This window comes from Glycine soja, chromosome 5, assembly GCF_004193775.1.
Source record: "Glycine soja cultivar W05 chromosome 5, ASM419377v2, whole genome shotgun sequence".
NCBI lineage: Eukaryota > Viridiplantae > Streptophyta > Magnoliopsida > Fabales > Fabaceae > Glycine > Glycine soja.
The window spans coordinates 6615839-6680170 of NC_041006.1; the positions used below are offsets into that span (position 1 = coordinate 6615839).

At 29.0% G+C, this 64332-nt stretch overlaps 3 protein-coding genes, 1 long non-coding RNA gene and 1 other non-coding gene across 7 annotated transcripts; 3 read left to right on the plus strand and 2 right to left on the minus strand.

Annotated features, from left to right (window-relative positions):
• The first annotated feature begins 6219 nt into the window (after nucleotides 1–6219).
• LOC114411072 lies at nucleotides 6220–15056 on the plus strand. Its single transcript, XM_028374838.1, has 3 exons — nucleotides 6220–6241; nucleotides 14277–14616; nucleotides 15008–15056. Exons 1-3 carry the CDS (start codon nucleotides 6220–6222, stop codon nucleotides 15054–15056), a joined length of 411 nt encoding a protein of 136 aa, XP_028230639.1.
• A 61-nt stretch (nucleotides 15057–15117) lies between these two features.
• On the plus strand, nucleotides 15118–16730 carry LOC114411456. Its single transcript, XR_003666447.1, has 4 exons — nucleotides 15118–15408; nucleotides 15564–15613; nucleotides 16487–16524; nucleotides 16609–16730. It is a non-coding gene; the product is annotated as an uncharacterized LOC114411456 (long non-coding RNA).
• Nucleotides 16731–33828: 17098 nt separating this feature from the next.
• On the plus strand, nucleotides 33829–33900 carry TRNAW-CCA. The gene has a single exon. It is a non-coding gene; the product is annotated as a tRNA-Trp (tRNA).
• Nucleotides 33901–35363: 1463 nt separating this feature from the next.
• On the minus strand, nucleotides 35364–39444 carry LOC114412228 (serine/threonine-protein kinase SAPK3-like). Of its 3 annotated transcripts, none has more exons than XM_028376043.1 (10): nucleotides 39236–39444; nucleotides 38766–38905; nucleotides 37845–37919; nucleotides 37071–37172; nucleotides 36903–36956; nucleotides 36737–36829; nucleotides 36518–36610; nucleotides 36242–36346; nucleotides 36053–36151; nucleotides 35364–35835 (listed from the first exon to the last, which is right to left on the minus strand). In XM_028376043.1, the coding sequence occupies exons 2-10, from the start codon at nucleotides 38886–38888 to the stop codon at nucleotides 35569–35571; spliced, it is 1011 nt and encodes a 336-aa protein (XP_028231844.1). In that variant the 5' UTR covers nucleotides 38889–38905; nucleotides 39236–39444; the 3' UTR covers nucleotides 35364–35568. The 3 variants fall into 3 exon arrangements, with proteins under 3 accessions (XP_028231844.1, XP_028231846.1, XP_028231843.1); XM_028376045.1 differs by having other exon boundaries at nucleotides 38766–38908; nucleotides 39236–39443; XM_028376042.1 differs by lacking the exon at nucleotides 39236–39444 and having other exon boundaries at nucleotides 38766–38967.
• A 20946-nt stretch (nucleotides 39445–60390) lies between these two features.
• Nucleotides 60391–61235, minus strand: LOC114411073. The gene is made up of 3 exons (XM_028374839.1): nucleotides 60965–61235; nucleotides 60681–60870; nucleotides 60391–60445 (listed from the first exon to the last, which is right to left on the minus strand). Exons 1-3 carry the CDS (start codon nucleotides 61233–61235, stop codon nucleotides 60391–60393), a joined length of 516 nt encoding a protein of 171 aa, XP_028230640.1.
• Between the last annotated feature and the right edge of the window lie 3097 nt (nucleotides 61236–64332).

Below are 64332 nucleotides of genomic sequence, written 5' to 3' on the forward strand. Positions count from 1 at the left end.
TGGTATTAATTGGAAAGAACATGTAGGATGATTAAGTGATGTTATTGGCCTTTACAACGTAGGATTAGGTGAATTTTTCGTGCACATATACCATAGATGTAGGTCATGCATGCGGACTGGACCAGGACATTGTCTATATGGCATTGGGTGACGCTTGTTGTGCTTAATTTCAAAAACCTGAATCTATTATCAATGAATTTTCTGAGCTTATCCAAAAAAAATTCGGAAAGAGCATAAATTTTAATAATTTTACCACTTATAAGTTTTTTTCAATTTGGAACACACAGGTGGCATGTCATTTGGTGCGCACCACACACAAAGTTAGGTATATGAACATTTGAGGCTGCCAGAATCTTAATTGTACGAAGACAAACTTGTCTTCAAATGGAAATTGCTACGAATAAGTGAAATTTCCGAATGCTTGGCGCTTTTCATTCTTATAACATCAACTATACATTTTAGGAAAATGTTAAACTGGAGGAAGAAAGACATAAGAAAAAAAAAAGAGAAAATGATAGCTGTGGCAAATTAATGCAATTTATATCCTCTCTATCTCCATCCTCTTATGTCATCATGCAACCAACATTTAAACTCTTATATTATGCAGTAATTGGAGGGGAAAGAGAAACAGTTGAGATTTTGGATGAAGAGAAGTTTTGATGGAGACTTTTTTTAATCCGTATTAGGAAATTTGTAATACCTTAAACGTATATTGTTCAATTAATTAAGTTAAATTAATTTTCGTACGGTTTTGATGGAGGCTTGAGAGCATTTAGAATATTAGTGACAAATAATGTGTTGAAAAATAAAGAGAAGGGAAAATGAGATGGAACAAAGTTAGACAATGGATTCTACTCCGAATAACCAGGGTCCTTGTTCTGCCGGTGGAGATGCCAAAATAGTAATAGTAATAGTAAAATAGATAGCATAGTTGACTTGATGTTGTTTCACTGATTTGTTTGTAATGTGTTTTGCTGAGTTGCCGTTAGAATGGGAAGCGTAATTCTGTGAACTACCTCTGAGAAATGTCCGGAACTATAACAAAAGAAGATTTTGAAGGATGAAACCTACATAATACAGAAAAAAAAAAAAGAAAAAAAAAACTTACATACATAGAATTTTTTTATATTTAAGTTTGTTGCTATTTTTCAAGTAAAAAAAAAGTTTGTGCTATTTCTAAATCTTTTTTACGAGGCTATATCTTAGCCTGATAAATGGGTTTAGGACTTAGAAGACATATATAGGTTTATAAATAATTTATATAATAACATTTTTGTATATATTCGTTTCATCTCATCTTTTATTATATTTCAGATTTCTTTCTCTTTTTTGGTTGTAAAATTTACTATATGAGTTGTTGTACAAATAATATTTTTCAATAAAAAAATAAAAATAATTGTAAATAGTATAACAATTGTCAATTATTTTCCACAAGTCCAAGGCTCACATACCTTGTAATCTCAAAAAGAGTGAAATAGTCCTCTAATTGTGTTCTACTAAAGTCTATATCAATGACATCCAGAAATGAGAGATATAGAGAGATGGCATTCCTTGTAGCAGCTCAGTATAGGTTTTCTTTTACATTATTCTTAATTGATGTTGATCACCCATTAGACTCCTGTTGGGGCAAACCCTAACCCAGAAGAATAATAAAAGCCATTTATTTATTGTTAGTACTTTTAGTGACTAAACTGGATTAACTTTCCCACAAATTCTCTTTTCCAACTTTAAATAGAAAAATACTCTAAAATGATTGTCGGTTTTTTCTTAATAACTTTTCCTTTTTGGTCCTTTGAATTATTATTTCATGTACTTTTCTTCTTTTGCATTTGTTTGCTTCCTCCATTTTGTCTTATTCACATTCACCAGTTATCATTCTCCCAATTCAAGCTGCACTTGCTGCGTTCACTGCACCACTCTAAGTACACCACTTCAACATAGTCGTTCCGGGAGACAAGCTTTTTTGCTTCCCACTACAATTGATGTACTGCATGCCTCTGCAGTGGACACATTTTGATTTTTTAGTAGACACTCGGGTCCTTCAAAATAATAATTATTCAATGTAATATTTTGGTTTTTGAAAATTTAAAATTACTAAATAATCTTTTAAGTTTATATACGTGTGAAATACTTAAATTTGTTTTTAAAAAAATTCAATGCATAATTAGACATCAAATTTTTTTTTAGAATTTAATTAACTACATATTTAGTTAAAGTTAATTTACAGAAATGATTATCTGTTTTTGTAAATTTGTTGAGAATTTAAAAAAAATAATCAATTCATTTTTTCTACAATTCAAGTGTGACAAATGTGTTTCAGTGGACACTTTTCTGGATGAAATTATTTACTGTTTCACACATATATGGAACATGGAACACTTTCAGGAACGCACCACCGCATATATATACAAAGAGGGTGGACTTTGATTGTATGAAGTGTAGTGTGAAAGAAACAAACAAACATTAGTAGCACTAGTGTCAGAAATCCATCTTATGGAAGAGAAAATTTTACCATTTGTGTAGGATATTCAGCAATTCTGCTGTACGAAAGAATTTATTGGGGCTGGGGTAGGTTGACCACCTTGCTGATCTTTGAATGAGTTTGGAAGCAAAAAACAGCAAAATGTATATTGTTCTGCAGTGAAGATAATAACCTAAGTGCTTGATGCTCATTGTTTGGTAATTCAACAAGTGAATCATATCGACTGTCATCAGAGACTAATATATTTGCATTTCTCTTAAATATTTGGGATATTCTTGAATTTTATGTTGGAATTTTTTATTTCAATAATTAATGTGGACTAATATTATAAGACAATTATAATAGTTATTTATTATTAATGAATTTATTTTATGTGATCAAATTAAGTGAGCATGTTAAACAACTAAACTAGAGGATATGAATTTAAATGAGCAGATGTGAGTGTTGATCCATTAAGAGATCATGGAAACCCTATTAGGTTAATACGCTATAAGAAGACTATGGTCCCCAATATACTGAGTTGTCACATATAGTTTCTCTTCTCTCCGCATCTAAAGAGTTACAAAGGTCCTATTAAGGAATAAAGAGGTTCCAGTTGAGGAAGAACCATGAAGTCACGGATCACGCTGTTAGCCAGTTATTCATTTCGTAACAGATCCTAATTAAGAAATAGATCATAAATCACCTACGAATTCATATTCTGCTATGTTTGTTTGATCAATCATTATGAATTCAGGTATATATTCCTAAAACTCTTCTTGATAATCTAACGTAATGTGTTTCTGGTGATTATATTAGTATTTTATAAGGATCCTCTAAAATTTCAACAAGTGGTATCAGAGCCACCATTACTGTTAGATTATTGGGAATTAAATTTATTTTTTTTGCATGGTTTGTAGGAATTGGGTTATTTTTGCTGTTTCGTCTAAAAAAATGTTGCTTTGTTGTTTTCCTAATCATGGTTTCTGACAATTGGCTTTTAACATCATCTAATCGTGTATTGGTTTATTTTACTTCCTTTTGGATAAAATTTGTATTTCACTTGCAATCCTAATAAATTAAAAGAGAAACATTATTATATATTTTATTTATATAACTTTGGTTTTCTAAGGTGGGAGCAAATTATAGTTGAAGGTGAAGTGGAGTTTCTTCGGTTACTAAGGTGCATTGCACAAACATCACAAACATAAATCAGTACTGAGAAAATATTTTTTATGAATAATTTTATTATTTTTTATTCATATAAAATCGTTTAAATATTTCTTTTAGGAATTTATACATGATTTTTTTAATTACTTTCAAAATTTTGTGATAACGTTGTTTACAGATTCAATGGTAGCATTAAATATAATTTAAGAATATGATATTTACTTGCCATAATTAATGTTTTATATTTTTTGCTATCATGATTGAGTGTAAATTTAACAAACAAATCCTTCACATTTATTTGTATGTCTAGTATTTTTTTAATTAAATTGATTGACATGATATATTGCAAAAGTAATTCTTATTGTGAAAATTGATTTAATTAAAATTGCATAGATTTTGTATGAAATTATTTATGCGAATTGTGTTCGACCCAAAGGAAGACACAATTTGGCAAAATAATATTTTGTACCTGTGATGATAAATGTGTGACAATTATAAAGGTATTTTCATGTGAATAATAGTCAGTCCAAAGAAAAGTTATTATTTGACAGAATTTATTGTCAATATTTGATCATTGCATTGAGAGTACCAATTACAAATTAATTTTTCTATGAATTAATGTTGTGTTGGTATCTTGTGATGGGTTTGTTCTGCAAAATATTTACATGTTCTGTCATATATATTTTTATATAACTAAATTATATGTAAAAGTTGTGTAATTTTAAGACCTCTCATTCATTATATTAAATTGTCTTGTATTTTTTGTTTAAATTGATTTAAACAACATGTTGCCAAAGTAACGTTTGTTGCGTCAATTGATTTGATTGAATTTACATGGATGTTGCATAGAATTATTCATGTGAATTGTGCTCGACCTAAAGGAATACACAATTTGGCAAAATAATTACATGCTTGCAATGGTAAACATGTGGCGATTATAAAGTGTAATTTTTTATGTGAATAATGAAATATTCAAAGACAATCATTATTTGACCAGAATAATATCATATAAGTTTTTCATGTGAGCAATGGAGTGTCCAAAGACAACCTTTGTTTTACAAGACTTATCACCAATGTTTGATTAATGCGTTGAGAGTATCACTTGAAGTTACTCTTTTTTAATCCAAAGATTGAGGATTAATGGTGCACTATGTATCTTGTTTGGGTCTTAAAATTTACCATAAAGATTATTTGTGCATTGTATGTTTATTTTTCTCTTCTTTAATTGTTGTTGTTGTTACTATTATGGTTTAAATTACTCATATTATTTAAATCCCAAAGTTGCATGTATAAAATTTAGAGTTTGAGGGGAGTCAGTTGAGAGTTGAAGATATTGCATAATTTATTTTTTTTTCTAGAGAAAAAACAAGAGAACACAATAAGGAATTCTCTTTTTGCTTTTATAGGATGAGGCATATAAAAAAAAGTCTCATTTTCACTATTTAGTGTGTGAAAATGGTAAACTTCTCAATTTTATTTGTTTTAAAGTTAATTTAGTTTTGCACCGAAGGATGTTAGTGGGTATATTTTGATTCTACTACTCACAAAAGCATGTCTATACGATGCTACCTATGAAATCATCCACCAAGTGATAATAAAATATCCTTCTATGTGGACGATGATATAAAGTTATAGTTGAAGCTATGAGAACTTTTATGCTACTTTAAAAGACTCAATTTCATTTGAATTTGATTGAGACAGATATTGAGCTATTTATTAAACCAAATTTTATTTCTAATTTGGACAAATTCAGTTTTTTTGTTTAAATAGAAATAATAAAGTTAGTCTCTCGTGTGATTCAAATGTTGCAAGTTATGAGTTCTTTTATGGTTATTTGAGTGTTCTTATTACAAATATTTTTTGGGTGGTACAAAACTTAAAATTAAATGAGAATTTTGTTATTTTATAACATAAGCGCTTAAGTCATAACTCTTAATAGAGAATTTGGATGCTTGTGTTATAGGAAATTCTGGATCCTTCATATTGGTTGGACCTTATAGTCTATATTGAGTATATAAATGGAAAATAAACAAACAAAATGGAATTCAGGTGCGGAAAGAAATAAAGGCGTCTTAGAACTAATACATGCATATATTTGTGTTTTATTCCTTACGGATTCATGGAATGAACAAACGTATTTTATTATGTTCATAGATGATTCCTCTTTATTTAAATTATGAGAAGTTTTGGCCTCTAGACATTAGTCTTTCAAAGATGAAGTTGAACTTCAACTAAGAAAATTAAGGTTATCAAATGTGATCGTGGGGAATACTATGGTATATATGACATAAGGTACAACGTTTGGAGTCCCCCGTGTGTTTTTCTTCAATAATTGTGAAATTGTTTTACAACATGTAATGCTAGGCAAACCTAGCATGAACAAAGTTGCAGAATGATGAAACTAGACTTGAACATATATAGTAAGAAGTTTAATTATTTTATGCCAAAGTCGCTTCGGGGAAAGACATTAAAGAATTCAATTTATATCCTTTTAGGGTATCAATTAAAGTAGTCACTACCCTATAGGTATGAGTCGGGGAAATTCCAATATTAGACATATACACATTTAGGGATGTTCAGTCAAAGCAATGTCTTATAGGTTGTATGAAGGTAAGTTGAACTTAAAGATAGTTAGTTGTAATTTTTTGTTACATTTAAAGCTCTCGCATGTATAAGTATTACAATCCCGCTTTAAGATCATGTTTGAGACACGCAAGACTCCTTGAGGAAATTGAGTTTAGAGGGGAAGGAAACATACGAAGTGTTGTCTTTAAAAAATAATTTGTTATTGACAATAGATAAGCCTTTGTACTTACCATTGTTCAAGAAACGGATATGATAATTAAATAATGATGTTACTCCTAACATTATTAAAAGGCAAGACAACACTAAGATTTTCTCTCAAGCACCACCTAAAGTTCAAACTCAATAACCTCAAGAACTGTCATTAAGAAGATCCGCTAGAGAAAACAAAAATGTAATTTGATATGATTTTATCATATTTTTTAAGAACATGAATATGACATTAAGTTGACTGAGAAGGTCTAATTGACCTTAGTCAAGTCATGTTGTGCTCTAACTCTCAAGTGGATTGATATCATAAATGATGTAATAAAACTGATTGTTGAACATAACATTTGGGATATCGTCAAATTGCTTGAAAGTGTGAAACCCATAAGTTGTAGATAAATATATATAGTTGAAAGGGATTCAATGGGTAATTTTGAGATATATAAAGATTGTCTTGTCACCAAAAGTTTTACAAGAAAGAAGGCATTGATCACAAAGAGACTTTCTCTCTGATTTCTTAGAAAGACTTTCTTAGGACTATAATGATACTGTAGATATTATTTTGATAATTATTTTGTATAGATAGATGTAAAGATTACGTTTCTAAATGGAAATATTAATGAAACAATTTATACGGTACAACCAAAAAACCTTGTTTAAGATGATCTAAAATCTATTGTATGCAAACTAAAGAAATCCATTTATTCTTTTAAACAAGTCTCTCGTCTATGGTATTACAAATTCATCAAGATTATCTCTTATGGTGTTGAGGTAAATTTGGTTGATGACTGTATGCTAAAAGTTCAATGGGAGTAAATTTATTATTTTGGTATTATATGTTGATGACATCCTACTATCATCATACGGCTTATTGTTGCAAAACAGTTATATTACAGTTTATCATGTATGCTTAAGTTTATTTTTTTATTGTCCTGAAATAATTTTTTGTGGGAGTCCTAAGGTGTTATATGAGTAATCTTGGTATACAATACTAAAAAGTAGTAAAGCACATTATGCGTTAATTCAAGAGAACAAGAAACTACATGTTTTCATATCGAAAGTCTAGAAGTTTAGAGATCATTGGATATTCTGACTTTGATTTTTCTTAAATTCCTTAATATCAATCACTCCACATAAGGATCCACATTTAACCGTGTTAGTGGAGTTAATATTTTGTTATGACACATCATACTAGAATTTATGATTGCTAAATTATCGTAATTGGCTTGCCTGTTGTCGCCAACATTAAGTAGCCATCAAGTGTTTATTGGGACAATATCTTAACGGTATTATTAAGGATTCGACCAAGTAAACGTTTGTTGACATAAAGTATTTGGTTATTAAATAAAGAATTCAAAAAATACATAATATAACATATAGAAACTCATTCCATGCTAGCTGATCCACTTACTAAAGGTATAACACTTAAAGTTTTTCATGAGCACATTGCTCATATGGGTGTAATTCCTAATAGTACCTTAGTTTAGTGGGAGTCTTATTTATGTTCTATATCTTACGGTTTACAAACATTTTGTTGTTTAGATTTTCTGTAGAAATAAAATTGAAGTTTATCATTTCATTATAAGCTTATTTTGTTTGCAATATTTATGTTGTGTTTGGATTGATCTCTCTAAAGAATAAAGTTTGGACCAATTGGAAATAGGCATGATTGAGATCACATTGCATGTAATTTTCATGTTGTTTATCCATATTGACCTATGGCATTGAGTGTATTGATGTGATAGTCATTGGGTCTAGTTACATTTGTTGTAGTGACGAAAGATGCAGTGATTCCATTATTGGTACATGATATGGACCAAGTTGTTAAGGTGAAAGTCTAAAGGTAAATAGCATACAGATGCGTGCTTAAAGATTTTGTATATAATTGTTACAATATGTAGCCCAAGTGGGAAATTGTTGGAATTTTCTATTTCAATAATTAATGTGGACTAATATCATAAGATAATTATATTACCTATTTATCATTAGTAAGTTTTATTTTATGTGATCAAATTAAGTGAGTCTGTTAGATAACTAAATCAAATGATATGAACTTAAATGAGCAAATGTCAGTGTTGACCTATTAGGAGATAATGGAACCCTATTAGGTTGATACGCTATAAGAAGGTTATAGTCTTCAATACATTGAGTCGTCACGTATAGTTTCTCTTCTCCCCATCTAAACAGTTACAAAGGTCCTATTAAGAAATAAAGAAGTTCTGGTTGAGGAAGAATCACAAAGTCACCGATTACGTTGTTAGTCGGTTATCCATTCCGTAACAGATCCTAAAAAGAGTACATAGATCAGATATTTGTTTGATCAATTATTATAGATTCAGATATTCCTAAAACTCTTCTTGATAATCTAACATAATATATTCTTAATGATTATATTGATATTTTATAAGGATCCTCTAAAATTCGAACACTTTAATCGAGTGGAATTATGTGTCTGCATCAAATATATCCAATATAATAAACTTAGACGATCTTACATCCAGATATTTTTTATGGCATGTTTGGATGTGTGACCATATATATATATATGATACAAAATACTTAAATACAATAAGATATTGGTGTACAACTAATGAAGAGAAGATGATAAAAAGTTTGTTAATTTGACTTGAGTACGTACAAAACAATGTCATTGAAGGTATCAATGAGGATAATAGATTGTATATTTTGTACTAGTAGTAGTATAAAAAGGAAAAAAATATTAAATAGTTTTAAATCACCATTTATTTATGGTCCTAACTCATATTTATGTGATGTGTATTTAAGTTTTTAATTTAATAAAAAAATAATAACACTTAATCATATATATATATATATATATATATATATATATATATATATATATATATATATATGTATGTATGGAAATTGATCGAGATCATGAATTAAGTGATGGTTCAAGTTCACTTAATAATTTTTCATAAAAGAAAAAGAAAAAAATCAAAAGAAATTTTAGACAAAATTATTAAGATAATGTGTGATTCTAGGGATTGTATATATAATTGTTTTTTCCTTGTATTTAGAGATGTATTTTCTTTTCCTCAAATAAAAAAAAACATCATTATCCGTAGTTTTTCCTTATTTTTTTAGGGTTTTCACTATTAAATATTATGTGTTAATCCTCATTTCTTTCAACTCGATCTATTCGTTTGTTGTGTGAGAACATTCTATAACTGATCTGGTTCACAATAGTGTATTAGAGCCATTAATTGGTGTTGGCCATTATTCCCACTCATTGTGCACAATTGCTATTCGAGTGTGGTTCAATACTTTTGTAGTGATTATATATTAACGTATATCGAATCCATTCTAGTATGTGGTAATCCATGACTTCTACGATCCAAGAAGTGTTGATGTCACACTTTCACTATTCAAAAAAAAATATTCATTTTTTTTTCATATGTGATTTGTTCATGAATTTATTTGCTGGACTCTTCTATTGAGATATCCAAATTTTGCTTCAAGAGTTTTTTGAACCAAAATTATATTACTTATTGAAGTTCTTTTAAGAAATTGAAGTTGCTATATTTATTATTTGATTATTGTACATACAATATCCATCAATTTTGGTGTAAGATATAGCTCATAATTAAGGTTGTTACATTGACTTTTTTATGTTATTAGTGTTAATTTAATGCAATTTCAATTATAAGGATATGATGATATTCATTCATAAGAAACGTATGAGACATTTATATTGAATATGTTGATCTTTAACTTTTTTTGGAAATTAATAAACATGCTATTGCAAATAGAAATATCCTTTGCATGTATCATTATACTTTATTTTGTTAATTATTCGTATTAATTTAATGTCATCTTAATTATTAATGTATTTTGTTATTCATTTGAAAAGTGGATGTTATATAAAATAATATATAAGGTTAATTTGCTTGCATTAAGTAAAAACAATATAAGTTAACTATGAATATTATAAGTGTCTTAAACTTTTTCTACATAAAATACATATGAGATTGAGATTGTGCATTGGGATAATAATAAATTGGGCAGGTCCAAGGATTAGTTACCTTTTACTCGTTAAATAAATACTCGTCATGTGCTCGCTTGTTACTGGCTAAGCAGAGACCATTAAACTTTTTCAATGTTTGAGGATATCCATGGGTACTCATGAATATTTTTATAAAAATAAAAAAATAGTTTAACAAACATTTTATTGTAATTTTTATTAATTTTAATATTTTCTTGAAAAATAATTTTCATTGTTACAACTAAACTTATTCAAATATTCTGCAATCTATACAATTAAAAATGTATATGAATAATTCTAAATAAATAAATTTTATGAACTCAAAACAAAATTATTTAAAAATTACTCTCTTAAATATAAACTCAAAGAAAATTATAGTAAAATTAAAGTCTCAATAAAATTATACTCCAAAACATAAATATAAATAAAAAAAATATTTTAAAAAATATTTATGTATTTAAGTTTTTAAAAAATAAAGAATACTTAACAATTCTTCTATATATATTTTTCATATAACTCACGTATAAAATTTTGATACGTAGTGTATATTTTTCACATATATCAATTTGTAAAATAAAAATTGATCAAATTGATTTATGCATTAATATCTTGATGACAATTAACTTATTAGTAATTAATTTATTATATTATTTATTAAAATGAATATATTATATTAATGTTAATTGATTGCATTTAATTCTTAAATATATTTGTTTGAATTAAAAATAAAATAATTTAATTTATTTTTTTTTTGAAGAATATAAATATGGGATTATCACATGCCATCATCCCATAGAACAAAACCTTCTTTTGAGTTTATAATTTATGATTTTCTTATATCATTATATTTTCTATAATATATTTATCAACTATTTTGAAAATTTTATATATGTATATATGTAAAAATAAGTATATAAGTAATTATGAATATTATAAGTGTCTTACTAAAATTTTTGTCTACAAAAAATAAAACATGAGATTTTACATAAGGATGATATGGGTGGGGCGGACGGCACAGGGCACTCCTTATCCTTTACCGTCTTACCATATACTTGTTTGTTACCCACATGGTACCCATTAAGTGGATACCTTTGAATTTTTTTAATATCCGGTTATATCCGCATGTATCCATGCATATTTTTGTAAAAAAATAGTTTAAAAGTATTTCAATAAACATTTTTTTAATTATTTATTTTAATATTTTCTTGAAAAAATAATTTTTATTGTTACAACTAAAGTTATTCAAATATTCTACCATCTACACAAATAAAAATGTCCAAGAATAATTCTAAATAAATAAATTTTGTGAACTCCAAACAAAATTATCCTAAAATTACTCTCTAAAATATAAACTCATATAAAAATACATTAAATATAATTTCAAATAAAATTATACTCCAAAACATAAGTACAAATAAAAAATATTTAAAAAGAATATTTACTTATTTAAGCTTGGTATAAAAAATAAAAAATACTTAACAATTCTTCTATTGTTATGAATAATTTATTTATAATTGTCCATATCTTTCATCATCTTTAATATTTTTTCTTATTTATATTTATCGTTTGTAAATTCCTCCATTATCGTTTGTACCTATAAATATACTACTTCTATTGGAAACAATATACATAATTTTCCTTCTCTCTAAGCTCTTGTATTATCTTCTTTACTTTTATCTCTACTTTTTCGTTTCAAGTTATATTTTATTTAACGCATTATCAGCACGATTGTCTTTCTTCCATAGGTCATTGACAATTAATATTGCAACTTGCAAGGAAAAGTCATGTAAAGAAATTGATTTGAGAAAATTATTCTTTTAAATTCACATTTCAAGGTCAGATTTTCCTCCTCTCTAATTTTGTTGTTCATATTATGAGTTTGGTAAAATATTTGTGTTCTATTTAGGTAATTATAAATTTGATCATTTGAGAATCGTAAAAACTCTATGATAGAAGAAAATTTTTCTCACTCGAAGTGAGAAAATATTTCAAAAGTGAAAATAAAAGAATAATTTTTTTCAACCAAAGTGAGAAAATAATATCATAATGGTTGAAGCTTATAAATTTTATTATAGTTTGAATAGTTATGTTGTCCACATAAATATGAAATTTATTTATTAGAAGTAATGTGTCTTGAAGACACTATCAAATAAAGAAATTTTTAAAAAAAAATTGTGAAAGGTCCTAAAGACCTTATCAAAGAAATAAATTTGAAGATTTTTTTTTTCTCACAAGAAGTGGAAAAACGATACAAAAGGTGAAAAGAAAATATTATTTATTTCTCACCATAAGTTAAAAAAAAAAAGAGTACAAAAGGTAAAAAATAGAAAACTTTCAATCTTAAATAAAGTGAATAAAAAAGATTAGTTTTTCTTTTTCCTCTCACTAGAAGTGAGAAAATAGTGCAGAAAAGAGAAAAAGAAATAATTTTTCATTCTTGAAGAAAGAGTAGAAAAGATTGATTCTTTCTCACCAAAAGAAAAAAAAAATAGTACAAAAAAAAAGAATTTTTCATTCATAAAGAATGTGAAATTCTATTGTTTATTAAAACCATAATTTTTATAAATTAATTTTTTCATTTATTGAAGAATATGACAGCTTATATGTGATATTTTAATATGATTAGACTTGCATATAATATTTTTATATGTGCATTTGAATCATGTAAGTAATATGTTATCTTAATATTTTATTTGATAGTATATGTTTTGATTTTAGTGATTATAGTTGATAAATATTATTAGAATATCATGTATGATCCATGGGTAAATATATTCACATGTTATATATTATGTGTTTATTATATTATGAGTATAAATATGTAATATTCATAATGACTAGTAATAACAACTTAAGAAATATGTTAAAAGGAAAAAAAATTATCGATTTTCATACATTTAATGTGTTCCTGTAATAGCAATATTAAGGAATAACAACTTGAGAAATATTTGAAGTTTTTTCTTGTATAGTAATTGAAAAAACAATGTATGAAAAATGAAAAATCATATGACTCATTTGATTGACATTGCTCCATTCTCTAAAGTGAATGTTACACATGTATTTTTTATCAAATAATTGTTTGAAAAGTTTATTTCTATTATATAACTTTTATTCATTATTGTTATAGATGTAATTAACATTGAGTACATATGATTTAAATGTTTTATATGATTACTTTTGGATTATTTTGTCATCAAACTTATTCCTACATTATGATTTTACTAATTTTTTTGTTTGAAGACATATTATTTGACTTAAAAGATTTATAGGCTTAGGGAACCAATAACGTGTGTATATATATATGTGGATTTCATATACATATTTTTAAAAGGTTTTATTAAATCATTCTATAGACCAATATATGAAATGTGGTATTTTTTATAGTGATCAAGATTCAAATTACTTTAGTTACACACACACACACACACATGTGTGTGTGTGTGTTGTCATCTTTATATTTATAAGTCCATTTAGTGGGTTATCTTTGTTCATTTGTTTATCATGGACATAATTAATTATATATTAAAAGAAATATAGAATTTCTTAAAAGTTGTGTATTACCACTACTAGAAAAAGTTGCTTTTACGACGTTGATTTTAAATTGGTTAATAAAAAACCGTCTTAGAAAGAAATGCGGTGACATTTTTGTAAATAAATACAATTATTCTAAGACGGTTTTGCAAAAACCGCCTTAGAAACGACCATTCTAAAACGGTTTTGAAAAAACTATCTTAAAATAAGTGTCTTTTTCTTTTATAAATAAATAAATAGAATTAGGGTTTGAAAGTGTTGGAGCGAGAAGAGAGCATCGTGCAGCTTCAAGTCACTAGCCATGGGTCATATGCGCAGTTGCAAGTGATTCAAAACCAGCACGCTCCATCAGAACCCTCCACTGCTCCTTGTCCTTCATACTCTCCCTCACCGGCCCCGGCCCAATAACTGCGGCAATTCCAGAGGCACGAGTGGCGAATGCTTGCAAGAGCGCGCCCATTGGATCCCCTGGACAATGCCAAAGTCGCGGCAACGAGGACCACGTCGCCATCATCCATGACTGCTGCTCCAAGATCGAGGCTGAGCTCTCCAACATCTGCAATGGAATCCTCAAGCTCCTCGACACCCGCCTCGTCCCCTTCGCTGCCTCCAGCGACTCCAAGGTCTTCTACCTCAAGATGAAGGGAGACTACCACAGGTACCTCGCCAAGTTCATATATTGTGATACATTGTTGGCACGCGCGATAGGGAATCTCATGCGATTTGGTGGATTTTGGGTTAGAATGATGGAATCTTTTACGGTGACATTGATTTTTTTTTAAGCGATGGATGTTGAAAATTGAAAATATTACTTGTTTGAAAGTAAAAATATTAGTAAATTGTTGAATTGATTTTGTTTGTGTGTTTGATCTATGGTTCAAAACTTGTGTTTCCATGCAATTTGCAAATTATAGGTTAGAAATAGTGGAATCTTTAAAGTGACGGTGATTTTTTTTAAAGCGAAGGAAGTTGAAATTTTGAAATTGCTTGTTTAAAATTGAAAATATTAAATTGTTGAATCTGTTTTTGCTTGCTTGTTTGATCTGCAGTTCTAAAAATGTGGTTCTGCGTTGCGATTTCTTTATGTCAGAACAATGATTTTGAAAGAAAAAAAAGGAAGTTGAAATCCGGAAATTACTTGTTTAAAATTGAGAATCTTGAATAATTGAGTAGCTTTTGGGTGTGCATTACTTTAATTTTGTGTAGTGAAATTGATCTGTAGCTTTCTAAACTGGAGATTTTATTCGAATGATTTGCTTTGATTTTGAAGCGTGGATTCCATGTTTTGTTTGTTATGATGTTTTTTATTTGACTGTGTTGTGTGCAGGACATTGCTAACACCGAGCTGCCTCCAACTCACCCTATCAGGCTAGGTCTTGCTCTGAGTTTCTCTGTGTTTTACTATGAGATTCTTAACTCTCCTGATCGTGCATGAAGCCTTGCAAAACAGGTTGGTGTTAGAAAATCTATTTTTTTTTCAATAAATGCCTATTCGATCAAATTACAGTGTTTTTTGCTATAAATAAAAGTACGAGTATGACTGTATGTAGTAAAATATTCGAAGCTTGTAGTTTTCACATTCATGATATTTTTGTTTATGAACAGGGTGACAGTCTAAAGAGGATGCTGCATGTGGCTGCATTTGCAGTTTCGGGGTATGCTAGTACCACTTCTAAGAGTCATTTTCGTTTTAAAAAGTATAAATAAATAACATGGAGTACTTATGGTCGAAGTGCATTATTTGTTTAGGATGAGAAGTAGCCTTGAAGGTGTAGGCCATTATTGAACTTGGGAGATATTCACTTAGGAAAATGTTAAAAGTTACCAAATGGTTTTCGTGAAAAGAACACGAATGTTGTATTAATTGCATCAACTTCCATTTTTCTTTTTTTTTTATTTTCCGATAAATGTTTGTCTTTCAAAGTAAATCAGTCATTCATTGTGAGATTCTTCATGTTATTCGTGAGAAGCTTTTCCTCATTTTCTTACTAGATAGCAACGCCCATTTACTTATGCGGCTTGTGCTTACTTGTCTAGCTTCCTCTTTGTCGTGACCTTTATTTCGTCAAAATTAAGCAGGGTGTCGTGTAACAATATTGTGCATTATACAAATTTCCTTTTAACTTCCATAGCGTTTTGAACACTACTAGAAAAAGTTGTTTTTACTTTATATGCTAGTATATAGTCAAGCCACCACATATGTTCACTTATTTAGTTTATATACATTGTTTTTACAACAAGATTTGACTATTCTACTATATAATCCTATTCATCTAACACATCTAACTCCTGCTCATGGCTCAGGCCTTTAAGATTTGGAATAACCGGATCAGACAGGATATCATGTTATCCTTATTAATCTTCGATGTCTTCTTATGTTAGTTATGTGGTCTATGTTGTTCCTATTCATATTGTGATATTCATTTAATTGAATCATATATGCAATAATTGCTTAATTTCTTGCTTAGTTCCATTTGTTATTTTTCTTCTGGACTCATTTAAATGTGTCAATTTTTCCTTTTGTTTAGGAGCTGGAGAGTCAGGGAAGTCCACAATATTTAAGCAGGTAAGAAAATGCATTGTTGTCCATGTTTTAGCTTTGTATATACTTGCTAGATTGTTGATGTTTATTTATTTCTGTAATATGCAGATAAAACTTTTGTTTCAAATCGGCTTTGACAAGGCAGAACTAAAAAGCTACTTACCAGTCATTCATGCAAACAATGGCGGATCCAAGACCCTAAGTCAGTGGGTGTAAATTATAAAAAAAAATAAAATCAATGGGTTCAATTATATAAATATAAATAAAATAAAATATAAAAATATAGAATTTTATTTACAAATTTAGTGAATTTTAAAAAATAAGGGGGTGCAAGTGCACACCCTCAGACCAATGTAGGTCTGCCACTGCATGCAAATGTGTATCAAACAATAAAAGTACGCAATATTTGAAAGGGTGTGTTAATTATTTTTCTCTTTAAAATACAAAGTTTGCAGTGTTCACTGCTTATAGTTTGAAAAAGGTTTTGGTGAATTGTCCTGATTGGCCATTATTGATCTCAAGTAATTAGTGGTATGTAGGTATGTATTGATTGGCCTTATTTTGCTTTCTTTTTGTGCTTAAATCAACTTATGTTCTATTTTGTCTCTTGTTGGTATATTATTGGTGTGATACTAATCATACTATATTTTGCTCTTTACACTTGTAAGGTCCACATCAAGTTTTTATTTGAGTGGGTATATGGTTTAGTTACTAATAAAAAACATTTTTTTTATAAAATGAGTGGGCTTGGGCTTCTTCATCCAAAGAGAGAGGATTTTTTTGGAGTCGTGAAAACATTTTTTTATATAACTTTTTTATAATGTTGCTCCTACTGAGCTAGATTTGTTCTTGTAAATTGTAATTGTCTAGCACTCTATTCATCTCACTTAACTGGAAGATTATTTTTACTGGTTCAAGTTTTAGAATTTAAACCAGGTATAATTTCATGGTATTAGATTTTAGATCATCCTAACATGATCCGATATTTTATATTATTCTAGAATTTTTTAAATGTGCATTAATAATATATTTTTCTAATTTTTCTAACGTGTGAGTAATTAATTACTCAATTTTACCTAATTTAAATAAATACTTTTCTAATGATTCTTTTAAATTATTTATTATCTTTTTCTTATTTAGATTAATAGATTGACTTTTAATAAAAAAAAATATCTCTCATTTATTAAATAGATTTCCTTTCTATAATATTTTTCTCTAAAAAAATTAATCTCTTTTTTCTATAAAAATATATTTAAATAACATAATTATATTCATGGACTTTTTATTTCCTATAATATTCGACCTCCAAAAAAGAATGAAAAAAATTAAAGAAAAGTGGTGCCTATTAAGGCAAAAATTATAGTAGCACCTATTAAAGAAAAAATTATAATAGCACCAATTAAGGCATACAGTGTAGAACTGCTTGTCAACATATATTGTTATGTCTTTGCTATTTTGCAGTCCTGTTGGAGAAAATAAGAAAAGTGGTGAAGTCCATAGACTTTTTGATGTTGGCGGCCAGAGAAATGAGAGGAGAAAGTGGATCCATTTGTTTGAAGGAGTTTCAGCTGTAATATTTTGTGTTGCAATTAGCGAGTATGGTCACCATTTAACTCTTTATTTTAATAGGACATTTTCTAATCTCAAACGCATATAAGGTTTTTGCATATACATATGCTCTTTACCCTTGTAAGGTCCACATGAAGTTTTTATTTGAGCGGGTACATATGGTTTAGTTACTAATAAAAAAAAACAATATGCATAAAATAGTTTGTGCTAGTACAGGGAGTAGACAAATAAATTCTTGCGTTCTTTCAATATTGTTGGCAAGAGTGCATCACAATTATTAAATGTACAAAGCTAAAAGGTGACTTGATCTTTTAGAAATTCCTAAGTCATTATTCATTAATGTTGAAAAATGACATTTAATTATCTTTGGAACAAGATACCACAATGTTTTATAATATATATATATATATATATATATATATATATATATATATATATATATATATATATATACACACACTTTTTTTCCAAATAAATGAAATCCTACTAATGCTATACATTTTTTTTATGCAAATTAGTACTCTGGCTAGCAATTTAACCCCAGCAATTTTGTAGTTTGATACAATATATGTGTATTCAAAATTTAAATCAAATTACTTAGTCCTAGTGATATTAGACTTGTATTTTTGTTCTTCTGAAAACAAAATATCTTCTTAACCAAAAATTATGAGAACCCTTGAGGCATAGAAACTCTTTATTATTTTAACTTTAAGTTCTTTAATTAACCAATACAAAAATATAGAAAAAGAATTCTCATAAAAGCATAAATAAATCAATATAAGTGATATGTATTATGCAACTAATTAATATACATACATATACGTACCTTACTGCGTATAATTTTATTTTAATGATTATAATGTGTTTATTATTGCTACTAGCTTAACAAAATCACCTCGGTTCAATTTTTTAATTATTTTAAAAAACACATTCTAAGACGGTTCTTTATTAAGACTGTTCTTTACTAAAAACTGTCTTAGAAAATATATCCTTCTAAGTCAGTTTCTCAAAGAACCGTCTTAAAAGGTTATCATTTTCTAAGACGTTTTTTGTGGGACTGTCATAGAAAGTGAAGACTTTCTACGATACTACTTACGACGATGGTTAATAACCGTTGTTGAATGTATCTTTTAACTGATGTAAAAAACATTTTTTCTAGTAATGTACGCATGATTGATTTCATATAGACTAATTATAATAAATTTTACATATATTAAGGTCACAATGTGTTTTCCTTAAATGGTTTTATTGGTTTATAAACATGTATACATTGCATGTTGTGTTTCTTTTATGGTGAGCAATATCAAGAAAAATAATCTAAGAAATGGTTCGAGATATATTTTGTATCTCTCGATAATAGTATAATGACTCACAGAAGTCAATATTAAATTTGTACTACACGTTTATTAGTATAATTGAAAAGCATACGGTTGCAAATCAAAAGTTTGTGAGAAAAAAATTGAATTTGTTGTTTGGCATGACCAATTGAATCATCTTGTGTCTGTTATGATGTGAAAAATATTTAAAATTTCATGTGGACACCTAGTGAAGAGTCAAAAGATTCTTCACTTCAATGATTTATCATGTACTGTGTTCCCAAAGGAAGTCAATAATTAAATCAGTGCCAAGAACAAATAGGGATGAATTCATTTTAATTTTAGAATGAATATAGGGTGATATTTGTGGACCAATACACTCACCATGTGAATTAGTTAGATATTTCATGATTTTAATTGATGCATCAACTAAATGGTCACATGTTTCCTTGTTACCTACTCGTAATCAAACATTTATGATATTGTTGGCTCAATTAATCTGAGTTAGATCTCATTTTCAAGTTATCAAATTAAGAGAATTTGTCTTTATAATGGTAATGAGGTTACATCTCACGTTTTTAATGGGAATTGTATGACTATTGGAATTTATGTTGAACATCATGTTCATATACTCGTGAGATCAAAGCTTTTAACTTTTTCTTTCGAACATGCAATCTTGTATGCTGCAATATTGATTCTCATCATGCCAACAAGTTGTAGTTAGCTCTTCCGTCTTGAAATTGATTTTTGGTTAACAATCTTATATTTTCAATTTAATATTTTGTTTGTATGTGTTGTATATGTTATAAATGAGTTCAATTGTTTGATCACAACTCACTAAGATGTGCCCCCAAAAGAGGTTGGAAATATATGTTGGGTGTGAATCTTAATATGTTGAATCATCAACAAAAGATTTATTTATGACTCAATTTGTTAATTATTATTTTGAATTATTTTTTCCAATATGAGGGGGAGATAGTAAGCAGTTTAAAAAAGGAGATTAGTTGAAATAAATTATCATTATCTTGATCCCCGAACAAAATAATTTGAATTGGAAGTTCAAAAGATAATTCATTTAGAAAGTCTAGTCAAAAGAAGTGGCTAAATCATATGTATCAACGGTTAATGTTTCAATAAAATTTGATGTCCTTGTTGGACAATATTGCAAAATGGGTATCAGACACACATAAAGTGTGTTAGACACGTTAGTTCCAAAGATGAAAATTATCAATTAAGAAAATGAGCTAAAAAGTAAGATGGTCAAATTGAGGTTATGAGAATGCTAAATGAATTTTCTGATATAATTAGATATTTTAGTTTCAAAATAACTCAGGTATATGAAATTAGTAAAAATACAAAGATATCATATTATGACATGAATAAAATATGATGGAACCGAAATAAAGTCAATGTTATCAATGTATTTGCATATAATGTAGCGCTAAATGCAATAAATGATAATGAGAATGAGAATCAAGAGTAAGTCTATAAAGGATTATTGACAAAGAAATGATTGGCCAAAATAGAAAGACATAATTGAGGCAAAATTAGACCCGTTTTCCAAAGTGAATGATTTTTGGACTTTAGTCTATACACCTAAAGATGTAAAACATAATTATGTTTTTGGACATGTAGTCCATTCACTTGAAAATGAAAAACTAGTTAAATTTTTGGACATGTAGTCAATATACTTGAAGATGTAAAACTAGTTAGGTTTTTGGACTTGTACTCCATATACTTGATGATATAAAATCTATTACACTTTTTGAACTCGTTCTTTATATACTTGAAGATGCAAAACCAGTTGGATGCAAATAGACTTTTGTGCAAAAAAAAAAATGAGAACGGTGAAATTAAGAGAGAAAATATGACTTGACAATAATTTTGAAAAAACATATTCAGTTATAGTGGAAGTGAGTACTTTTGATACTTAATCACTCTAGTAGCACATGAAGGACACAGGACATCTTATAGATGTTGTTACAGGTTACTTATATGACTCTTGATAATAACATTTACATGAAACTCCTGAAGGATATAATTTTCCCAATAATGTATATTCTTGGGAAGAATGCCCTCGTTGGATTAAAACAATCAAGTCAGATGTGGTATAATCGACTTAGTGAGTACTCGATAAAGGAAGAATATAGAAATGATTTTGTTTGTTCATGTATTTTCCATGAAAAATTGAAAATAGATTTTCTGTAATTGTTGTTTATGTAGATGGGGTAAGTATTATTAGAACTCTTGAAGAGTTTCCAAAAGTTATAGATTGATTAAAGAAATAATTTGATATGAAAGGCCTAGGAAGCACAAATTTTTGTTTTAGAAATTGATATTTAAATAATAGAATTTTCATGCACCAAGAAGCTTATATAGCAAAGGTGCTTAAAGGTTTTATATGAGAAATCACATTCATTATAGATTACAATGATTGAAGATCTCTAAATGTGAACTAAGATCCTTCTAGATCTTGAGAAAATGATGAAGAAGTTCTTGGTCTTGAACTACCATTTCATAGTGTTATTGAGACACTAATGTATCCTACTATGCATACACGACCTGATATATCATTTCCCACCAATTCACTAGCAAAATATAAGTCTTCACCAATACGAAGGCATTTAAGCATGTACTTTGTCTTTTTAAAGGTTATTTGTTAGATCCTCATAATAATATATCATAAGTTTACATGAGTTGATACAATAATTCCATGACAATATATGAAATAAGCTGAAATAGATACATCAACTAATCTTGCAAAATTTTTAGCTCAACATGAGAAAAAAAAGGACATTGGCAATCACATGTGAAGACAATGTTACATTTATTGCTCAGTTGAAAGATGGATACATCAAAGTAGATAAAACAAAGCATATTTTACCAAAGTTTTTTTTCACTCATGATCTCTAAAAGAATGGTGATATAAATGTTCAACTAGTTTTTTCATGTGAGAATCTAGAAAATTTCTCTACAAAGTAATTACCAAGGAAGACTTTTGAAAAATTGACTCACATAATTGGATTTTTTTCGTCTTAAAGATGATTGCATACATGAGAAGGGAAATAAAAATGTTCAATACTCTTTTTCCTTTCGTTGTGGTTTTGTCCCATTGGATTTTCCTGATAAGGTTTTTAATGAGAAAAGTGATTACATGTGGAAGAATGATATACCCTTTTTCCTTCACTAGATTTTCAACCCACGGGATTTTTCCTAATAAGGTTTTGATTAGGCACATTCTTAAATAATGGATATCCAACGGGGAGTGTTATGAATAATCTATTTGTGGTTGTTCATATCTTTCATTATATTTTATAATCTTTTTCTTATTTATATTCATCCTTTGTAATTTCCCTAATTATCTTTTGTAACTATAAATAAGCTACTTTTATTGGAAAGAATATACAGAATTTTCATTATTTCTAAACTCTTGTATTTTCATCTTTACTTTTCTCTCTACTTTTTTGCTCTGAACAACCCAACTTTGTCAAGGAAAAGAATAGAAAATTGACTTGACTTTTTCATGCATGCTTCACTCGGCTTGGGGGGATATAGCTCAGTTAGTAGAGCTCCGCTCTTGCAATTGGGTCGTTGCGATTACAGGTTGGATGTATAATTGTCCAAGCGATAATGATAGTATCTTGTACCTAAACCAATGACTCACTTTTTCTAAGTAATGGGAAAAAGGACCAAAACATGTCACTGAAAGACTCTACTGAGACAAAGACGGGTTGTCGTAGAGAAGGTAGGATGGTCAATTGGTCAAATCTAGTATGGATTGTACATGGACGGTAGTTAGAATCGGTGACTCTCTTAGGGATTCCTAAGTTGGGATCCTGGGGAAGAGTATTAACTTAAGTTATATTTTATTTAACATATATATATATTTTTCATATAACTCGTGACATGTATAAAAATTTTATATGTTATGTATATTTTATATATATCAATTCATAAAATACAAATTGATCAAACAAATTTATGTATTAATATTTGATTGATAATTAACTTATTAGTAATTAAATTATTATATTAATTTATTAACGTCAATATGTTGATTAATTAATTTATTAACATAAATCTATTATATTAATGTTAATTAATTGTATTTAAATGTTAATTTTATTTGTTTGAATTAAATATAAAATAATCTCATATAATATTATTTGAAAAAAAAATATGGAATTATCACATGGCATCATCTCATAAAACAAAATCTTCTTTATATATATATATATATATATATATATATATATATATATATATATATAGTATATGCATTATGTTGTTTTTCTTAATTATCTATTTAAATTTATTTAATTATTATTTTACTAGCTAGTTATAGGGTTCACAATCTTATGATCTCATATTGATTGTACATGTATAATACTTAAGCCATCAAACTCTCTTACATGTGAACTAGTCTTTTGAATTAGTCCACTTGAAATTTTCGCCAATAAAGTTATATGAGCCAAAACAGACATCTCGTCAATGGTATTAGAAATTCTATAGTGTCTGGAACAATTTGAAATTAGTTTCATCTCATTATTTGATTTTGTTAAAAACAATATGGATCAATACATATACTACAAAATTAGCAGGAGTAAAATCATCTTTGCAGTCTTATATGTGGATAATATACTTCTTGTAACCAATGATTTATGGATGTTAAATGAGGTGAAACAATTCATTTCTAAGAATTTTAACATGAAGAATATGGGTGAGACATCTAATGTGAGAAACCCATAGGTGCACGATTGTTGTCAAGTAATAATATCGTATCCACAAGGATCGCATTTTTGGCATAACAATTACTGCAATTAAATAGAAATCAAATAATTGAGAAAAAGATCACAAATGGATATGTAAAGATAAGAAAATATTTGATTGGGATTAAATTCAAATTTAGAAAATTTTAGGATTAGGGTTTTGCATCGAAACTCTTGTTCAACCAATCTAACAATTCAAGGTTTTTCTTAATTTTCTTTAATGGTGAATTAACCTAGGGTAATCTTCATTCTCTTTCAAGAAACGGAGATGTGCCTAATTGAACTTACATGTTATTGTTGTGATGGCTATGTTCAATTAAACCCTTTATGTTCTTTGTTAATTTGTTTTACCCACCTAGGATTAATTCTACTATCATGAATCAAAGCCTAAGTTCTTCTATTATGGTTTCATCACATAAGTTCACCTTTCGGTACATTCCTAGGCGTCTAACATCATGCAAACAATGATCAAATATCTAACATGTATAAATCAATAAAACAAGAATTAAAGGAACAAAATTAAAGAAAACCTCAAATTGATTAAATTAACATAAAATAATTGTCAAGGGCTACACCCTAATCCCATCACAAAGAGACCACTAACGCATAGTCATGTGAGAAAAATCACAAAGATAAAAAAAAGAACATCAACATTGAAAAAAAAAAGAAATGAAAAAGGAATTCAATGCTCTCGCTCTATGCTCAGTTCGTACGTTTTGAGGATACTTAACTAGAGTATAAAAACCTATTTAAATCATGAGCCAAAAAGTCTCTAATGCCCAATTACAAAACATAATTAAAAATAATAAAAGAAATTTTGTTTGTGCGTTACACCCATGGTGAGTGCCACACCTAGGGTGTGGGCACTATTGGAGTAGCTCTGAATCTCATTAGGGATGCCCACACTTGTGGCGAGCGCCACACCTAAGGTGTTGACACTATGTTGAAAGTATTCTTGGAGCTCATTAGGATGTCCACACTTGTGGTAAGCACCACACCTTGGTTGTGGACTTTGCAAACTCCAATTTCCCCAAGTTTTCTTCACATTTTCAAGGTAGTAGTTATTCTTTTGGATCAAAGCTCTACAAGGCACTCAATTGCTTTTATTTTGACTCAAATCACTTCAATCCCCCATCCTTTAAGTTTCAAGGCTAACCCACCAAGTTCAACACCTACCAAAAATCTAAAAGCACACAAAAACTGTATCACGGTGCACGTGAATCGGATCCCCGAGTGAAAAGTTATAGCCATTTGAATTTCTCGAGAGATTCCGTTAAATTATGAAAATAAGGCAAATAAGAATAGTCCTAGTCCTACTTGACACTAAATAAATTAAAACATACATGAATGAGTATGCTAAATAAGAATGAAAATGCAACACATCAGCATCATATATGTCATTGGCATTTAGATCCACAAAAATAAATCTTAAGGAATTCTCAGCTTATCTCAAAATGCTTACATTAATAAAGTTCTAGAAAGGTTTTGGATGAAAACTTGTTCACTAAGTGTGACACCTATTATGAACGGTGATAGATTTAATTTGAATCAATGTCCTGAAAAAGAGCTTGAAACAAATAAGAAACATTGTGTATTCTTCCGTTGTGGGCAAGCCTTATGTATGTTTAGATTTTTCCAAGGCATCTAACAATGCCTATGTGGTCTGAATGCTCACGAGATATCAAAGCAATCTAGGGATGAAACATTAGGAAACTGCAAAGAAAGTGTTAAGGTATCTATAAGGAACCAAAGATTACAAGCTTATGCATCAAAGATCTGACAATTTGGAAGTTGTTGGATGCTCGATCTTAAATTTACTCTTGTAATTTGAATTTGGATACATCTTCATGATGGCTACCAAAGCAATATCCGGGATAAATGCAAAACAATAGTTAGTTGCTAATCATAGGATTGTTCATTTCTAAACAAGTGAAGATATATTATGATAATTTAGCTATTTGTTATTTTTTTGCTAATAATAATAAAAGTGAAAGTTGAAGCAAGTATGTCAACATAAAAAATTTAGGCATGAGGGAATGTGTCAAAGAAAATAAAACCATCGTTGAACATATTAACACTAAATTAATGATTGTGGATTTGTTGACAAAAGGCATGCCAACAAAATTGTTCAAGGATCATGTAATGTGCATGGGACTTGATTTAGTTATGTAAAGTTCATTTCTTTTGAATGTAGTGAAACTTTAGTTATTTGCTTGTCTTCTCATTTTGATGTATACATTTTGGTTGAGAAAACATGTAATTTAGACTCAAAATAAATATTGAACATGTTCATTCAGCTAAAATTGTTGTGTTTTACTAACTAAGGGTAATTACATTGTGATACAAGGAAGGTAAAATCAATTTTAGAGAACTTAGTGTCATGATTCATGTGATTAACTTCTTGGGTGTAGGCATAAATTTATTAGTATTGTATATATCATCAAGTGTGAGAAATATTAGACTTGATTTTAAATTTCAAGATCAAGTTAAAGCAATCCTACCCTAATTTTTCTTACCCGCGTCTCCTATTTTTTCTCACCCACATCTTTAGATTGAAGTTTGATCACTTTATCTAATGATAAGAGATATGTTGTTATGTTATAAGGGTTTATCTAGATACAGAAAAGAAGGGACCAATTTATACGATGGATAGAATATGATTAGGATTGGTCTAAAGATAAAGTATCTTATGTTTAAGTTTTATGTCCATCAACAAAAAAAAAACATGTGTTCTTAGTTTTTATAAAACAAAAAGTACCTCATGACAAAAATGCCACATATATTAAAAAAATCAAGATATAGTTTTTATTTTAAGTAAAAAAAATCTTAAAAGTTATTTTAATTCTCACTTAATGTTGGATCCCTATAAATAGCGCAGAGTCATTATTCTAAACACGGGTAAAACAATACACATTCCATAATTTGGGAAGTGTTCTAGGGTTAGAACTTAGAAGTATGTTGTGCATTGAAGACTTTAAGCGTTGCTTTTAAAGTTACGTCCAGATATTAGTCATCCTAATTACATATATGTTCATGCATAAATATGAGATCTGTTTAAAGTTTTATTTTTACATTTTTTAAGGCAAGTATTTTTATTTTTATTTTTTTACATTGGCCACCGATGCTCTTATAACCCCGCACTACCCACAATTTTGAAATTCACCTTACAAGCTTCAAGAATTAAGGCATAGACAACATTTAAATACAATTCGACAGGTGTTTTTAATATTGTTTTTCAATTAAAATTAGAATTTTATTTTAATAATCTATGTTGATTTTAAGTATAAACTTTTATTACTTGCAATTTTAACAGAAAGACAACACTGAAGTTATCTTCGGAGCTCCTGCATTTTTGTCCTTCAAATGATCCCAACAAGGTGGAGGAAGAGACCACCTTAGATATTGCAAGGTCAAAGGTGTTGGATCCTATTCCATCCTAACATCTAATTGGGCTTGTTGTCACACTTAAGATGGTGAAGAACGACCGCCCATGGTTGAGAAGGCCTAATTAAATACTCATTAAACTTTTGTTTATTCCTCCAATTTGTATCTCCCCATAAAGAGATTTGTTTGGACCCAATGTAGTTAGTGACTTAGTGGACAATCCCGCAAAACCATGAATAATAAATAGTCTTAGGTCCATCACTACAGTGTTCAGATTACAATTAGTTATTTCCAAAAAACAAAAAAAATAGTGTTTTACGGATCACTAATTAGTAATACCCTATTTAGCTGTTTTAGACTCAATCATCAACCTTACATGAGCAACAATTTGCCAAACAAGCGTTCTAAACATTGAATTATATAAAGACACAGCCTTGACTTTGGAGCCAAAATTAAACAAAATCAAGCCAATAATAATCATGTTTTTGAAAACAAAGGCATCAAAAGTCTTCACAATTGAGTGTTTCTGCTAGAGTACTTCCAATCAAAGCGTTGCAATTAACAGTAATATTAATATATTTAACACTAAATAAGTTTTATATTGAGAACTCAACTATGTGTAGAATAAATTAGAAGTAGAATATAGGTTATTTGCATTTTGACTTTGGTTGGAAGTGACTTCTGTATTCCCTTTCTGTGAATCCTTTCCCACAAGTTACAGTGAGTAAATTAGTATAAGTGGGAAACAGAAAAATCGTTGTCTTTGGTTAAAGCAGAACAATATACCTATAAAACCTTGAAACAAAACAATTGTTTCAAGCTGGATCTGCTTTGCTATTAAAATTTTCATGGCCTTTCTCGATTCTCCGCAGCATCAAAGGAACGAGGTTTTTCAAAATGGTCACGTTGACATTTTTCCAAACATCAGATTTTGTGGGGAGTATAGAAATTTTATCAGCTATGTGCATATCTTCTGGAAGAACAGAACCAAAGACAGTTCTCCACTACCAATGGTTGGCAAGGCTTATAAAGAATTCTGGGCCAGAACCAACCCAAGCCACTGGACCCCTTCTTATAGTTGGGCAATCTTCAATTGGAATTTTCTTGAATATGGATCCTTCACCTCCTTGGGCTTCCAACGTCCCTTGAATCAATGCAAAAGGGGACCAAAAGCAGCCTGAAAATATGAGGATTCATTTGCTATCATCGAACTCTAAAACATGCACATGACATCAATAGAAATTCATTAAAGTCCTTTAACATCAAATCTATACGAGTCTTTAGATACAACAACAATAAGAATAAGAATAATATCTACAAATACATAGTGAAAGTGCGTAGTCAATAGTATGATTTCTAACATTTACGATATGAAACTAAAAACTGAAAAGAAACTAAAGGTTTTTGATATGTAAGCAGGAGAAGAGTCCAATTCAAAAGACTGGTTCACAGGTAAGAGAGCCTAATAGCTTAAGTATTACACATGTAAATTCGATGTGAGACTCGTAATATTGTCACCTCTTTTAAGAGCTAAAATCCATGTTAACTTCACACCATCAACATTGATCCAATGGTAGTACTTTTTTCTTTAAGGGCTTCAGTCACCTATTAATATTTGGTACATTGCACATTAATCCAAGAGTAGTTCTTGGTTAAGCACTTCACAGAAACCAAAAATACTCGGTAGTCATTGAATTGTTTAATATATTGGCAAAGACAATTGCCACAAATATTCATGGAAGCTCAGACCCAGATGCAGATTTCAACCTGACCAGCCCATTGGCAAATTTTCTAGTTTTTTTAGTAACTCTTTCTTCAATTGAAGTGTATCCATGTCACCATGTGCACCTTCAGATATATCAATTCCAAACCTGACATGCACAATAAGTTATTGGTACTGTGTCAAAGCTGGGCACTTACTTTTACACGAAGAGTTCCAAATTCAGTTTCCTGCCCAACAATTCCCTGAAGAGATTAATTGCAAATGATATTGAAAAATAAGATAGCACATCCTAAATTGGTAATGAAATGCATGCCATAAAGAAATTAGTAAAATATAACTGTCAACAGAAAGAGAAGACAATTTCACAACATTGGTAATCTGCCCAATATGAATTCCAATTAATCACATGACACAGGGTAATGCCAAAGTTGCTTTTCTAGTTAGATTCTTCCCATTACTCAATGTGTAGCAATTAGAAACATTAATTTTAAAAATAAATCATATGCACCTCTATTGGTGTGTAAATACACCAAACCTCCCTTACCTCTCCTTTTCCAAAGATGAGACCAGAAGTCCAACTAACTGTTTCTCCTTCTGCGTCTATCTGTTCAGGGGCTAAGCTGCCCTTTTGTTTCTTCAGCCAACACTGAAATAATTGAGTTTTTAATACAGTGACTTCGAAGCTCAGGTTAATTTTATGCTTACAAAAACAAAAAGAAAAGAAAAAACTAGAACAGTAGTCCAGACTAAAAATGAAGTCTTTCCCGCATAGTAATTAAGTTTAATACACTTTAGCAGTTACTGCTCACAATAAACAATATTCTATAACCACATTAGTTGTTTGTTTGAATTTACATGTTGTGGCAAAACATTTAGACTGTTCAAGATGAGGGTGTGTTAAGAAAAACATGTGATAGGTGTTAGCCCAAGTTTTCTAACTTAGTCTATGTTTGTGATAATATCATGACATTAATTTGCTGTTCCTAGTTTTTGGTTTAAAAATTATTCTTTTACAATTTTAGTTGATTAATCATTTTATCAGTCATCTCTACGAGGCTCTATCGTAAGTTCATTTTATAAGTGCATTTTGCATAAAACTTATTTTATCAACAATAAGTCCAAAAAAACACATCCGAAACATAAAAAATCACTTTCCAGACATGAAACCAAGCATGTCATACATCTCAAACACTAGAAAGCACAAGTTTTTTGAACGGTAATGTCTGGTCAATATTTCAGAATTCAAACTCTTGAACACAAAAAAAGGATTTAAATCACCATGACTTATCCCGAACTAAGCAACTCCAAACATTTCATCTTTTCACTTAAGCAAGAAATTAAATTTGTGTGTATAAATTGTCAACACAAGTTGTGTACACTAAATTGACACATAACAACCATTTTATCTCATATATTAAATAATTACATCAAATCTTGGGCTACAAAATTATTCTATTCATTTAGGTTATACCTATAATTATATATAAAAGAGAATAGGATATTTTGATATACATATTTTTATATTTATTTTATTCATTCATAACTATATTCACATGTTATTATTTTATTTTTATAATCACTTTCACAAATTGTCTACTAAATTTTATTATCTTTTTTTTATTTCATTTAAAAAAGTATTGGCATTAACGATGACGTACCATTTTTTTAATTGATTAAATTTAATTTATGTTGAAGTAACTTTCTGTCCTCACCAAACTTAGATCCGCACTTGTAACGGTTGCCACAGAACACCCACGTGTCGCACAAACACGGCCCATCATCGTTGGCGGTACACGTGTTACGTTGCAGCACTCTTTCGAAGTGTTGAGTTTAAAGTCAGAAGCCCACTTCACAACATCACCCCCAAAGCTCCAAATTTTCAACCCCTCTGCAATACGTACCTCCACTGTCTTCTACCAGTGGCAACAACTCTGACTCCGAAACCACAGGAGCTGTGAGCAAAAAGAAGGCGTAGATGAAACCGCAGGAAACGAGGAACACCCAGAGGAAGATCAATGGGAAGAATTAAGAACAGTACTTAGAAAATGGTAAGTGAACATGAAAATATAGTAATATAAGTGTGGCATTTGACCAAGTGGATGGCACAGTGCCCTCTGTCGTAATGCAAATGAAAGTAGCTAGGAATGCGAACGTGTGTGTCAGTGAGAGTGATGGTAAATTGGTAATAATGATTTCAAAGAATTTTTTTTATTTTTTGACATTTTGTTGATAATTAATTTTTATTAAAGATTTTTTTTCATTAATTTTAATAAAAAAAATTCTTTAATTATATTTTTTTTATTCTGAAATCGAGATATTACTTGAAATTGAATTAAATATCACTACCAACTTGGTATGATTGCAAAGAATTTTACTTTGTAACTTGGGGTTTCAGATCACGACCACCGAAATGGAAGAGAATGAGATGAGTTAAATAGGAGATGGAGACTAGTCTCTAGTAACGTTACGTGCTGAATTAAAACTCTAATAGAAATATTGGCATGTACTGTCCAAACCTCTAACAGGGATTTTCTTTAGAAGAAAAATACTACAAAAAAGAAAACCGTAGGTTTCCAAAAATTTAACTATATTTCGGAAAGAAAAATATATTACATCATACACTCTCTAACACACTTTGTTGAATATATTCTTTTTTTTTTAATTTTTTAATTTTTACACATTCTAATTAACAAGAGTGGTAGGGAGGAGGGTGTTGAGAAATGTGTTGCTAAGTCATCTTTATTTTGGAAAATGATTGATTCATAACATAATGACGTTATAAACTAATAAAATTAAATTATAATTTTCAAGAAATCGAATAAGGATATTATTTAATTTACGTAAATAATAAAAAACTATGTTATGGTTATATTAATTTAATATCTTCCTATTATTATTTTTTATACGTTATTTTTTGTATTATAGCAATTAAAAAATGGAAAATAATAAATATATAAAATTAAAAATATATTTTCCTATATTTTGTAACATGATCAATTCATAATGTGTTCTAAATTTTCAATATTGCGTAGTGATAAAATGACTATAGAATATTTTACAATATTGTAATAATAATTTAATAACATAATACTACTTTTATGTCTTTAATTTGATTACTTAAAAGGATAATACATAAATTAATAAATATAATCAATATCATCGTTATAATATTTTTTTCAGTTTCTTTCATTTATCATAAATGTATTAAATATTTAAATACTAGGTGAAAATAATGATATAATTAGAAAGATGATAATTAATATTGTTTTAAATTTCTAAATGAATTAATAAAAAAACCATTTTTTAAAATAAATAAATAAATGGAGGAAGTATAGCTAGTACTCATATGGTAGTACTTATTATGAAGTCTAAATTAAAAGTGTGACTTAGTCTTTATTATAAGATTCAATCTAAAATATTTATATATTTAATTAAAGTCAACTCTAAAATAACATGAAAGAAAGACAAATATTACCTATTAATGTTTGTAAGTTTTATTTACAGGTGTATTTTAAAATATATATATATTGATTTATGACAAAATTAGTACTCACTACCAAGTCAACCAATTTCTTTAATATTGATAAATTAATTAATTGGATTTTATAATAATTATCATAAATATTATTATATTTATGCTAGAAAGGATGAAAAAATTTGACCTCCACATTATTTTTTATTTTTATAAATCAAACTCAGGTATTTCAGAAATTTACAACTTGTACACATTATTCAACTAAAATCAGCTCACCACCTATTAGAAATTGTGACTTTTACTAATAAATGATCAAAAGATAATTATTAAAAGAAAAAAGTTTCACTTTCAGTAACATAAATTTTAAAATTTTGAACAAAAAAGAGCATGTAGAGAGGATAAGGAAGAAGTTAGCTAGGCAAAGTAGGGAAAGGTCTAAAAGAAAAGTTATTGATGCATAAAAGATAGATTAGGCAAGAAATGAGAAATGAGAAAGTGACACATCTATAAATTTGATGTGATGTTATCGTGTTTCATTATAATTAGATATTGACTTGTACATTGTAGTATTCTACGAGTGTCATAAATTTGGAGAAATAATGTAATTTTTGAACACGCATAAAATTTGGAGTATTTAGTCATGCTTCATTGAAGAAATATAAAACATAAAATAACTATCATTGATATTTTTTTTCACAATACATAAATAATATGTTGATTCTTTTATGTGTTTAAAACCTTGGTGAATTATTTCTTATAATTAATATAATAATACTCATTCTTAGTCATGAGTATTGTTTGACATTATAAGCACACAACAACGAATAATGTGCTTGATTCTCTGCTTGTAAAAAAAAAAAATCATGACTAAAATAATGAGTTCATGTCTAATTAATTCATTCGTATTCCTAACCCTAATTAACAAGTTGTTCAGAACGTTTGACAAGATGGATTCAGATCGTATTGATCTACGAGTGTTAAAAAAATTGAAACGTTTTGATTGAATTGTGATGCGATTATGTGTATTCCAAGATGCTTGTGCAGTTTACTAAAAATTTGATTATGATAAACACTGCATTCCTGAACAAAATAGGATCCGTGGCGCAATGGTAGCGCGTCTGACTCCAGATCAGAAGGTTGCGTGTTCGATTCACGTCGGGTTCAATTCTTCGTTTTTTTAATTTTTTCCTAAAATATGTCAGCATTCCGCAAAAGTCATTGCCTCCTTAAGAAAATTCCATCTAATTATTAAGAAAAACAGCATGGAAGGTTTACTATACGTGTATACCACTATAAGGTTCAATGTCCAAATTCCTAAACTTTTTTTTTTGAGGTACAAATTCCTAAACTTTTTTTTTTGAGGTACAAATTCCTAAACTTAAGAAGAAGAAAAAAAATGAAAATCTGAAGTTATATTAAGTGGCTTTTCCTTAAATACAGAAAGTGAAGTCGAGTATTCCGTGAATAGGCATATAACCAAATAATCTCTCTATATATTTGTTGGATTTAATTTTAATATATTGTTAACTTAAAGATTTTATTACAGTAAACATAAGGATCATTTTATAATTGAATGATAATATTAAAAAACTTATAAGAATTAATTATTTCAATTAAATTCATATTCATTCATTTCAGAAACACCTAAATCAATTGATATAAACTTATTTCAGTTTAACTCGTCATCTCAAATATGATTTTTAGATATAGAATGGATTAAATATTTGGAGGATAAATTATTACACAATAAGCCTAATAATGTTGGACATGAGAAAATATATTGAAAAAATTTAAATCTTATCTCAAATATAAATAGGAGACAAACATATTAAAAAATATAAATAAAAAGATAAACTTCATCTCATAAATCAATTTTGTAAAATTGAGTTAATCTTAAATTTATATTCTTAAGGATTTATGTTTTTATTTTCTTCACATTAATGTAGGAAACTCTTTCAACATATATTCAAATATTAGTTTACTATGCTGTGCTAAATTAATCTCCTATGCTAAATTCAACTCTTATTAGTTCTTTGCATAAAAATTAGTACCAACAGATGATTGATTTTATTGGGAAAAATATATATTTTATCCGAAAAATTTATTTCCACACTTCAATTTTATTTTTTAGCTTTAAACTTTTTCTATGAGAATAAAAGAAATTTTAACTATTTTTTACTCTTTATATATATATATATATATATATATATATATATATATATATATATATATATATATATATATAATTAAAAAAGTAAGAATTAAATCTGTTTTAAATTCCTATGAATATATATAAAAAAATATTTTATCGTTTCCTTTTTTAAAATGCATCAAGTGTAGCCTTGTCTTTAAAAGAAAGTCTTCTTTTAATCTCTCTTTTAAATTTTTTTTTTTTAAAAAAAAAAAAAGGAATCACGCTTGACACATTTCCAAAACGGCAAAAAGAGACGAATTCTTCTAGACTAAACACACTTTTAGATATTTACACGACTAAAACCATATTTAACCTAAATAATAATAAAATGAAGTGTAAGAATGATTTAACAAATATTCTCAAAAAGTATTTTTGTGAAAATATCAAATACTCTTTTTATAGAAAGTATTTAAATTTTGAACTGCTAGTAAACTAGGAACAAAACCAATGATTTACTGAAACTGATACCTAATAGCAGCCTTTTCTAAATATTATTCATGTAAATAAACACAAAATCCTATTTCAAGCCTGGTATAATAAGTATCTTTAGAACACCAGTGTTGTACACTGATAAAATGCTAACAATGCTGACTATGTCTTATAGACAATCTAGCCATATCAACTAATCAAGTTCTCGATCACACTTGTTCATAGTCACCACTAACATCAATTTCCTCATCATCCTCAATATCTAATGATCCAGTGCCAACTTGTCCAACTTCTCCTGCTTTGGATCCTTGTCCTGGTATCCTTGCCTCTTGTATGATCCTCATGATTTCTTCCACCTTCTGGCTTGGTTGATCTTTCGTTGTTTCCTCGAATCCTTTTCTTTCGGCTTCAATGATCTCTTTAGGCATATTCTTCAGAAACCAAGGATACTGTTTTATCTCCGGGATGGTGATCCTCTTCAACAAGGATCAGAAATAGTATGAAAAATGGGGAGATTCTCATTATACAAGAACTAAATCAAGGTGAGTTGCTTTGAAACAAATCCATATTATTTCCATTTAATGTGAGATAAGTGTATATCTAAGGTTCATTACCATGAAATTTTGTAATTCTAATGGAACATGTTGTTTGACTATAGCGCATGTATGCTTTTGAAGAATTAAAGATACATACCTTGGCAGGATCAGCAACAAAGATGCGAGAGAGAAGATTCCTACAGTCAGAAGAAACTCGAACATAGTCGGGTATGGAGTACTGAACACCTATTATTCTCTACCAACCAGAGAATCAGAGTTTAAGTTTCCTTCTACAGAAGATTAATCATAAAGGAACTTTGAAGTTAAACAACTAACAGGAGCTCACCCCAATAGTCTTTCTGAAATTTCTAGGATCTTCTGGATCTTCAAATGGGTATGCACCAACTAACATGACATAAAGAGTCACACCACAGGACCAAACATCTGAAATCTAAGAAAGAGCCAATTTGCATGAGAAATTGAGCACTTGGGATCATATGATGAACTCTTAGATGGAAGTGGGAATGAGTTTCAATTGTCAAACCATGGCTGCCAATTGCCATAGATTGAGGTTTGACATGATATTCATGGCCCTCAAGGAAATAAGAGAAACTCTCGATACCTTTCCATCATACTCCTTTCGTGACAGAACCTCTGGAGCAATGTATGCAGGAGTTCCAACTGTTGATTTAGGTTGAGAGTGCAGTAAAGCAGACTGCAATTGAATGTTGAATTAAATAGGAAGTCAACAAAAATTATAAGAAACATATGTGAGGACTGGATACAATGTAAGGTATATGATATATCTCCAAAAAGGCTCATTTAGGTGAATGTTATTAACCTTGGAGTAACCAAAGTCACAAATTTTAAGCCGGGGAGATGGATTTCCGTCCAAGAGAGTGTTTTCCAATTTTAGATCTCTATGACAAATTTCCTGAAATAGGAAGCATAACATGATTTAAGACATGAGCTTGTAATGAAGAACACAATGAATTCTGAGTGCATACCATTGAATGACAGTAGCTAACCCCAGATATTAGCTGCTGGAAGAAATATCTTGCCTGCAATATAGGGAATTCATTCACTTGGTAAATATCAATATGCATACCTTACTTCTGTATACAGATTATTTGAAAGGAAAAAGAATAAATCAATCACACTATAGATTCTACAACCTCATCTTCGCTAAATCGACCAGCAGTACATATCCTCTCAAAAAGTTCACCACCTGAAGCATACTCCAAGACAATAGCTAAATGTGTAGGGGTCAGTAACACCTGCAGAAAAGATATCCCATTCAGCATTTTGTGGTATGCAAATGTAACTTCTAAAAGCTCTGAATCTGAATAGTACAAATCATTATCATGCTTGAGCCTGACTAACAGGAGTAAAATTTGATCCTAGCCCTTGCAAAAGGATAGATAAACAAATCACAGCATTAAAAGAAGGGAATTATACTAATTGAGCATTTTTGTTCCTTTCTAAAGGTACAAGTAAAGTTTAAAGAGATAAGGTTTGGTTGCTGACTTTTTGTTAGTTTCTCTTGAAGGTACTGGCCAGAATGATTTTTGCAGATATTTTCAAATTGGTGATCTTGGCTTGCAAGATTTGCTGAAATAATGCCAGAAAATATTATGTATGTCACATAAATTTTTGTGAATTATATTAGCAGTAACTGTCTCACCGCAAATGATTAAGTCCTCATTACATTTAGTAATAATGCAACACACCACTTAACTTTATGCACATTATGTCAACAATAACAACTTATTGGAAACGGATTTACAAATTACACCATCAATTTTTTTTACAAGACAAGTTCGAAGCAGAGTTTAACATAAGAGCTATATGACAAAAATAAAGCAAATAACCATGTGCCTAACTCAAAATGCCCAATTCCTCTTCAAATCTAGTAAGGAGCAGTTTGAGAAAGAAAAACAAGTTCTTACCTCTTTGAACCTGATTATATTTGGATGCCTTAAAGATCGGTGGTTAATTATCTCCCTCTGAACATTCTCATCAATCTGATACCACAAACATAGCTCACAAAGAAGAAAAACAGATCAGAAAGATTTTGGACAAAACAATTTCAAAAGAGCACCTGTGCTAGCCCTTTAAGTTCTGATAATAAGCTTCTTGTTGAGAATGCTGATATAAGCTACTTAAGCTTGATAGAGAGAAGAGAGAACAACAAAAATACATTCTATATTTTATGAACATCGCAGATTCATCATTCATCAGCTTTAGGTACAAAATGTTGTCCAGATTCAAAGGACAGCCAAATTTCAATAAGAAAGGCAAAAATCATTATGAGGAACTATAGCATTCAATTCTTTTGTTTTTACTTGAAATTAAAAAAAAAATGGGTGTTCTAGTTGTTCGCAGGGAACACAAATTGAAGACTGGACGTGTTGCAGCATAATGTTTCGAGAATTTTCTTTGAGATTATACTGAACAAGACTTATGGAAACAACCAACTAATGGAATACAGCATACATTAAAAGAGTTGACTAGATGAGAAATATAAGGAGGAGGGAAAATATCATCACCAGGAAAAACACCACCTCTGCATAACAGTTTCCAAAATCCAACCATTGCTATTCTACTTTGATTTCACATTGAACATTGAATTTAAGATTTTGAAAGTACACAAGCTGAAAGAAAACAAGAAAAAAAAACATGGCCCAGAGGTATCTATCTTCTTATCATATCATAAATATGCAGACAAGACTGCTCAGTTTCCAAATTCAGATCGCTCAAAAACAGAACAATCAATGCAAAGAAAATATGTGAACCAACAACAGCATTAGTCAGTAGTAGTCAATTGAATTTGACACAAGCCACTGAAACAATTTGGCCTATAAATTTACCTTTTTGCCCCTCTCTATGTATTTGACCGCAACAAGCTCTCCAGTTTTTTTGTCTTTGGCCAACCTTGCCACACCAAAATTCCCAGCTCCAAGCTCCTTCAATGGCTCGTACCGTTCCTCCATGTCAACCCTCCAAAAAGCTACTACACCAACCTCTCAAGGAGTTAAGACAGATAAGAGGGGACCCCAATAAGTAAACACAACTTAATTATACTTACAACAATATATATATATATATATATATATATATATATATATATATATATATATATATATATATATATATATATATATGGTAAAAGAATAAATTTAAGGGGGGCCAAATTAATTTAATTTAATATAAAGTGGCATACGCAAGCCAAGGAAAAATTCAAAGAAATAAACATAATGAATCATGAGCGAATAAAAGGAGACCCGTAAGACAAGGAAAACTAGTGTAGTTCCGAGAGCTGCAGAATTCAGTTGCTCACCTTTCTTTCTTTCTCCTAGCAAATTACCTCATCAAAAGTTGTAGAGTGTCTTTGGAAGAGAAGATGGAAATAATATCGAGAAGAAATTTGTATTTTTTTTAGTAGAATCCACACCTCTTATACTTTATTTAGTTTAAAAGTTTATTTTCTATTTTCATCCACTTGGAACCAAAATACAATAGTGCATTTTTAATATGTCCAAAAGTGAAGAACCGAATATGAACATAAAACAGTTGTGAAGTGATATACGGTGTATAAGAACCGCTGATGAGAAGGGAAGAGAGAGAGAGGAAAAGAAAAAGGAAGGAGGTAAGTGTGAGACTGTGCGTTTATTTGAAGTTGTTAAAGAAATACTATTAAGTTAAAGTGCAATTTTGTTTCTCTGCAATTTCTAATCTTGATTCTGATCCGTATTTTTAAATCAACATTTAGTTGTTCTATTTTCTAAAATTAATAATTTTAGTACTTTCATGGTATTTAAAGTCAATAATGTAACAAGTGTTACTTGACACTTATATAATATTTTTGTGACAAAAGAATTAAATGAAATAAAAAATAAATAATAAGAATTGCATCCATGACTTTTAATAATATAATAATAAGACAAACCATCATGTCAGTTACTTTTTTCAATATAATTTGTAAACAATGATTTTTACTCATCATCAGGGCAAGTATTATTGATTTTCATTTTTTAATTATGAAAAATTATAAATTCAAAATAATTATTTAATATATGAATATTTTTATTTTATTTTATAAAATTTTGCATGTTTATATTTGAATTACAAAACATTAATATGAAAAATTTTCTTTTTTATTTTATTTATAAAAATATTTGAATTTCATAAATTAATAATTTACACAAACTATTTTTACTCTAATTATATAAATCAATATAATTGCATCAATTAATATGTAATTTATACAAATTACATATATTCATTTTCATATACATATTATTTTATGGAATTTTTTTGTATAATTTACGTATTAAAATAAATTTACATAATTTGTAAAAATTCTATAAAATAATTTATATAAACAATTTGGATATTAATTTATATAATTTTCTTGATTTATGTAAATGTAGTTAAATTGAAAATGTTAACATGCAAATTTTTCTATAAAATTAAATATTAAATTTTATTAATTTGTATAATTAGAATAAAAATATTTTACATATTAAAATTAATTTACATAATTGGTATAAATTATATATAAAATTACATGCTAATTGATATAATTATATTGATTTATATAATTATAGTAAAAAAACTTATATATTAAAAACAGTTATATGAAATAATCTCTGTAAATAATTTACCTATTTATTTATAAAATTCAATTATTTTTTATAATTTTCTTTCATTTTTTTGTAATTGGAATAAAGATGAACATTTTTTCATATTAAAATTTTATGAATTTTATGTTCAATTAAATTTTTATAATTAAAATAAAAATATGTAAACCGTTCAAAATAAAAATATGTAAAATTATGAAAATTAAAAAAATATATTTATACATATTAAATAAATTTTTTTAATTTATAAATTTTTATAATTAGAAAAAAAATTAGTAACTCTTAACATATTGATACGTAGAAAACGTTGTTTATAAATCAAACAAAACAAAATAAATGATATAGTAGTTTATGATCTTAGTATTATTGGATTAAAGGTCACATGTTCAATTCGTAGGGAGATATTTTTTATTTTTAATTTTATTTAATTTTTTTTCACATAAATTTCATATTATACATCACGTTAACACTTATATGTCATATTGTTAACTTTAAACTGTTAATTAGTGAAAGGATCAAAATTATTGAATTAAAAAATAAAAGGTAAATATCTTGATTTAAAAATAAGATATTAAAATTACAAATTAAAAATTAAAGGAGACCAAGATTATAATTTAATTTATTAACAAATAAACTCTCTATATTTTTTTTGAGGTAACATTAATGCAAAATATTATGAGTTTGATCGATAATTAATCTTTACAATAATATTTAACTAAACTTTTACTCTTCTAGTGAAATTAAGTCAACACTTTTCTTTAGGAAATTAAATTCAGTTCCACTTGCATAAATAACTCATCATTTTTTGTTACATATTTTCTTAAACACACTTTTTTTATTATTTAATAAGTTAAATTAATTATTTGATCCCTATAATTTTACGATTCATACCTTTTTGTATTATAGTTTGTATTTTTTTAATCCCTATAGTTTATATTTTATATTTTAATTATCTTTTAGTTCTTAAGGTGATTAATCCTTATATTTTATATTTTAATTCTCTTTTAGTTGGAAAGTAATCTTTTTAGTCCTTATAATTTATATTTTAATTACATTTTAGTTCTTATTACAAAAAAGATATAAAAATAATTAGTTATAAATTAGTTATAAATTATTAATTATTTTTTATTATAAATTATCTTGCAATAAATTAGTTACAAATTTTTTGCTAATATTTTTGTAGTTAATTATAATTGATAATATTACTTTGATGATAAGGACTAAAAGGAAATTAAAATATAAAATATAAGGACTAAAAATATCACTTTCAAATTATAGAAATTAAAAAGAAATTAAAATGTAAATTATAAGGACAAAAAAATCACTTTCAAACTGACTAAAAGAAAATTAAAATCTAAATTATAAGGATTAAAAAATTACTTTAAAAATATAGAAATTAAAAGGTGCAAATGATAAAATTATAGGGACCAAATGAGTATTTAAACTTATTTAATAAAATTTATTGAATATTATAAATAAAAAAATCCACTTCTTATTTAATGTTTTTTAAAAATATTTTAATTTAGAAAGTATATTGAAAGTGTGTGTTACATAGATAATGATAGATTGATAGCACTCCTTCGAGTTGTTATTTTCGAGTATCTAATGCGTCTCCCAATTCATCATGAGGTCTGCTGTGTAAAATGGAATGCCAAAGTTTGGATTGTCTTTCTCTTCCCCTTTGCGTGTCTTTGACTTTGCTGCTGATTTTATTTCTCTGAGTTTGCTATAGGTGCTCTTGAGTCTTGCCCCCCTTTTCTCATAAAAACCAAAAGAGCTAAAATAGAACCATAGCTTGATCTTATAAAAATAAAACAAAAGAAAAGTCATAAATCGGGAAAATATACTCTTATCTAATAACTTATAACTTATTTTATACAATTTGGATAGAGTGAGTGAGATTTTTATTTTTGTCATTATCTGAATAAGATATTTTTAGCATTATCTCTTCTCTCATTTCAATCTATATATTATTTCACAAATGGTTAAAAATTTGACAAAATAGATTATGTATTGAACGTATAAAATAATTTTATTTGATTAAATTATCGTATACGACAAACTTATAAATTTTTGCATTAATTAAATTAAAAGTCATATTAGATATTTCTTATTAGGCTTAATCAAGCCCAAATGACAATCTAACTTTCAACATTAAATTTCCCACCATCAAAACAAAATAGAATTAGAAGAGGGATGTGTAAATTTTAAGTGAAAATGATGATAGTTAAAATATTAAATTATAGAAATATAGAATAGTATGTGTATTAATACATGGTCAACTCATTCTAATATAATAAAATAAGATCTTTGTTCGCAAGAGTAAGAATGTCTTTTATTATATAATTTTTCTTAATATACATGCTTTGTTGAAAAAAAAACATTTGTACAATGTTTTAAACTTTCAAATTAATTAATTATTTTTTAAATTAATTTTTTATATATCAATAATTTATACTCTTAAAAAGGATTAATTTACATTTACTTTTGTATTGAATTCAATTATATTTTTAAAAATGATTTAAATCTTAATATATTTCTTAAAAATATGTATCAATCTTACTTTTTTCAAATTTAAAAATTTAAAATTAATCAAATACCTATAATAATTATAAATATTTGTTTCTCGTTTATATATTATTAATATTTTCTAAAAATTAATCATATAATTTTATAGTGTTAAATATTTTAATTTATATTTTAGAATCCTATTTAAATTCAATAATATATTTATGGAGATTCATTAGTAATTAATATTTTAGTTTGTACATCGCATGATAAATGTATTTTATATAACTAAAATTTATAATAAATTAATATTTTAAAATAGAAAATATATTATAATTAAATTTTTAATAAATAATTTTTTTTAAAATATAAATTATATTATAGATTTATAATAAATAATTTATATTATGATATAATATTATAATTAATATTGTATTTTAAAAAATATTAAAATTTAAATTAAACCTAAAGCTATTAAAGTGACGGATTAAAAGAACAAGAGATTAAATTTTTTTTTTTATTGAAAATGGTTTTATAGAAGAAAAGCTACTCGAATAGCTTTTATTAAAAAATAATAGTTAAAATATTTTCTTTTAAAATAATTATAATAAAATATTTCTTTAGTGCTTCTATGATTTTGATTATATTCGGGTTGGTTTCTTATTCTTATGTTTTTAAAAGTTAAATTTAATCTTTTATATTTTTAAAGTGAATCAAAATTATTATTTTAAAACAATAATTATTTTTTGATTTTGGGATATGAATTTAAATTTATTTTACAATTAATTTAAGACATGAAACTTGTTATATTATATTTACTTATAGGAAATTATAGATTATTTTTTGTTTGAGCATAATTGATTTTGTAGTTTAATTTTAATGTAAATGAATATTATGAGACAAATTTTATGTCTCAAATCAATAAATAAAAGTTTGAAATTGTATTTCAAAATTAAAAATAATATTTTGAAAGCATATTTTGATTTACTTTAAAAATATCAAGGATTTAATTAAAATTTTAAGGGATAAAAGTCAAATTAAATATTATTGAAAGATAAAAGTATAATTTTGGTCTCATTATTTTGTCTAATCTATAATTTTAATTTCTCTTTTTAAAATACACTAATTTTGAAAATCAATAATTTTGATTTGACCTTTAATCTTAGCGAATCAAAAGATTAAAAATATATTTAGCCTAACAATTGTTTTAATTTATATAGAGAAAATATTATTTAATTTTTAAAATTAAAAATAAAGAAGACTAGCCAAAAAAGACAGACAGTGACTCTGAGATTACAGCAGAAGATGACGAAATGAGAGGAGATGCCAAGATAACACGCGGAGGATCATTCTCAACACTGTGCGTCGGGGGAAGGCGTGGGCGTGGGGCCCACGAGACGTGACATGAATATGATAGGTTGCATAGAATTCATACACCAAAAAATTGTGCTGCAAACTTTCGGGCCCACCCACTCATATCTAAATCATCTATTGCTAAACTACCAAATGCCACAAAAAGTTCGGTGGTGTGTTTTGTAATACTAACATTCTAATAGTATTTCTTTAGTTTTTGTTATAAAAAAATTAGTTAATTTTATTGAGAGTATTAGATACAGTAGGTTCTAAATTAATAATTTTTTAAAAATTAATCCTATAAAATCTAAAAAAAAATTAACGAGTTACTTCCTCATCTTTAATTATGAAAATCTTTCAATTAGTTCACATTTCTAAAAAAAATAGTTAATTACATTAAATATGTCAATTAATTGTATTATTATTCTAAAATTAATTTTTTCTTATCTCTCTATTTACTTAATTTTTTTCATTAATATTTAAAAAGAAAATAATTAAGTAAGAATATATGTGAACAAAATAATTATTATATCTAGAAATTAAAAAATAATCTTACAAAAAAAGATAAACAAATTTCTGAAAAAAAATCTTATTGTTAGAAATGGAGGGAATATATTTTTCTCACATTCACATTATTTTAGAATTAATTTTAATGAAAGATATTTTATGAAAAAATAATTAATGTGAAAGATATTTAAGATTAAACTTTATAAAAAGATTGAAGGGAGTAGAAGTTGTTTTATGGGATTTAAGTGATAAATTTGATTGTTCGAGTTCAACCGAACCAGTTAGGTCAAAGTGTAAAAGCCGGTCGGGTTGTTTTTTACACAATGTGAAATTGTTGATTAAGTTTGATCTATTAGGCTAAATTAAAGGTCAAGGGTAGGGTAAACCAGTTGATAAGTAATCCATTTTGGATAAGAAATTGTAACCATTAGATTAATCTATCTTAGTAGGTTATACCATGTATCTTACACACCTGATTGTCTCCCTTAAACTCTCTTCCCAAGCCCATACATCTGTTTAGTGCCGCCACCAACAACTAACGTCGAGGTCTCCCAGTGCACCATTCCTGTTGCAAGAATTCATATAGCCCATGACCCTTCGTGTAAAAGGACACTACACACCACACTCCATTCAAAACAGCTTAACATCTGCTGCCTCCAAACATTTATCATCAGTTTTGACACAAACAAAAAGTGCATGACATCAATTTTTTTTTTTTTAAGAAAAAACAAACACGGAATCAATGTGACAACACTTTTCTATAAAAAAATGTGATAGGTATAGCAAACAAACTATTGGGTCTCGTTGATCCAGTGGCAAAGCTAAATATGTCTTCCTTGACTTGGCATATGTAGCAACTTGTTCAGTTGTTCTTGTCCTAACAAAGTCCTTTGCAATTTTTGTCCAACTATGCCTCCTCAATTCTTGCAATGCATAAATGATCAATTTGCAAAACAAAAAAAATTAGGTTGCGTCCAATATCTCATTACCTCCTCATCAAGAATAGCAAGACTCATACCAGAACTTACATCACCTTCAAGAGTAACAAAATTTAGGTTTTGTTTGATTACCAGTGGACCAGCTTCAACCACAACCTTTTTTGACGATGTTTCATTGATGTTGTGGTTCCCTTCATGAGCCACAAGATTTCATGAGCAGAAGGAGTAATGATGATATTACTTTATAACCCACAGAATTTGGGTTTGTTTGATTACTAGAAGAAGAAGAAGAAGAAATGATGTTTCTTTGATTACCTTCCCGACCCACATAATTGAGATTTCTATGTTGAAATATAAACTTGATTTGAGCCTAAATTAATTATTTGGTTCCTTGGACTTAGTTATTTTGGGCTTAAGTAATTATGGGTCATGTTTCTAGAGAATTCTTGTAGTGTTTGGAGTGTCTAGATATTTCTTATGGTTGTAATATTCTCTAGAATACTCTTTGGATCTCTAGAGTTGAGAACTCTCTAGAATTAGTGTGTCTAGAGTTCTCCTTAGAGTAGTATAAATAGAGATGTAATCCTACACATTTATATCAAGCAAAAATACAAAGTTCTCTCCTCCATAAAGAATTCTCCTTCCTATCAAGTTTCTATTCAAAGTCTCTAATATTCCTAAACACTTTTCCTAAACATAAAAAGCCTTATTTCCAACAAAGTGGTATTAGAGCTTCAAGATCCTCAAAAGATGGCGAATGGAGGTTTTCCTTTCCAAATGCCGATGCTCACAAAGAACAACTATGATAGTTGGAGTATCAAGATGAAGGTGTTACTAGGAGCTCAAGATGTGTGGGATATCGTAGAGAATGGCTTCGAGGAGCAAGATGAAGTCTCGCTAAGCCAAGGTGTAAAGGAGACGTTGAAGGAGTCAAGAAAGAGAGACAAGAAAGCTCTCTTTCTCATTTATCAATCGGTGGATGAAGATACATTTGAGAAGATATCCAACGCAACGCCGGCCAAAGAAGCATGGGATAAGCTTCAAACTTGCAACAAAGGAGTTGAGCAGGTAAAAAAGATTCGTCTTCAAACTCTTAGAGGTGACTTTGAGCGTTTGTTTATGGAGGAGTCCGAGTCAATTTCTGATTATTTTTCTCGAGTATTGGCCGTAGTCAATCAACTTAAAAGAAATGGTGAAGATGTTGATGAGGTGAAGGTCATGGAAAAAATACTTCGAACTTTAAATCCAAGTTTTGACTTCATTGTTACCAACATTGAAGAAAACAAGGATTTAAAGACCATGACTATTGAGCAACTCATGGGTTCCTTACAAGCATACGAAGAAAAACAAAAGAGAAAAATTAAACAAAAGGAGGCTACGGAGCAACTACTACAACTCAATGTAAAGGAAGAAAACTATGCAAATTACAAGAGCCAAAGAGGACGAGGTCGCGGCCAAGATCGTGGACGTGGACGAGGACATGGAGGAGAAGGAAGAGGTGGTTACAACAACCACTCCAACAAATTCAACAATGGAGAAAGAAGTTGGAATCCACAAGTAACAAGAGGTCGTGGAAGAGGAAATTCATGGTTGAGGTATGACAAATCACAAATCAAGTGCTTCAATTGCAACAAGATTGGTCACTACGCATCCGAGTGTAGATTCTCGAAGAAGGTTAAAGAGAAAGCTAACTTTGTAGAAGAAAAAGGCGGAGAAGAAGAAACTTTGCTACTCGCGTGCCAAAACAAATTTGAAGAGAAAAGAAACAAGTGGTACCTCGACACCGGCGCAAGCAACCACATGTGCGGCGATCAAAGCATGTTCGTGGAGATCAATGAAGCGGCAACTGGCGATGTCTCATTTGGAGACGACTAAAAGATACCAGTCAAAGGCAAAGGTAAAATTCTCATACGTTTGAAGAATGGGAGTCATCAATTCATATCCAATGTCTACTATGTGCCTAACATGAAGAATAATATTTTGAGCTTGGGACAATTATTAGAGAAAGGCTATGACATCCATTTGAAAGAACATAGTCTTTTCTTAAGAGATTGTAGACATAACTTGATTGCTAAGGTGCCTATGTCAAAGAATAGAATGTTCCTCTTGAACATTCAAAATGATGTGGCAAAGTGTCTCAAGGCTTGCTATACCGACTCTTCGTGGCTATGGCATCTACGATTCGGGCACCTCAACTTCGACGGTCTAGAACGTTTAGCGAAGAAGGAGATGGTGAGAGGCTTGCCTAGCATCAACCACCTAGACCAACTTTGCGAAGGATGTCTAATTGGGAAGCAATTTCGTAAAAGTTTTCCAAAGGAATCAACAACAAGAGCAACAAAGCCGCTAGAGCTCATACACACCGATGTCTGTGGACCAATCAAACCCAATTCATTTGGTAAGAATAAGTACTTTCTCCTCTTTATTGATGATTATTCCAGAAAAACCTGGGTTTATTTCTTGAAGGAGAAATCAGAAGTGTTTGAAAACTTTAAGAAGTTCAAAGCCCTCGTGGAGAAAGAAAATGGTCTTTCCATCAAGGCCATGAGATCTGATCGAGGAGGAGAGTTCACTTCAAATAAGTTCAACAAATATTGTGAAGACCATGGAATCCGTCGCCCACTGACAGTGCCAAGATCGCCACAACAAAATGGAGTAGCAAAGAGAAAGAACCGAACCATACTTAACATGGTGCGAAGCATGCTCAAGAGCAAGAAGATGCCGAAGGAGTTTTGAGCTGAAGCAGTGGCATGTGCAGTTTACCTAACAAACCGTTCCCCAACAAGAAGCGTGCATGAGAAGACACCACAAGAAGCATGGAGTGGAAGGAAGCCCGGGATCTCTCACCTCAAAGTGTTTGGAAGCATTGCCTATACCCTTGTTCCAGACGAAAAGAGGACAAAGCTCGATGATAAAAGTGAGAAGTACGTGTTTGTGGGTTACGACTCAAGATCCAAGGGGTACAAGCTCTATAATCCAAATAGTAGAAAGATTGTCATAAGTCGCGACGTGGAGTTCGACGAAGAAGATTGTTGGGATTGGAGTGTTCAAGAAGATAAGTATGATTTTCTTCCTTATTTTGAAGAAGATGATGAAATTGAACAACCAATCATAGAGGAACATATTACACCACCTGCCTCACCGACACCAAGGCTGGATGAAACAAGTTCAAGTGAGAGGACACCGCCACTAAGGAGCATTGAAGAGATTTATGAGGTAACCAAAAACCTAAACGACATTAACCTCTTTTGTCTTTTTGGTGATTGTGAGCCTCTAAGCTATCAAGAAGCAGCGGAAAACATAAAGTGGAAAGACGCCATGGATGAAGAAATCAAGTCAATCACGAAGAATGATACGTGGGAACTTACTACACTTCCACAAGGACACAAAGCAATCAGAGTAAGATGGGTGTACAAGGCAAAGAAGAATGCTAAAGGAGATGTGGAGAGATACAAAGCAAGATTAGTGGCTAAAGGCTATAGTCAAAGACAAGGAATTGACTATGATGAGGTATTTGCTCCTATTGCTCGTCTTGAAACTATTAGACTGATCATTTCTTTGGCAGCCCAAAATAAATGGAAGATCTATCAAATGGATGTGAAGTCAGCCTTCTTGAATGGTTTTCTCGAAGAAGAAGTCTATATTGAGCAACCACTGGGCTATGAAGTAAAAGGGCAAGAAGAAAAAGTCTTGAAGTTGAAGAAAGCATTGTACGGTCTCAAGCAAGCACCGAGAGCTTGGAATGTTCGAATCGACAAGTACTTTCAAGACAAGAACTTCATCAAGTGTCCATATGAGCATGCACTCTATATCAAAGCGCAAAGTGGAGATATTTTGATTGTGTGTTTGTATGTAGATGACTTGATCTTTATAGGGAACAATCCAAGCATGCTCGAAGAGTTCAAGAAAGATATGTCAAATGAATTTGAGATGACGGATATGGGGCTCATGGCATATTATCTCGGCATCAAAGTAAAACAAGAAGACAAAGGAATTTTCATCACCCAAGAAGGCTATGCCAAAGAAGTCCTTAAGAAGTTCAAGATGGATGACGCCAATCCAGTTGGCACCCCGATGGAATGTGGCAGCAAGTTGAGCAAGCATGAAAAAGGAGAGAATGTGGATCCAACTCTTTAAAAAGTTTGGTTGGAAGTTTACGTTACTTGACATGTACAAGGCCGGATATTCTCTATGCTGTAGGAGTAGCAAGTCGTTACATGGAAGCTCCAACCACAACTCACTTCAAGGCGGCAAAGAGAATCCTTCGATACATCAAAGGTACAACAAACTTTGGCTTGCACTATTACTCTTCTGACAATTATAACATTGTTGGCTATAGTGATAGCGATTGGAGTGGAGACTTGGATGATAGAAAGAGCACTACTGGTTTTGTGTTCTTTATGGGAGATACTGCTTTCACTTGGATGTCAAAGAAGCAACCAATAGTCACACTATCAACTTGTGAAGCCGAGTATGTCGCTGCCACATCATGCGTTTGTCATGCAATTTGGCTAAGGAACTTGTTGAAAGAGTTAAAAATGCCACAAGAAGAACCTATGGAAATATGTGTTGACAATAAATCAACACTCGCTTTGGTAAAGAATCCAGTCTTTCATGAAAGAAGTAAGCACATCGACACCCGTTACCACTTCATAAGAGAATGCATTGAGAAGAAGGAGGTAAAGTTGAAGTATGTGATGTCTCAAGATCAAGCTGCCGACATTTTCACAAAGCCACTCAAGTTGGAAACTTTCGTGAAGCTAAGGAGTATGCTTGGAGTCACAAATCAAGTTTAAGGGGGGATGTTGAAATATAAACTTGATTTGGGCCTAAATTAATTATTTGGTTCCTTGAACTTAGTTATTTTGGGCTTAAATAATTATGGGTCATGTTTCTAGAGAATTCTTGTAGTGTTTGGAGTGTCTAGATATTTCTTATGGTTGTAATATTCTCTAGAATACTCTTTGGATCTCTAGAGTTGAGAACTCTCTAGAATTAGTGTGTCTAGAGTTCTCCTTAGAGTAGTATAAATAGAGATGTAATCCTACACATTTATATCAAGCAAAAATACAAAGTTCTCTCCTCCATAAAGAATTCTCCTTCCTATCAAGTTTCTATTCAAAGTCTCCAATATTTCTAAACACTTTTTCTAAACATAAAAAGCCTTATTTTCAACATTCTATGCTTAATTAGCCGAAGTCTTCAGTAATTGACGTCCCACAAGCTTGAAGAAACATCCTTTGATGACTCTATTCTTCTCTCAGCCACTTGACCTCATTGATGAGGTTGACCATCGCTATTCTTTCAAAACTCTAACATCGTGTTGCAATTCTACCACCACTCTTCCGGTATTAAATGTAACCTTTAGTTAATACTAGAGATCATACTTAAAACATGCTTGTAAATGAAAAACTACAACTAATACTTTTTTTAAAAAAAGAATTAAAACACTTTTTTAACCTTGAAAAAGAGGGGTATTAGCCTAGATCCTTGCTATCCAAGGTGTGGTCTGGAGGTGGAAACACTCTCACATGCATTGCTGACGTGTGAGGAAATCAGGAGATGGTGGTTAGCATGTCCCCTTACAACAAGGGTGGAGGAGAATGAGGAAATTGACATATTGGAACGGATATAGGGCTTTGTTAGTTTTGGAGAGAATGAAATAACAAGGGTGTTTGAAATGCTATACGCTATATGTAGATGCAGAATTTTTTTGGTTTTTGAACAAAAACCAGTACCTAACAAGTTAGTGTTGGCTCGAGTTGAATATCTACACAAGAGGGAAGGAATGCCAACCAAAAGGGATGTTAAAAAGAAAAGAGATGGTGCCTTCCTCCAAGGGGAGTATAAAAGTGAATGTTAATGCCTCAATACAAGTTGGAAGAGACACATAATTTTATTATATTTAAATAAATAATTAAAATATTATGTTATTAAAATAAAAAATAAAAATAAAAAACCAAGGTTATTGTCTCACACTTGGCCTCGCACAACGAAACCCATAATCCATGCAGTCCCAGAAAAGCCACTTACAATTATTTACCCCTATTCTCCTAGTCATACTGATAAGACCGAATAACATATCAGATTTCATCAATACCTCAGTCAATACAGGTAATGCATCGGATACATCCGCCACACATACATGGAGAAGTTAATGCCTTTGATTTTTGCTTTGCACCATAACCAAGTCATATAAATGGCATTGTCAAAGACATCATCAACATTACAGATTTTTTGATTGCATATAGCACCATTTCTTTGTCTCCATAGAGCCCACAGTGTCGCCGCCAAAACTGCTCACCATATCAGCTTTGCCTTAGGATCTGTGTTAGTACCTTCATGCTGCCAAAAATGATTCTGAACCTCCAAAGGTAGCACTCCAACCTCACCTCCCCATAAGTATCATCGACTTCATAGGTAAACTTACATTCAAAAAATATATGATCTGCAGTTTCCAACCCCAAATTGCAGAATACACAGTTAGTATCACTCCCCCCTGCAAGAATATTTCTTCTCTGCAAATTGTCTTTAGATGGTAACCTTTTATGACTCAATTTCCATATGAACCCCTTTCCTTTAGATGGTATTTGTAGCTTCCACAATTTCTTATAAAATTCTGCATTCTCCATTGTGTCCACCGAAATCAACTCTTGATAAACATCTTTAACTGTGATTTCTCAATTAGTGCCACTTTTTGTTTCATCAGCTTCCCCTACTCCAAACTTCAATTTTCAATTGATTTGAGCATTTAATTTTTCAACGAAATATTGAAAGTCTCCACCGTCTTATAGGTATGTGATAACGGAAATTAATTTGTAACTTAAAAAGACATGGAAATTTGTGAAAGAAAATACTGTAATCTAATAGAGGCAACCCAACCAAGACAAAGTGAGTGTGATACACTGATTACTGTTAATATCGAACTAATATAGTTTGTGGAAATTGAAAAAAGGGTGATATAAGCCAAAATTCTAGATAGCCAGAGTCTGCCTGACTTGGACAATCGGACTGAATTGGCCTTTCTTCTTGCTATTGTGAGACTACAAGTTAATACCTCAAACCTTAAAAAAATTTAAAAATAAATAAAATATCTTATAGAGATAAAAAATAATTATTTTTTAATGAATAGATAATTTATAAAAAAAAAAGATGTATTATAAATGAGCCTCATTGACATGGTAATCATGGTAATTACAAGTTTTTATGGATAAACTTATAAATACATTATCTCTATTGTTTGTATGGAAAACTGCAAACTCATAAACATAAATACATAATCTTTAACACAAATTTTTATGAAAAACTTACAAATTTTTTCTTCACAAGTTTTTCTAGAAAACTTACAAACCCTCATCATCACAAATTTTTAACATGCAAATTCTTTTTTTATATGAGCTTTCTCTTTAGATTGAACTAGTCATTTACCCGTGCATACGCATGACTTGCTCCACTTCGTTTTGCTATTTTTCTTTTTGTTAGTATAAAAAGTTTTTTTTTAAAAAAAACTATTTTTTTATGAATAAAAATGCATCTTTTGTGCTGTTTTCTTTTTCTTCTAAGTTTTCAAAATTCTCATTTTGCTCTTATCTAAGCAACGTGTCAACAATATAGAATAACTGAAGTCATATAATTGGACCGACAATTTATTTATTAAAAAAAAATAGCTTATAAACTTTGATAATTTTACCTTATTCAACTATAATTTAATTAAGGAATAAGATGTACACAAATTATATTGTTATTTAATCACAAAATTATCATAATAAATTTATTATTTTTTATAACAATTGTTTTATAAGTTATATGGGGAAAAATTATGATTGATTAATGATAAAAAAAATTAACAAATAAAATAAAAAGTAAGAGATATGAAAAGAATAATAATAATATCACATAATTGTCATGAGTTATCTTCTCACAATATTCAAGAGAGTTCATGTACTTTTTTCAATGCATGCCAGTTGTGAGTTTCACCAACAAATATTTTATTCATTCATGGAAGTGTAACATTTGTCATTGAAGTTTAAACTCTAAAGTTTAAACGTTTGTTTTGTCTTACTATTATGTTTCAAGGTCATAATACTACCTATTGTATAATTATATATGCCTCAAAATTTAATCTAACAGTTTGATTAAAACACCAATTCTAGTTACGAAGGTAGTTAGTTCCTTAAAAAAAAAAACGTGGTTACTAATTGATTAATAATACAAAATCTTTGATAAGAAACCAAACTTTTGAATAAACTTTCATATAAAATTTCTTATATTACTTAAATTGTTGTATCTATTACATAAAATTTCTTATACTACTAAAAATTATTGTATCTATTATTATAGTTGATTCCTGGATTTGGATAAGGAAACCATCATGTGGTATTAGAAGGTCTCAACAAATTATATTGTTTAATATATCTATATATTGTTTTAAAATGAATGAAAATGACTCATAAACTACTAAAATTGTTGTATCAATTATATAAAATTTCTTCCACCACTAAAATTGTTGTGTATATTATTAGATTTTGTCTTTGGGTTTGGATAATGGTGTCACCCCATGATATTAGAAAGTCCTATGGTATTAGGAAGTCTCAACAATATTTATATATTCTTATATATGCTTTCAAAATGAATGAAAATGACTTATAACTTATAAAGTTTGATAATTTTATCCTCTCCAACTATAATTTAAAAAATGAATAATATGTGTATATTTATATTGTTATTCAATTACAAAATTATCATATGTGATAAATTTATTAATTTATATAGTAAGTATATTGAAAAAAATTTATCATTTTTTAAAATAATTATTTTATAAGTTATACTAAAAAAACCTATGATTTATTAACGATAAAAAAATTTGAAAATAAATTAAACTTTTGAATAAATGTTCATATAAAATTTCTTATACTACTTAAATTGTTGATTATATTATATAAAAATTTTCATACGGTTGTATCTATAATTATATTTTATCTTTAGATTTGGATAAGGAGATCATCCTATGGTGGTATTAGAAGAAGTTTTGTGGTTTCAGCAAACTATATTTTTATATATTTATATATAATTTTAAAATGAATGAAAATTACTTATAAATTACTAAAACTGTTGTATATATTATATAAAATTTCTTATACAACTAAAACTGATGTATCTATTATTATATTTTGGTATCTGGATTTGGATAAGAAAGTGATTAGTGGTATTAGAAGGTTTTGTTGTATTAGAAGGTATGGGTAAATTACACTCTTTTATATATCTATATATTCTTTAAAATGAATGAGAATAACTTATAAATTTTAATAATTTTATCCTCTACAACTATACTAATAAACGAATAATATGTGCACAAATTATATTGGTATTTAATCACAAAATTATCATATAAGATAAGTTTATTAATTTTTATAGTAAGTATATCGGAAAAAATTTATATAAAATTTCTTATATCACTAAAATTATTGTGTATATTATTATATTTTGTCTTTGGGGTTGGATAATGGTGTGATCCCTTAATATTAGAAGGCGCATGATATTAGGAAAGTCTTCGCAATATTTATATATTCTTTGATAATTTTATCTTCTCCAACTATAATTTAATAAATGAATAATACATGTACATTTATATTGTTATTCAATCACAAAATTATCATACCTGATAAATTTATTAATTTTTATAGTAAGTATATAGAAAAAAATTTATCATTTTTTATAATAATTATTTTATAAGTTATACTAAAAAAATCTATGATTGATTAACGATAAAATTTTTTTGAAAAGAAATTAAAATTTTGAATAAACATTCATATAAAATTTCTTATACTACTTAAATTGTTGATTATATTATATAAAAATTTTCATAATACTAAAATTGTTATATCTATTATTATATGTTATCTTTGGGTTTGGATAAGGAGATCATCCCTGTGGCATTAGAATGTTTCGTGCTTACAGCAAACTATATTTTTTTATATATTTATATATAATTTTAAAATGAATGAAACTTACTTATAAATTACTAAAACTGTTGTATATATCATATATAAAATTTCTTATACAACTAAAACTAATGTATCTATTATCATATTTGGTATCTGAATTTGGATAAGAAAGTTATTAGTGGTATTAGAAGGTTTTGTTGTATTAGAAGGTCTCGATAAACTATATTCTTCCATATATCTATATATTCTTTAAAATGAATGAGAATGACTTATCAATTTTAATAATTTTACCCTCTACAACTATAATAATAAACAAATAATATGTGCACAAATTATATTGTCATTTAATCACAAAATTATCATATAAGATAAGTTTATTAATTTTTATAGTTAGTATATCCGAAAAAAAATTATATAAAATTTCTTATACCACTAAAATTGTTGTGTATATTATTATATTTTGTCTTTGTGGTTGGATAATGGTGTGATCCCTTAATATTAGAAGGTCCTATGATATTACTACTTAAATTGTTGATTATATTATATAAAAATTTTCATAATACTAAAATTGTTATATCTATTATTATATGTTATCTTTGAATTTGGATAAGGAGATCATCCCCGTGGCATTAGAACGTTTCGTGCCTTCAGCAAACTATATTTTTTTATATACTTATATATAATTTTAAAATAAATGAAAATCTTATAAATTACTAAAACTGTTGTATATATTATATAAAATTTCTTATACAACTAAAACTGATGGATCTATTATCATATTTGGTATCTGAATCTGGATAAGAAAGTGATTAGTGGTATTAGAAGTTTTGTTGTATTAGGAGGCATCAGTAAACTACACTTTTTTATATATCTATATCTATATACTATCTAATAAAAGAGAAGTACCTGAAAAAGGCTGTTGTGCCCCTATCTAGAATTGTGACACATGTCACTTTTTTTTTGGTTTTTTGGTCATTTTGCCCCTTTATTTTTTTGCACCTTTTTTTCTGCTGGCGATGCCACGTGTCACTTTTTGATTGGCGGATTTCAACTCCTCATTTAATTTCACTTAATAATTGCATGTCTTCTCTCTCTGTTTCTCTTTCTCTTCCTCAATTTTCTCCATGTTACTCCCTCTCTTCTTTAATCTTCCCTTTCTCTTCCTCAATCTTCTCTTCCTCTCTCAGATTTGTGTTTTGTTTCCCTTTTTGGATTTTATTTACCTTAATCCTTTGTATGCTCTTTCCTTCCCTTGACTCCACCATTCCAGGTGGGTACTTTCTCCCTTTTTGTTCATTTCAAATTAATATCGTGTTTCTATAGAGCTGGTGCTTTCTAGAGATTGTTTCATTTTTGTCCTATTTGAGCTTTACGATCCAGCTATGGATAAGGACTCGTGTGGAGTGGGGTTCGTGGCAGAACTGTCCGGCGAAAGTAGCCGCAAAACAGTGAGTGCAACGACTTTGGCATTTGCATGTGAGTGTGAGTATGAGTCTGGTGCGTGTGGTGTACGTTCTTATGATTATATGTCGTTTTTGTTGTAGGTGACTGATGCTTTGGAGATGCTGGTGCGCATGACACACAGAGGTGCTTGCGGTGTGAAGCCAACACTGGAGATGGAGCAGGGATCATGGTGGCTCTACCTCACCAGTTTTACAAGGAGGTAGTATTCTATCCTATTTTATTTTTTAAGAAAATAATATATTATTTTAAATACTTTTCTATAGAATCAGTCTCTTCTTCAAAAAAAATAAGAAAGTTTGTTTTTTTACGATGGTAAACAAATAGTATAAATAAATAAATTAACTTTTTTCTTAAAAATTTTAAAAATAATTGATGCAACATAATTTGGGAATTATTTTTCTTATTATGTAATGACTTTTTTTTTTGGTACGTGCAAAGGATCACATAGGAAGTGTTGTAAGGTTTGCTATGGTGGTGCTTCGCGGGTTCCCATTTGTGTTCCTGTTTCAGTTATTTTCTTAAAAAATATTCTTTTTTCCACACGGTAGCAGAAGCTCTTGATGCTAATGTTAAAAGGTGGTCAAGTCTGAAAAGTATTATTATTATTATTATTATGTGTACTGTGCAGAGTATCAACTCGGGAAGCTCAAGGCAAAAATAGCAAAACTGAGGATACTATTATTGGAGCCTCCAAAAGTATGCTCCTATCTATACTATTTTTTATATCATACTGCAATTTTACATTTTAAATCATAAAGTTTACTGTTGTTGCAGGAAGCTGGATTAGGATTCTATTTAATAGTATTAATTGTTGTTGTTGTTGTTGTTGTTGTTGTTGTTGTTGTTGTTGTTATTATTATTATTATTATTATTATTATTATGTAGGCTCTAACTGAAGGTTTTTTTTTATGTTGTATCAATATCTTGCCGCCCATCTTTCTCAGCCTCCACCACCACATTTACCTGGCAAAATCCAGTTTTCATTTTTCATTCCAATATTACTCACTACAACAAATCTGTTAAACAATGGAGGCTATTTTTTCGTTAAGTGGAGGTTTTTACCCTCCCGCAAAATAAATTACGAAGGTTTTCAAAAACCTCCGCAGTTATATTCGCCACAAGCAATTAGCGGCGGTTTTCGAAAACCTCTGGTATCGAGAATATTTTGCAGAGGTTTTTTTGTAGAGGTTTTAAACCTACGCGAACTGTGGAGGTTTTATAAAGGAGGTTTTAAACCTACGCTAAATGTGGAGGTTTATTGGAAAAAGTTTTTATACCTACACTAAATATGGAGGTTTTTTGTAGGAGGCTTTAAACCTATGCTAAATGCGGAGGTTTATTAAAAGAGGTTTTAAAACTATACTATGGAGGGTTTTTTTTTAAATCATGCTAACAATAGATGTTTTACAATTGATTTTCTAATTCTCCTTATTTTCTTGTATATAATGATTTTGTATACTCATTTTAGTTTCATAATCTACATGTATTACAATTTTTCATTTTCTTATGATATCGATAAAAAAATGTAATAAAAAAACTCATAACGAGAACGTAGAAATTATATTTCAATAACCAAAATAATAGCATATAGTTCAAAGATTTATAATTCAAATTTCTATTGTAAATCAAAGTATGACATAAAATCCATAACAAAGTAATATTAGTCTTGTACTAAACTTTAAATCCAAAATACATTATAAGCAAACTAAGGGTTGCTAGCACCAGAAGATCCTCTTGCATCCAAAGGTGTATTAGGAACACTTGAAGCATCATTTGGCTGAAATAAGAAAAGAAAAAACACTTAGTCACATATACTATATACAAGGGTGTATAACACATACTAAATCATAATGACCATCAATAAAAATAATCAATTCTAAACAATTGTTTTAATATTCTAAACTTATGCATGGTTATTACCTTGGTCATGTATGTTTACTTAAAGACCTAACTTGAGATAAAGAGTATTAAGAACTAGCCAAAATGAATAAAATTCTACCTTGATATTGTTGATTAACTATAAAATCTACCTATAAAACTGTAAATTAATTAGCTTAATAAACACACGTACCAATTACAAAATATATTTCCTTACTAATATGCGTGAATGACACATGTAAAACAGTTTTAAGAGTACATCGTGTATTATACTAACAAGTTTTAGGATACCTCACATATACATAATGATGTATGCATATTAATTACTTACATGTGTTTGATCAGGAGTGAAATAACTAGCTAATTCTTCAGGGATCCTTCCTTCCTTCATTATCATGTAGGCCTTAAAAGCTGATTCTAAATTGTTGTATTTCTCTTGCCATTGGTTTGAAGATGGAAAGGCAACACCAGATGAAGAAGAGCTCAGACTAAAAGCTCGAAGTCTTGTGTTCCTGAATGTATTAGAAGGAACAGCTCCTAATCCCATGCATCGCACTCTCCCAGAGTGTTCTAACCCTAACACTCTACCAACAACATCAAGAGGAGAAACTTCATATTCTTCAACTATGCTTTGAGTCAATCCTACTTCAATTTGTTCCTGCAAACATGTAATAAAATGAAATATAAAAGTTTTAAGATTAAGCACAATCCTTGAAAACAATGTTACTAAAGAAAAACATACCGCTATAGTCTTTGCTGCTTCATTTACAAATGACTCATCTTTCCTTTTATGAGTTTCAATATATAATTGTCCACAACTTGGTAGCTTCTCAGTTTCCAACAACTAAGATAAATAAAGAGTAAGTAAACATTGAACTTCTTTAATTAGTAAAAGTTAACATTTAATGTCATTACCAACTCATTTCTTCTTCTAGGATTAGCTTTGGATCCACCAGTGTGTGAAATAACTTGCTTGCTTCGAATTTCTTTATTTCTCCTACAAAGTTCCTATATGAAAAACAATTTCAAGTTTACAACTTGTAATAGTAATCATATAATTAGCTATAAAAACAATTCAATAATTAAAACAATCTAATTGTACCAATGTTGATGGTTTATGACGATAATGAACAAAACGAGCCCATTGATCTTTATCTATGCCTATCGGCACATTTTTTATGATTTCATCTCTTGTTTTGGTTGGATCGTTGAATTCATTCCATAAGCTTTGCCTATTTGCAGCCCATTTTCTTCCGATACTCAATTTGCAATACCATTTTGCACCAACTTCATTAATCTTAAAATAAAATCGAGGCTAAAAAAAAAGACAAATTTATCAATATCATATGCAAAATAATATATATATATGTATATATATATATATATATATATATATATATATATATATATATATATATATGAAAAATAGTAAAGATAGGGTTTCTAAGTGGTGTAGATATAAAAAGTTATATATAACTAATTGACATACCTTTAAAATTGTTTCAAAGCAATCATCAAAATAAGCTTTAGGTACGCCTGAAGGTCTAGACCATCTATCATAATCCATAGGAAATAATTTGCAATCAGCTGCTAGTGTTCCAAGAAATCCTGCAAGCAAGGCTTGTGCTTCACCAATTGCTTGGCCTTGGTCATCAAAATTCACAATGATGCGTAACTCCCTAGGTAAGCTATTGACTCCCCTAACTTTCACCTTAATCTTCTTGATGGTTTCTTCAACGTCTTTAACAATAAAAGAATTTCTCAATAAGAAAATGTAATATACTTCATATGATGATAATTACAAAAATAAAAATAAAATACAATACTTGTATACCTATCGCCTCAACAGTCCAACATTGTGTAGACTCACGCTTAACATGACGTCTAGTTGTTTCATCTTCTTGTGGAACTTCAGATGTTGATACATGAGAAAGAGGGACATTACTAGTTGGGACTTCAGGAGCTTGTGTGGAATCACTTGGTGGGGAAGAAATTTCAAGATTCATTGTTGGAACAGAATGTGTTGGAGCTTGTGTTAGAGGTCCATGACATTGTGGTTGAGGTGCTGATTTTTGTGGATTTCTAAAACGCTTCACCTTTGGCATGACTACATATTCATGACAATAATATTAAGAGAAAAATAAATAAAGAATAATAAAATTTAAGATGACATACCATCAAAATTAAAACAAGATTAAAATAATTAAATGAAATAATAACAACATTTATAAGTGAATCAACTATGTCATATTTAGACAAGTGTGAATTTCTTACTATTTAAAAATTGGTCATTGATCATCATTTCCATTGGGTTTTGAGGTTGAACACCACTATCTTGGAAAACATCTTCCACTTGAGAAGATTCTAATGCTTGCTTTTCACCATGAAGATCCCATATAACATAGTTTTGAGGAAATGGTTTATATAGCAAGTGATCTTCAACTATGTCTCTAGTTTGCCATTTCATAAATCCACATTTTAGACATGGACACCGAATCGTTTCTCCTACAGCTCCATTCTTAAAAGCAAAATCTAAGAATTTACTCAAACCAATGGAGTAATCAATTGAGTTTCGGGCCTTTGAAATCCATGACTTATCCATTACAAAAGATACCTAAACAATTTTATTAAAATAATTTATCACACTGATAATATAACATAGTATAATTTGTATTAAAAAAAAGTAAGTCCCCACAAAATTATAATATAAATTAAGAAGAAAAACTATAATAGTTATTCTAACTAAAAAGAATAATTGGTGGGGGAAGAAGCATAACCTAAGATTCAATACCAATTGTTATGTTACAGCTACTACCATATATGTTATAAAATAAGAATAGGTATTTAGAATAAAAACCAATGGAACCAACAAAAGAAATGAATTACAAAAAATTATAATAAATTACACTTCTTAGCTAACTAGTAGAGGTTGTAACAAAAATAATATCATGAAAATGTAATGTACGTTGTAAAAACATAAAAATAAAGATTACAATGTTTAATCAAAATAAGAGAGACGAAGTACCTTTGAACTTCCAGTAAATGAAAGCAGGGGGATGTGTCTTTTGCTATTACCTAACCAATTTCAACACCTCTCAAGAACTTCAGCTACAAGCTTTAAAAAAAATAAGGAAATTAAGTTAGTATTATATACGATAAGTTAGTATTTTATATATATATATATATATATATATATATATATATATATCTGACCTTAATAGCCAAAAAAGAAAAAACAAATTAACCACTTATTTTTTGGAGCAAGTGTGCTAGAAATCCAAGCTGAAATTGCTTGCATCAATGCCAAATGGAATCAATAGCAAAGGAGGTCACATCCCAATTGTTGTTGTTTAAATAAAAGAGAGTTGAAACAGGGAATATTAGAAAAAGAAAAGCAAAAAAAAAAAAAACCATGCAAACATAACTCTTTTTTTTATTTCTCGTTCCAAAACTCTCTCCTATGTTAACCATAATACTTGTCTTGTTAATTTCGTTTACTAAATTTTTTTTTCAACTAACAACATCATCTCGTAAGGTACTAGACACCAGATTGTAGCTTAGTAATGAGAAAAGTATGCATACACTTGTATACAAATTTTTCAGTATAATAATTTTACTTATAATATAATACATTTATTGAATTTTTGTGCAAAATAACTGCTAATTCCAATGGGAGTTACTTGGCATTCAATTAAGCAATAAAAGTATATGCTTATAAGTTCCAAATGAGTTTTTCTAACTTTTGTGTTCTTATCAAGTTCAAATAGGGTTACTTTTATAATTTGTAAAAAGAAAAAATATTTAAAGTTGGAGCAAATTATTTGAAAATGGTATATCTATATTCTTTACACTATAGGTCCTGATAAAATTAGTTATTATATTGGACACAGTAATACTTTATATCAACACTATAATTAAAAAATTTTAAAAAAGTAAAATTGGAAGTACGAGATGGATGGAGTCATTTGATGACATTATTTTCTCTCAATCACTAAGTTAATTAAAAGAAAAGAAAATCATATATGTTAATCATAAATAAGCAAGGGAAAGAAAGGAATGAAGAAGAAAAGAATAAAAAAAAAAGAAAAAAGAAACTCATAATTCACTATGAGTAACTACCTGTAACTCCCCTTGAAATATCTAAACCCACAAAGGAGGAAGAGGGAGAGTGAGGATAGAATCAGTTTTTATAGTTTCCATACATAAAAATAAGTCTTCACACTTCTCTCTCACTCTCAAATCTACAACATCCTATCTCTCTCACACAGGTTTCTCTCTCTCTCTCTCATAGATACTCTAGCTGCATGCTACAAAGTATCTCGAGCAAATATTCTCGTGTCTAGTGCATCTACATGCATACATAACTAAATTAGTCCTTCGGTTTTAACTCCAAAATCATGTACTCAAGTAAATAATGCAAATTTATATTAGCATGTTTGGATCACCAATACTTTAAACTCAAGTAAATGTCAATGACAAGAATGATAGTCGTGCAGAACCCATTATTATAATTGTGTATGTACATTCATCCCCAAATAATAATAATATAATAATAATAATAATAAGACTAACAAATTCAAATTTCTAGTGCACATGTCTGATGAGCTCATAAATTAGTTGTTGACCAAAGGCACCGACACCCCAAAAATAATGTATTAAAAAAGAAACTTAGAATGGAACCTCTATCATCCACCGAAAACGAGAAAGAAAGGAAATCACGTACACTACATGTTGCTCCAAGCAATGGTAGGCTTCCAATGTGCAGAACTAAGATCAATGAAGTTCAATAAAACACTATACAAGATTCTTTCTCTCTCACGCACACATAAATGCACTCTTCTCCCTAATAATTCAACGATGTGGTCCCCTATCCCTTTATCACCCCGTCATCTCCATGCATGGAGCAAGACATAACTTATCATCACCACAGGAATCATCCAAATAAGACTAATAATTACAATAGCATTCATATTCTATAGGTCTTCCTAACAAAGATGTAAAGAAATTAGTTAAAAAATACATTAAAAGTTACAGTAAATATACATTTATAACATGTTTTATGAATTTATATCTTGTGTCCCAAAAGTTTATATATAAAAACAAAAATTTAAGACAAATGTAAAAAAAATTAAAGCTGATTTATTTATTTTTATCAAAAAATAATACACTCACCTTAATTTTTAAATTTCAATGCATTTTTAG

Coding starts and splice junctions, on each gene's coding strand:
- LOC114411073 (XM_028374839.1), bottom strand. CDS start 61,235: ATGCCAAAGGTGAAGCGTTTTAGAAATCCACAAAAATCAGCACCTCAA. Junction 60,871..60,964: donor TTGGACTGTTGAGGCGATAG/GTATACAAGTAT, acceptor TTATTGTTAAAG/ACGTTGAAGAAACCATCAAG. Junction 60,446..60,680: donor CCTATGGATTATGATAGATG/GTCTAGACCTTC, acceptor CTTTTTTTTTAG/CCTCGATTTTATTTTAAGAT.
- LOC114411072 (XM_028374838.1), top strand. CDS start 6,220: ATGTCTTATAGGTTGTATGAAG. Junction 6,242..14,276: donor GTCTTATAGGTTGTATGAAG/GTAAGTTGAACT, acceptor TCATATGCGCAG/TTGCAAGTGATTCAAAACCA. Junction 14,617..15,007: donor ATGAAGGGAGACTACCACAG/GTACCTCGCCAA, acceptor TTTGATCTGCAG/TTCTAAAAATGTGGTTCTGC.
- LOC114412228 (XM_028376043.1), bottom strand. CDS start 38,888: ATGGAGGAACGGTACGAGCCATTGAAGGAGCTTGGAGCTGGGAATTTT. Junction 36,347..36,517: donor GAAAGGAGTATGATGGAAAG/GTATCGAGAGTT, acceptor GCTCTTTCTTAG/ATTTCAGATGTTTGGTCCTG. Junction 35,836..36,052: donor TTGTTGCTGATCCTGCCAAG/GTATGTATCTTT, acceptor TCCTTGTTGAAG/AGGATCACCATCCCGGAGAT.